Below are 67,525 nucleotides of genomic sequence, written 5' to 3' on the forward strand. Positions count from 1 at the left end.
ATTTAATTCTAGCAATCTTACACTGAGAATACCTTGCAAAATGCTCTCGAATTGGGTGAATCTTGGTTGTAGAAAAACTAGTTGGATGCTTGAAAGAATTTGATGGCAGGTTGCATCACTCCATGGCCTATAGTGATAAGAAAGCCTTTGGCACTCTACAAACTTAACATCAATTGAACATCATGTGTCACTTCTTTCTTGGATTCCTCAAACTTGATTTCAACATTCAAATGCACCATCAAATGGTCTTTACCAAGACTACCTAGCATATTTTTTCTTATGTGGTGCTACATAGCGACACACAAATGGTTTGGCCAACTTAGCAACAGGTTGGCCACTCGCTGGGGCATTGGAAGGTTTACTTGCCTTTACAAAAGATGATTTTTTTTATGAACTATTTGGTCCTTTATTTATATACTTAAATTTTAATTATAGAGTTAAAGTTAACTAAGTATAATCAATGAATAGACTATAGTAAATTCATTCATGAATGGCCGCTAGATGTTAGAAGATCAACAACAGAAGCTCTATTTCAGACAGATGTTGTGAAGCATAAAAAATGTTCAGAATGTTTCTAGAAATCCATGACATGTGTCGGTGTTACCAGTAGTGCTCGTTAAAATTAATAAAAATTTGCGACTACATCGACTATTGTACCCATTGTAACATTTTTTCTTTAAGGGTTGTGGTTAAGTGAAGTTTTCTTTGGACTAACTAGCTAGTAGCTAACCAAGAAGATTTCAAATTTAGAAATGAGATTGAGGGATGCAACAAAGTCTGCTAGTGTCAGTCCATGACCTGTGTATTCACCAGTGAAAATTCGAGATTCAAATTCCAGGTAAAATACCAGACACATATACTCTCTTTGTAAAACCTAGGGTTTCAGATTTACATTTTTGAGCTTGTGTAGTTGTAGAACCATCTCTTAACCATTACCAGTGATGGACAAAATGAAAAGAACAACAATAGGAAATATATACTATACCGAAGTAACCGAACTAGTTAAAACCTCAGGTTTCACTAATGAATATTGTTAACATTATTTCAACGAAAAATCCGTAGGTGACATTTTTGATCAGGTGGTACCCCTTTCTTTTTGACTTTCTAGCTATGCTTAACGCATGAAACGTGCAGGCTAGATGTCATCTTGGCATTGTTACTGATGGCTCATGTTTTCTATTTGAAGTTAGGGGGAACACGGATTTTCCAAGTGGCTTGGATTTTGATGACTGAGCATTCCTTTGGCCCCACCCTACATTGTGCGAAGATAGGGACACATGATGCCTTCACGTTGCCCATTCTATTTTTGTTTCTACGATCTTTTGTGGATGTCCTCAGAGCTACCACATGTTTTCCATGGTGACCTATCTCTTAGGTTGCAGTTCGTATCAAAATTTTATGTTCAGGCAGGTATGGAGATCATCGCGATAAGGTGGAAGTAACAACCTCTGAGGTGGTTTTACTGGGTGTATTCCTACAGGATGCCATGATAGTGTTTTTTGGTCAAAAGTGGTTACGGGAGGATGGCTGATGCTTTGAACTATTAGTTGAGCCGAGGGATCTATTTATGCTTTGTTTTTTCCCATTTTAGGGGTTCAAAACTTTTATAAAAAAGAGACAATTAAGTATTCTAGATAGGAATTAAGCCTTTTAACTGTTATTTTTTCTAAGGAAAGGATAATCAAATTGTGCCTGTGGCCTCTATGATGCCTATCTTTCAGCATGTTGTGATAGTTTTCTATGCATTCTTGTAAATCTGATAACCTTGGAGATATATGCCTAATTCTCCATCAATTAAACTATGTTTTGCACTTGTTATCTGGTGGATGAATGATATATGTTTCTCTATGTTAAAAGGAATCTTGGTTGTATCTTGATTGTAGTTTTGTTCAGATATATAGATCGTTGAATGGGCTTTAAGACCAAATGTTTCTAGGTTTTATATGTTGTTTATGCTTTTCCAAAATGTTCTGGTGCATCACCTAAATAGTTTAGATAATTTTTCTTTTAGTTTCTTCTTTCGCTTTTCCCCCAATCACAAGGAAGAGTCAACTTCTTAAATTTGGAGGTCATTCAGTGAGTTTTGCGCAATAGGTCTCCCATCAGTGAATTTCGTATAAGGCTGTTTGGTTTCAAAGTAAAATTTAGAGTCAACAATTATTTTTCTAGCATGCCTAGTGGGACCATAATTTTGAAAAATCCTGAGCTAGTTTATGAGTCACAGGCCCATTACTAGGAGACAAACAACCCTAAATCCCAATTTACTCCTACCATCCCTGGTAAATGTCCATTCGGCTATAGCCTCTTCTTCCTAGAGCTTACCTATATTCCTTATAGTTGCCCTTACAATAATGGCACACGTTCCTCTTGGAAATTTTGTAACATGGAATAACATAATCCCTCTCATTCCCCCCACTCCACCTGTAGTATGGGGGCCTATTCCCTCTGCCACGCTAAAAGTCATCCCTAAATTTGCTGGAGAATGTTATAAGACCCTCGAGGAACATCTATAAGATATAGCCAATGTCTGCACCATCCACGGTATCATCGAGAAATATGTAGCCTTGAGATTTCTCATAGCCTCTTTCAAAGGAAGAGCTCTAGATTGGTACAGATCCCTAGGTCTGAATACTATAGCAAACTGGGATCAACTGGGTGAGCACTTCTTTAAGAGATTCTCTGACAAGGCTGATAGATCATCGTTGCTACACCAGTTGATTACGATAAAGAGGGCCCCTCAAGAAGCACTAACAGAATTCAACTTAAGATTCTAGAGGACCTAGGAAATAATACCTTTTCCTATAGATATGGCATTCTTATTTTATCTAAAAGCCTTCAATTCTGACATATCAATAATGATCCAATCTCTAGGAGGCATTACCCTCTCACAAGCATTCAAAATAGTGGTCCAAGTAGAAAATAACCTGGTCGATGCAAGGAAGCTCGCGCCACGCCCCCTAATGTAAGTCTTTCCTAAGCTATCTAACCAAGCCTCTAAAGAGGCCACGCCCAACACATATTCTCCTCAATCCATGTATATGTACCCTGGCCCCCAATAAGAATATGCCCCTCTACAATTGTCTTTGGCCGTAGAAGTTAGCGACATGAAGAATTTGTTGAGAACTTTCTCCAACAAGATTGTCAATCTTAAAAGGGCCCAAATCTCACCTGCTAGACCCCTTTTTCAACGAAATTTCCAAGGGAATAGACCCACATACCAGAAAAACCAATATGTAAACAATCATGCTGATAAATCCACCTAGCCAAACGGTCAAATAGTCTTGGACCCCAATCCTTTGCAGACCATTTATCCCAACACTGGTATGGAGTTGATAGTGGGGAAAAATAATCTAGCAGATGATACTAACTCTTCATGTTTTCCAAGCAATAATGCTCACACTCCCAAAAATTGTCCGAGGGGTAATTTGTAGCAAAAAATTGTAGAGCAATGGAGCCTAGGCATGATACTAGATGAGTCAGTTTATGCGTCTCCTAGCATGGATAATGCATCTCTCATTGACCAACTGCAGGGTATGTCGATGCAACAAGAAGCAGAGATAGATCTAGACCATGCACTATTCTCTTTGATGGAAGATGAAGATGTCATACTCACCAATGATGCAACTACCTTAAAGGAAGGGGCCCCCCTCATGAAATCAGATTACAACCTCAGCTCTAAAAGATGCTTCACTGGGGAGAATACAAACTCACTAGGGAGAATGTCCACAGATAAAGCTCCTGAATAACCCACGGTTGCTCCCACATACCCAAGGAAGGAGTTTATCACCTATAAACCAAGAGAGCCAAAAGTGTCGGCGCTGACAATATTAGACGTGGTGGAACAACTAAAGAAAACCTTAGCCAACATCTCCTTGTGGGATCTCCTTAGTATCCTAGAGCAAAAGAATCAGCTGAAAGAGGCCATGTCCGACACTAGGAAAAATGCAAGCAAAAATGCCACAAAAACTCCACAGATCAGTGAAGAAAGGTTTCAGCCCTCTACATATAGCTCATACTCTCCAACCATGTTAACTAATGAAGTCACACCTCCTAAATCTCAAATGAAAGGTAAGAACAAATGAAATCCTTTCTACCTAACCCTCATAGTCAAGGATAAACTCTGTCATAGTTCTATGATAGATTCTGGTGCTAGCACTTTTGTCATGCCTAAGCAAATCGTTGAGGTTTTGAATATCAAATACGAGTCTTTAAATAGAGGTGTTATGGAGTTAGATGGAAATAAAGTATAGATTGTAGGTCTTATCAAGAACCTTCTGCTGACATTTTTCACATGTCCTAGTGTCACTGTGTCCCAAGAAGTGGTAGTCATCAAAATCCCACCTATTTTTGGGCTCTGCCTTTCCCGAGATTTTACTACCAAAATAGGAGGTTACTTGTCCTTAGAGTTGTCTGACCTTATCCCCCGCACTCAGTGTGGTACCAAACTCAAAATCCTTTTAGAGCCCCTTCACGCTGAACGCATAGCAGATCAAGCCATGCTTAATTTTGAACCCACTCATACTTCCATCTCAAATGAAGAAAGGAAAACCGTAGAGCTCCTGGAGGATGAAGAAGTGACTGGGGATATTCCACCCAAGAAGGAGATTTTCCTAAATGAATTCATAAAATCTAATCCATACTCGAACTACCATGGCACTAGTCTAGGTACCTACTGCATTTTTGATGAAAACTAGGTCATCGCAAAACTTACCAAGGAACCATTTTCTAAAGAAGAGTTGTCCTCTACGCTTTGGACCCTGCACTTTGATGGTGCAAGATGCAAAGTAGGTTTAGGAGCTGAGATTTTCCTCAATTCACCTCCAGGTGAATGGATCCTGAAGGCCTTTTGTCTACAATTTGCATGCTCAAACAATGAAGAAGAGTATGAAGAACTGATCCAAGGTTTGATCTTGGTAGAGAGGTTGGGTATTACGCAATTGAATGTTTTGGGTGATTCTGAGGTGGTGGCACACCAAGTTTGAGTACTCTCCAATGCCAAACATGTCCGTATGAGCTCCTACCATCATAGAACATGGGATCTAATTGAAATCTTCGATTCTTTCAATATCCAAAGAGTCCCTTGAAAAACAAATGCTGCTACTGATTAGATGGCTACAATTGGATCGCAATTTGACCCTACTATAGACCTGCTCACCAACTCCCAAATGGTTTGTGTGGTTGTATGCCTAGCTATTCCTAACAATGGCACCCACTAGCAAGTCTTTGAAAGTGATGAGAAGATTGCACTATTCATTCAAAACTCAGGGGAGTTTGCAGATCAACTACAACCTAAGGTGAAAGAGGCTTATGGGGACCAAATCATCTAGCTAAGATCCAACAAGCTTCCTAATGGGTTGATCACCATGGAAAATTTGTTCGACCATGATGATGCAAAAAATGATATGCAAAAGATTACAGCCGATAAAGGAGACTATACCGAAATGTTGGTAGGAGATAGGAGAGTACTCAAAGTAGGAAAAGAGGTTCCTCTAGAATACCGAGAGAGATTAGCCTGATATTGTGATGAATATGTGGGTGTATTGGTATGGTCCTATGAAGATTTGAAAGGTTATAATCCCAGCGTCATTCAGCATACCATCGAACTCACCAATGGAGCCAAGACGGTCTGACAAAAGCAAAGACCGGTCAATCCAAAAATTGATTCCCTGATTGCCCAAGAGTTAAGGAACTTGATAGAATAAAGAATCATCTAACTCATCAAGAACAGTACATGGGTGTCCAATCTAGTGCCCATGAGGAAAAAGAATGGAGACATCCAGCTTTGCATAGACTTCAGAGACTTAAACCAAGCATCTCTACAAGATCACTACCCTTTGCCACCCATGGAATGATTACTAAGCACGGTGGCGGGATCAAAAATGTTCTCAATGTTAGATGGTTTCTTGAGTTATAATCAAGCCTTGGTGAAGCCAGAGGATCAACACAAGAAGACCTTCACAACCAAATGGGGAACATTCGCCTATCAAAAAATGCCTTTTGGGTTGTCGAATGCCAGTGCGAATTTTCAAAGAGATATGGACTTAGCCTTCAAGGACCTCATCAACAAAATTATCCTTATATATTTGGATGACTTAACAGTGTTTTGAAAGCATAGAGAAGATCATTTTGATCATCTCGAGCTGGTGTTCCAAAAGTGTCTAAAATTTGGGATCTCTTTAAACCCCAAAAAATGTATCTTTGGAGTCCCTCAAGGAAAATTACTAGGACATATAGTTTTAAAGGAAGGAGTCTCCATCGACCTTGATCAAGTTAAAGCAATAAAAGAGCTTCCCCTTCCTATCAATAAAAAGGGGGTTCAGTGCTTCCTAGGAAAGGTTAATGTTGTTAGCCACTTTATTTCTAATTATGTAAGAATTATAAGGCCTGTCACCCTGATGCTCAAGAAGGAAATGCATTTCAAATGGACTCTTGAAGCCAAAGAAGCTTTCGAGAAAATAAAAGATGCTATCTATTCAACCCCCGTGTTATCCAACCCAGATATGTGTAAAGACTTCAAAATGTATGTTTCCTCTAGTCACTATAGCATTGTTGTGGTTCTGACCCAAAAAGATGCAGAAAAGGGGAGTAAGCACCCTATAGCCTTCCATTAAAAAACTCAAAAGGAATATGAAGCTAAGTATAACTTCATTGAAAAGCATGCTTTGGCCATAGTCAAGGGCCTGAAAAAATTTAGGCAATTCATCATTTTCAATAAGACTGTCATGTATGTTTCTCATCCTATGGTTAGAGAATACATCATGGAAGGTGACATCACTGACAAAAGGGTGATCTGGATCACTAAAATCTTGGAGTATGACATTAATGTTAGGCCCACCAAAATAATCCGTGGCAAAGGTTTGTACAAATATATGACCCAAGAGCTCGATCCCCGAGAGACCAAGATAGCCACAAAAGAAGTCATGATGGTTACCTCCAAACCATCAGAGACATGCTGGATGGAGACCCGGAAACTTTTCATGAAGACAGGAAGCTTTCCCAAAGGCCTCCCCCATGAAAAGAAGAGATTCTATAGACTTCAAAATAACGGTTTCCACTTGGTGGATGGCATACTTTTCAAAAGAAATTTTGATGGGATCCTACTCCGCTACATGGACCAATGCCAGGCTGACAAGATCTTACATGAATTTCACTATGACTCGTCAGGAGGTCACTTTTCGGTGCAAAAAACCATCATTAAGATCACTCGTGCCAGATATTTTTGGCCCTCCATGTTCAAAGATGTGCACACCTTGGTGAGGGAGCGCAAAGAATGCCAGTATTACACTGGCAGGTGTAAGAAAGGTGGCAATGCCACTCAAACCCATAATGGTGGAGGAACCCTTTGCTCAATGGGGACTCGACTTCATAGGGATGATCAATCCCCCAAGCTTGATCAGACATAAGTGGATCTTAACCGCTATCGACTAGTTCACCAGATGGTTTGAAGCTGTTCCCCTAAAGAATTAATCAGAGACCAAGGTGCTGACATTCCTAGAGGACCCAGGGTGCCAATATGGTCCACCAAAGACCATAATATTAGATAACATGTGTGCATTCGTAGTTTCACGAATCATCCAATTTGCCCTCACCAAAGGTATTTACCTAAAAACCTCCTTGAACTACTATCCGCAAGGAAATGGGCTCGCGAACTCCACTAATAGGAATCTCATTAGACTCATTAAAAGGATAGGCTCAGAGTACAAGAGGGAGTGGCACCAGCACTTGAAGAGCGCATTATGGGCTGACTGGATAAGGACTCCCCATATAAGTTGGTCTATGGTAAGGATGCACTATTTCCCATTTCCTTGGAAATCCCATCCTTGCAGTTACTTAAGTCTACCAAAGTAGTAGAGAATGGTCCCATGGACGTAAGGTTGGCAGAGATTATGGAATTAGAAGAGGTGAGGGAAGAAACATTTGCATCTTTCTAGGATTGTAAGCAAATCAGCAAGAGGTGGTTCGATAGCAAAAAGAGTTTTGACCCAAGATTCAAACGAGGCGACCTTGTGTTGAAATACAATGAAAGAGTGGCCATACCTAATCAACATGCTAAGTTCAATGGGTTATGGGAGGGACCTTTCTGCATCATAGATTGCAAGGGTTTCTACTTGTTTGACCTTGAAGATATGCAAGGGGCCTCTCTCTGGATCTCGGTCAATGGGTTCCACCTTAAACCTTTTCATTAGCAATTTTTCCTAAATGTATATAATGTAAATAATGCTTTTGTGTGCCTTATTTATTTAATTATTCCCAGTCATAATCTCATGTAGGAAAAATGAAATCACAAGATATGTCATGATTAAGAAAAAAAGAAAATTATTATATTATGGGTATTTTTTACAATTCATTAACAGGCCTCCGGCCTAATTTTTATAAAAAGAAGCAAGATGAAGCCCTTGAAGATAGGCCACCATTTTCTCAAGGATCCTCTCCATCTTCATCATCCTCCATCTAAAAATCAGGGTCTCCACTATCATCTAAAGTATCCTCTCCTTCTGACCACTCATGGTCAGAAACACCACCAGGCACCCCAGCTATGGAAATAACAACTAGATTTGGTTGAATGTGCAGCGTCAAGACCTATGGAAAAATGTAATCCCTGAAATCGATGTACCATTTGGTACCATACGGAATAGGAACTATCAAATGTAATCGGAGGAGGAACTCTGCAACAAGATCTGCTTGAAAATAATGGGATGGCAATGTCATCGTCCTCAGACCTCCAATAAATGGGTGCCAAGTCACCTCCTTGCCAGAAGTAATGAAGTGCATCAGATTTGATGCTATAGGAAGGCCTCTCAAAGGGACATAATATGCCACCACATCTTCCAACCCCCCCAGATAATCCTGGGAGAAAAGTGCCTTGGTGAGCTTCGAGGTCAATAGCCCAGCCATTCTGGAATCTAGCAACGAAGCCACAAAACACGAACAAATGTCCGTGTTTACATGGTATTGGTCCACGTTATCTATAAAATCCTCGCCAAGCACCCATTTGATAGCAGCAATAATTAGAGGATTCATCTGCCTTGTCATCATTTGTAGCCTCCGGTCAAAAATATTTTCAAGGAAAGTGACCTGAGCCTTACTGTTGACGATTTTAGCAGGAGTATCCCTTTCCTGAAAGAAGCTTCATCCTTAAAAGTTGATACTATGTAAAAGAATGTTTGAAAAGATATATTTATATTGAATTCTTGGCTCAAGGTGACAAGTGGTAAAGACGCCAGTACTCCCAAACCCCAATGCTCTTATCATTTCTCATCAATTTGCACAAGTAGGTGAGGTATAATTCAGAGTTGGAAAATGTCATGCTCAGTTCCTCGAAGAAAGAGTTGATGCAAATAGACACCACGTGTATGTGTAAGTACATTATGTTTTAAACCATAATTCCTGTAGGACTCTCTTAACTTATGCGAACCCTATTGGCTATTGATTTTCTTGGTTAAGGAGGAGATCCATCCGGATGAGATTTTCATCTCAAGCGGATTTGATTAATGGTGGGCTAAATAAGTTTTCTCTTGGAAATCATAGATGGCAGCGCTCGTCCTTTTTAGGGTTAATTGCAACTACAAAATGAGTTGGTATACGTGCAAATAGACGCTCACCTTTAAGCACCCCATTTGCAAAAATCTAGGCACGTAGTGCATTAAAGGATTGAGGACGCCTGATATTCATCTTATTGCTCTTTTTGTAACCTAAGTGCACAGATTCTTTTGAAAGGTTGATAGAGAAAATCTCTCTTATAGAAAATGGAAGAATAAGCTACTTCCTCAAGTGTTGCTTAGAGAGGACTGTGGGTAGATGTTTTTGGGGAGCTCTCTTACTATTCCCATGCTATTTCTCCCATGTCAAAGTACCTGAGAACCAAGGTCAGGCCCAAGATGGTTACCTGCAACACGTTCACCATAATAGATTCTTTTGAAAATGTTGCCAATCCCGAGCTCCGCAAGTAGCCCAAAAAACTTAGGGAGGTTGCATGCAGTAGAATGCTTCATCACAGAGCAGAGCCGCAATCCATGGTGGCTCATTTCTGGAATAGTGGCGCACCCCAATTTGTGGTCCCTATGGTTCCTTATTGTCTAGAGTTCATGGATGTGAGCACCGACGGGTTCAACCCCATTTCCTGCTCAATCAACAACTTGTTCTTAAGAGTATTGATCTCCCCGGAAGCCATAAGGGCTATAACATGTTGTCCCATCTTTGAAGGGACAGAGGTATTCTTTGAGACTTCTATGGAAGAAGTTTGGAACACTAGAAGGGATGCCCTATCTTTTTTCTAGAGTGCTCTCAATCGGAGTCTGTCTTCCAGGCTCCCAAGACTCCCTTTGTCCTACAGTGACCTGAAGCATGATGAACTCAAAGATATCTCATCCACCCTTGCATGGCTATGTGGTCATGAAAATGACTGGGAAATCATGACCGCTATGATGGGTTTCCTTTTCAAATGTCATAAGTAGAGGGAGTCTCTCCATCTCAACTTCTTTGTCTTCATAACCAGAACAATGATAAAGTATCTATCAGAGTTTCAGCAGTTGCAGCATTTCAAATTCACCTCGGTCCTTGTCCATCTATTCTTGCACCAAAATGAGGTCTTCTTCAGCCAACACATGCAATTGGTTATCTGCAATGAGTCAGGGAACAAGATGTCAGTGTCAGCTTGGACACCCATTTTATTTGCTTCTTATGATGCATATCAATTTTCTGATGGTTTCTTAACTCTTGTCCTTAGGAACTTTAGTTCAATCCCTAATGAACCACTTGCCTGCTTCTCTCAGGTTCAAATGAATTGGATGTATAATGAACGCCCCCCCTGTGACTAGTTCATAGGTAGCAATTTCTCTTTTGTCTGAGTGCATGGTTTCTATGAGGAACCATTCCAACTACCTAACTATGTTACTGAGAGAACCCTTGCTCTTTAAATTGCATGATAGTTAGTAAGAATCCAAAGGGCCACCGGGGTGGGAAAGCATGACACCTACATCAATAAAGACCATAAGGCAATTGGCCCCATTACTCTAGTCCGAAGAAACATTATGAAGGAAGTCCTGACATCCAAGCTAGTGCAACTTGGCATAGTGGTGATTGATGATTCTTGGAGTTATGACCCAGATGAGTGTCTTAGTAGAAGAAAGAATGCAGCAAAGCACGAACCACGAGGCTCATGGGAGGGACACAAATCCACAGGTTGATGACCCAAATCTTTATGTGGGTATCAATGATTTCCCCATACTAAGGCGACCCTAGTGGTTGAGCTTCTACCCAGTTATGCAAAAGTATAACCCCGCAAATCCCATTCCCCAGGCAATGCTAGAAGCCATGACATTAGATTCTTGGCCCAGAAAGAAAAGGGAGGACTTTTGGATTTATCGGTAGGAGGTAAGTCAGCCTAGGGCAAACATTGGGAATTATCCTTTGGATAAGCGTTTGGAGCTAGAATGATGTTAATACAACAAATATGATGAAGAGACAGGCAATAGCTCACCACATGGGTACTCATCTCCCAAGGTGGCCCCATAGTAGGGCATTGAGGTTATAAGTATTGAAGACGAAGATAACGAGCCTCATATTTTCCTCCCTCTCGTCAGTTCCACTCATAGGCCCCGTTCCCAAGCTAGTAAGAGACAAGCTGACAAGTAGGCGCATGACTCCCCTCCTCATAAAAAGCAGTATCTAAGGTCTGCAAAGAAGAGTTCATCTTCTCAAGCCCTAGGGGTTCCCTCAGATCCTTAGTGGCTGGTGACTTCCATGTTTCAGGTATGTCCTTCTTTGCCTTTTTCTTCTACTCAAGCTAATTCTTCCGCTGCCCATCTCATTGCAATTTAGACCTAGATTCCCACCACCCTTACATTAGCACCTGTCGGGACACCGGTTGACCCTCAAGAAGCATTTCTATGGGTTTCCAGTCCATTCTCAACCCCCATTTTTATCCCCGCGGTATTTTCCTCTTAGATGCCTGAAACAACTACTGTCTCACGTAGGCTTGGTTTTGGAGAGTCCACTCCGCCCCCAATTGTTGGGGTAGCGTTTGTTGATATGTTCCCCTCAGGATCCTCTCTCTTTGTCCCATTGTTTTGTCCAACCACACTTTCACACCCTATTCAGACCGCTTTTGGTGGTCCTGTTTCCTAATTCCCCTTTGCGATTCCCCCTGGCACAGCATTTGAAGGCCAAGCTATTGCCAACCCAAATGATTACTAGCAGCTAGTTGCTTATTCCAAGACCACCCGTATTGGCAAGACTAGAAAACAAAAAGAGAAGGATGGTACCAAGCTAGCTTCTCCGCACCTACAGACACATTTCAACAAGTAAAAGGATAGTCTTTTCTTTGGAACCATGTTTCCAAAGGTTGACAAACTGGAAGCCCAAATGTGACCCAATGATTACACTCTACATGCTATCAGTGTCAGCCTCCTAAATACTACGGAGTTGGAAAAGGGCAAAATGATGGAGGAAACTTCAAAGGCCGTGTCTTTGGACTTCATTAAAAAGAGTCATTGCCTGAAGAAGATGCAAGCAAAGAATGTGAACATTTGAGAATCTTTGGCCCAATAGAGAAAAGAAGACAAACCTCGAAGAGAAGACAAACCTCGAAGTGCCAAGATCAATCGCTTGCAAGGTTTGCTGACACAGGATAATTTGGAGAAAGGAAAGTTGTAGTTTGCCCTTTATAATGTGAGTTTCAGTTGAAAGGCAAAGAGGCAACAAGAAATGTAGCCTTATAGGATTTTCTGAAGAAAGACCATGAGATCCAGTGCTAAACGTAGCTTCTAGAGATGCCACTGAAATACAAGCACAACTACATGAAGAGATCCATCTAAAAGAAGAGTACGCTTGACAACTAAGTGATGCGCAAGTCTTGATTTCAAGGGAGAAAGAGAGATTTGAAACAAAGTTCCATGGAAAAGAGAATGGCCTAGAGAAAGACAAGAGGAAATTTCTAGACATAGAGGTTTTATTGTAGCAGGAATGAGATCTCATGTCTCAACTCCAACAGACTGTGCAGGATGGGACTGTCAAGATCCTTGCTTTGGAGAGCCAAGTGTTCATCAAGAAAGACAAGTGTGGGGAGCTGCAACATGAAGTAACAACAAAGAGTGAGGAAGTCTCATGGCTGCTAAGTATTCCTCCACCCATATAGGTTTCTCAAGATTTTTCTCTGATCCTAGTAGAATTGTATGTTTCCCATTGGGAAATAATTAAGAAGAACAACCCCTTGTTGCAATGCATGCTGAGGTTCATCAGGGAAGTGCAATACCTCTGCAGTAAGGTGAGAGCCCTCATTAATAGGTCTTTGGTTGTCATTGGTCCCAAGATCCCCATTGCTTGGGACTTGATCCAGATGCTCTATGTGGCTCAATATGAAGAGTTAAGAGAGAAGGGAATAGCTGACCATCGACAATTGATAAAGAAGACCAATGTATTCATCAACCACCATGGAGTGATTATGCACATATCAGCGATGCTTGAGCCATTGCAGATCTCTGTTCCAAACATTAAGAAACGCATAGAGAGGTTTGTTTCATTAGGCCTACCTTCTCCATTCCTCGCAGATGGTTTTGTACTGGGGGTTGAGGAAGTATTAAATCAGGTCAAGCATTTGTAGTAGGACAAGACCTTCCTACAATGCTTGAACAATCCTATCTCAGCGGAAGAGGTAGAGCATCTCCTGCATCCCCTAGCCTAGCTCTATGTGCTCTTGAAACTAGTTCATGATGAACCAATAGGCTTGTCATTTGATGAGATAATCTATTTGGATCAACATTATTAGAACCTAGAAGCACAAGTATTTCCCTCCAAGGAAGAATGGTTCCCATCACAATAAGTCTTTGATCTACTCCGCCCTATCTTGACATGAATTCTGGTCTCCGAACTAGCAATATTGGGTTCGAGCATTCTGCAAGCAGAATGCCCCATTTTAGTCACCAAGAAATTTTAGCATGAAAGGAAAAGTTCGTAGGTGGCATTTTTTATCAGGTAGCACCCCTTTCTTTTTGACTTTCCAGCTATCATTAACACATGAAATGTGTAGGCCAAATGTCATCTTGGCATTGTTCATGATGGCCCTCTTTTTCTAGTTTGAAGTTAGGGGGAACGCGGATTTGACAAGTGGCTTGGGTTTTGATGACCGAGCATTCCTTTAGACCCCACCCTACATCATGCAAAGATAGGGACACATGTCTCATTTGCGCTGCCCATTCTATTTCTGTTTCTGCACTCTTTTGTGGATGTCCTCGGAGTCATTGTGTGTTTTCTATTGTGACCTCTCTCTCAAGCTGTGGTTCATGTCAAAAATATTTGTTCAAGCAGGAATGGAGATCATCACGATAAGGTGGAAGTAACAACCTCAAAGGTGGTTTTGCTGGGTGCATTCCTGGAGGATGCCACAATAGTTTTTGTTGGCATTTTGATGATGTTCTAATTGTCATTGATGGACACAAACTTGCTTTGTGTAAACTTTCTTGATGTATGAGTTATGCTCAACAGGTATTTGTTCCAACTGGTATTATGTATTATAGTCTTTTGACTATTGGCGTTTTGCAAAAGATGTTTACCAGTCACAATCTGACTAAAGACCTCAAGTGATATAAAGACCTCAAGTGGTTTGAGAATGTCAAGCGGTACGAAGGAACAAAGCGGTAGTTAACATTTTTCCAGTCTTCATTTTTGACAACCGGTAATCGGTAAATTCTATGAATCGGTATTAATCTATGATGAGTTACCAACTGGTATTTCCTTTGATAAGTTATCATCCACTGACACTTTGGCGGTGATTTTGTGTCATGTTACCAAATGTGTCTAGATGCACTTAACCTAAGAACTTTTAATTCAATCCTATTGGACCAACATGAAATCAGACTCCTTTGTAAGGACATCATGTATAGGGTTTTAGATGATGATAAGAATTTGTATGTGCGATCATAGAAGAGAAGATTAGGTCTGTGTGAAGAGTAGGAGTGTGGAGATATTGAAGACTGAAGTAATGCTGAAATGCATTAACAATGAGGTATCAAGGATCTAACCAAGCATACTGTGCTCATATCTAGATCACTCACTTGTTGATTACTCACATCTTTGACAAGTCTGAAACCCTTAATCGGGTAGGCCTAGCAAAGCCTCTATAAATCCTCTAAAAAGGTGGTTCACAACTATGAATCTGAAATCCTCTCACAAGGTAGTCTTTAACAAGACTTATCTCCTAACAAAGATCTAGATTCCTAACAACATCTGTTCTGGTGAAGAACAGTGTATAACCTTAACCGATCTGGTTTCTATTCTGTAGATAGTTACTTTTGAGTTTTTGATCACCGTGGTTTTCCCCATTTGGGTTTCCACATCAAAACATCTTGCGTTATGGTGATTGTGCTTCTATGGGTGAATGCTTTAATTTCTATTTGGTTTGCATTTATCCTAACTGGTTTATTAGTGAATCTGTTGTACCAGTTATCTACTAAACTATTTAGAAATTTGAGTACAGTGTTTTTTGGTATACTAATTCACCCCCCCTCTTAGTATTCATCAATTGGTATCAGAGCCAACCTTTATATAAGTAGCCACTTTGAAGGAGATATGAGGGAATACACTGTGAGGGAAGTTACTCATTGTCTCACTCAGACTGAGAGAGCCTATGATGAGCTAAAAGTCAAGTATAAAGCCTCTCTCACAAAAAGAAGAGAGCATGTTGAGAAACTAATGGGGCTTACTGAAAATAGTTCTTCTGATGAAGCAGACATGGATGCCCTAGTTGAAGAAGTTGAAAAACTGAATGAATCTAATGCCAACCTGAGAAGGGAACTGAAAGGACTGACTATCAGAATATGTCAAGAGCTTGAGAACTGAAGGAAAGCTGAAGATCTGGTAAAAGACAAAGATCATGAGATCTCCAAGCTAAAGCAAGAAATCAGTGCCCTTACCGCTCATCTCCAAGAAAGTAAAGTGGAAGAAGAAGAAATGCAAGGTGAACTAAACATGGCTATTTTTGAGAAAGCAACCTTGAAGGAATCCAATGCTTCTATTTCCAAAAAACTTATTGAGAAAAAGGAGATACTTGCCAAATTCAATCAAAGTACTGCTAAGCTAGAGCAAAAGCTTGAATCAGCAAAATAGGTAAAGAATACCACTGGACTTGGTTTCTCCGGTTATGAGGAAGGTGAGACCTCTGGAACAAAAGATGTAGCATCAAAGAAGCAACCAACATCAAAGGATAAAGGTAAGCAAAATTTTAAACCTGTTTTCTTTAATTGTCTCAAGGAAGGACATACTTCTAATGTGTGTAGAAATAAGGCCTACAATAATTTTCCTTATTTTCTAAACAATAAGCCTAGATCCAATAGATTCAATGGAAACTGCTATGCATGCAACAAGTTTTGGCATAGGGAATTTGAATGTGGTTTTGTTTTGTACAACACTAGGAGGTACCCTCCAAGGACTCAAGGAGTTATCCTGGAACCCACTGTCAACCGGAATCCAAACCAATATAATTCCTATGACCATCAGTTAGGTGGTGGTGGCTATAAAGTGACAACTAGTTGGAGAGCAACCTGTTTGATCTGTCATGGTAGTGGTCACATTGCTACAACATGCAGAAGGAAGAATGGTGATTGTGCTCCTATTGATGAATGCTTTATTTTCTATTTGGTTTGCATTTATCTTAACCGATTTATTAGTGAATCTGTTGTACCGGTTATCTGCTCAACTATTTAGAAATTTGAGTACAGTGTTTTTTGGTATACTAATTCACCCCCCTCCCCCCCCCTCTTAGTATTCATCAATTGGTATCAGAGCCAACCTTTATATAAGTCTAACCACTTGGAAGGAGATATGGGGGAACACACTGTGAGGGAACTTACTCATTGTCTCACTCAGACTGAGAGAGCCTATCATGAGCTAAAAGTCAAGTATAAAGCCTCTCTCACAAAAAGAAGAGAGCATGCTGAGAAAATAATGGAGCTTATTGAAAGTAGTTCTTTTGATGAAGCGGACATGGATGCCCTAGTTGAAGAAGTTGAAAAATTGAATGAATCTAATGCCAACTTGAGAAGGGAACTAGAAGGACTCACTATCAGAATATGTCAAGAGCTTGAGAACCGAAGGAAAGCTGAAGATCTGGTAAAAGAGAAAGATCATGAGATCTCCAAGATGAAGCAAGAAATTAGTGCCCTTACCGCTCATCTCCAAGAAAGTAAAGTGGAAAAAGAAGAAATGCAAGGTGAACTAAACATGGCTATTTCTGAGAAAGCAACCTTGAAGGAATCCAATGCTTCTATTTCCAAAGAACTTACTGAGACAAAGGAGATACTTGCCAAATTCAATCAGAGTACTGTTAAGATAGAGCAAAACTTTGAATCAACAAAACAAGTAAAGAATACCACTGGACTTGGTTTCTACGGTTATGAGGAAGGTGAGACCTCTGGAACAAAAGATGTAGCATGAAAGAAGCAACCAACATCAGAGAATAAAGGTAAGAAAAATTTTAAACCTGTTTTCTTTAATTGTCTCAAGCAAGGACATACTGCTAATGTGTGTAGAAATAAGGCCTACAATAATTTTCCTTGTTTTCTAAACAATAAGCCTAGATCCAATAGATTCAATAGAAACTTCTATGCATGCAACAAGTTTGGGCATAGGGAATTTAAATGTGGGTCTGTTTTGCACAAGACTGGGAGGTACCCTCCAAGGACTCAAGGAGTTATCCCAGAACCCACTATGAGCCAGAATCCAAATCAGTATAATACCTATGACCATCAGTCAGGTGGTGGTGGCTATCAAGCAACAAGTGGTTGGAGAGCAACCTGTTTGATCTGTCATGGTAGCGGTCAAACTGCTACAACATGCAAAAGGAAGAATGGTAGTATGAACAATGGATGATGGAGAACACCTAGAATGGTATGCTATCATTGCAACAAACCGGGCCACACTACCAGAACCTCCATAATGAGAAATAACCTATCGGATAATATACCGATCACTCCAGAAGGGAAGATTGATGTTGAAACCATTCAAGAAGGAATGAGTAAAACATGGAAAAAGAAACCTAAAGAAGTGTCACAAGATGAACCTATTTCTACACCTAGTGTGGAAGTCTCTGAATCGGCAAACTGAGCTTCAAAAAAGCTTAGGGGGAGCATATCGGTGAAATATTTGAACCCCCAGTTTATATCGGTAAAGACCTTAACTGGTATACATTACCTGTCAATCGACAGAAGATTTTGAAGTGGTAAAAGGCAAAATTAGGGTTTGTACTCTAGCGGTGGAGCATTTATTATGGTAGGTGAAAGATCGTTTAAAAATGATTTTTGACGCCATTTTCAATTATCTATTTTCGAGTGAAGAATTTTCAAGTGCAGAGTGATAAAGAGAAATTCGTCAAGCGATTCAAAGTGAATTCAAAATCTTCCAAAAGAATCCAAAGATCCTTTTCAATCAATCAGGTGAAGAACACCAAAGTGATAATCCAACAACCGAAGTGGTGTGTTGTGAGTGATATTGCGAAACCCTAAATTTCAAAGTGTGAAGGTATTTATCAAAAAAATTGTCTAGCATTTGATCATGCCTTCTGCATCGCACTCTAGTCCTAGTGCACCTATAGACTTAGCGAATTTTATTCAAAAGAAGATGAAATACAATGCCCTATCTCAGATACTTGCTGGAGTCATAGTTAAGGAAGATATTTCAGCTTATATTGATTGCATTTTTGGAAGACCTAGGATCCCTAGTGATCCATTCCCAGCTAGGTCTATTCTATGGGAATGATAAGAAAATTAAACTGGAATATAGCATCCTAGAGAGGAAGAAACTACACAATGTAGTTTATTTTCTTGGAGAGTTCACGGAAGATCACGTCCGCATTATCTTAAGCAGAGTACACGGTGATAAAATGTACCTCAAGCGGACGCATGATATCAAACCAGAAGCAATTCATGTCGTCATTGGTTTCTGTAACATTGGTGAGGTGCTAGCTTTAAGGAAGGTCATCAAGACTGAAATGACTAAGCCCACCATTTCTCAAAGCGACCAACAGGGAATGATTTTCAATCCCATCAAATATGACTTGGTTAAGTATGCTTGCATAGTGATCGGCTACCCGGTGTTTAATGCCAGCAGAATAAACTTTGTCCCTGCTGTTGCAGTGAATATCGCATACAAAAGGATTCAAGAAGATGCCTCATTTGAATTGTGTACCTGTTTGCAGAAGCAACTGCTATTGAACCTAAAGTCCATTAAATAGGATAATTCTTTAAGGTTCAGGTTTGGACAACTTTTGGTCAGTCTATTTTTCTACTTTCAAGGCTATTTTCCTAGAGTAGGTGATATTCAATGGTCCACTGACCAACCAGTTACTAAGAAAATTAGGGAAAGTCTCCAAGTGGTGAGAGCTAGATATCATGAGGTTTTGAATAAATATTTTGATGAATTCAAGCAGCAAATGACCCAAAGGATGAGGATTTCTAGAGATATTGTAAAGAAATATGAAGATGATAGCTACTTTATTATAAAGGTAGATGAATTCATAATGGAAGTGGTAGAGCCTAGAAAGGAAGTAGTAGAACCTATGGGGTATGAAGTGATGTACGACATGTTGGATAGGTATGCCTCTACCTTGATTGCCTCACCTTTATATACAAAGAAAAAGTGAACCGACACCTACTTGGAAAGGGTAACACTGGTTGAAGATCCTACAGTAAAAAAGGGAAAGGCAGTGCCATCGGTATCGGCACCAGTTACCTCAGCCAGCCCAAAAGTGACCAAGCGGTCACCTGTGAAGAAGACATCGGAAGTTGCACCCACTAAAGTATTTGAGAAGAAGCGGAAGATCAAAAACAACTCACCAATGTCAAAGGATACCGTACCGGAAGTGCAGCCTAAGAAAACCAGGCAATCAAGCAAGAAGGCTAAATCTATCAGTAATGCACTTGCATCATCAACACTAGTAAATATAGACATCTCTTCTTATAAGCCTCTGACACATTGTCAAAGGACTTTAAACAATATTAAGAGAAAGGTGCTTGATGACTTAAAATAATATTTTGATGATTTTTCTGATAATGAGAAGGAAGAAGTAGAGAAGGAAATGATAAAATATCTATGTGTTAATGACCAGTTGCCATCTGAAATTAGATCGGTGACACCTGATTCCTTATACAATTCTTTGGACAACAAATGGCGTATTGCCATTGAGAAAGAACGAGAAATAAGGGAGAAAGTCTTTGCTTAGTACTTTCCCGATGCCTCCAATTCTGAATTGTTTGAGATAATGGAGAAGAATAAAGGACTCTTCTTCATGAGAAGAAGAAGACTCAAGTTGCTAGAAGGCAAAACCTCTGAAGTGGAGAAGGACACTCATCTACATGCCAAAACTATTGTCCAGTTACATGAAGTGGCTGAGGCCAACAAGAAGGCCGAACAAGAACCTGAACTATCCTCAGCCAAACCGAATGAGGTATTTGATGGTGAAGGAGAAAGAGTTATAGAATAGGTGGACACTATTGATGTTGATGCATTGGATGTTGAAGATATCACTCCAGATGTAGAGAAGGAAAAGGCTGTTAAGGAGAAAGGAGAGAAAGAGGAAGAGAAAAAAGAAAGAGGAAGAGAAAAAAGAAAGAGGAAGAGAAAAGGAAAGAGGAAGAGAAAAAGAAAGAGGAAGAGAAAAGGAAAGAGGAAGAGAAAAAGAAAGAGGAGGAGAAAAAGAAAGCAGAAGATAAGAGGAAACAAGAAGAAGAGAAGAGAAAAGAATAGGAGAAGAGAAAAGAACAGGAGAAGAGGAAAGAAGAGGAGAAGAGGAAAGAAGAGGAGAAAAAGGAGGAAGAAGATAAGAAGAAGGAAGAACTAAAGAAAAAACAAGGAGAGGAACACAAGAAGAAAGAAGAAGAAAAAGAAAAGCAGCAGAGGAGAAGGAAGCAGAACAAGCCAAACAAGTGGAGACTCCCAAGGCAATCGACAGTCAAGCCAAACTGGTTGACATCGCTAGTCCTATTGATCTCCAATTTGTAGATGAATTTGAGCTCCTTCAAAGCATAAAGCTTGCATAGAAATGATTGGAAGCATTGAGGAGGAAAAAGGAACAAGATGTTATTCAAACTGTGGTTGATACTCTTACCAGTTTGATTCCTGGTACTAACCTTCCCAGTACCGATTCCTCTCTCTCAAAGTTGAAACTTTAATGTACTATTGTAGAGGACCAGGTCCAATGCCTGGAAGAAGTTGCTAAAGCAAATGCAAAGAAGAAGCATGAAAAGGAACTCAACACTGCCTTAGTTAAGAAACTGAATGAGCTCCTATCTCAACTTCAGAAACAACAGAAGGACATAAGTATTGCTATGGATGAGGGCAAACTCCTGCTTAGAAAAATCAGCCAACCCCATCTATTTTGTGATGATGCGCTCACACAAAAAGATAAACTCCAATCAGATTTGCAGGCATACATAAGCAACTTCAAGATGCCATATGATTCCTTCACTACATATGGGCAAACAATTCATCGTTATCAGCTTCAGTCTGCTAGGATAGAAGTGGATATCAACAATCGGTCAAGAGATTTGTAGGAGCTTCAACAGGTCTTATTACCCAGACTGCAAATTCTTAAGAAGTGCTTTCTCAATCTGGAAGCCCTAATGGTAACTCAAGAGATGAGTACTATTGATACCATGGAAGAACATGTATCTCAGATGCAAACGAAAAGTGAGGTTGCTACCTCATTACTTGAGTCATGGTCATTAGCCATGAAGACTTTTTTGCAGGATTTTAAATCTGTTTTTGACAAGTTTCATTCCTTATTGTCATAAACATTTACTCAATTTTAATGATAATGAGAAATAGGGGTTATTTTGCAGTACTTTGTCATTGTTGGCAAAGGGGGAGTAGTATTTAAAATTTTGGTGAATGTTACCATTTCATGTTACCTCTTTAAGGGAGTAGTATACATTGTAATTTCTGCAAAAGGGATAGGGTATATGCTTAGGGAGAGTAATTTTATATATGGCATATTTTTGTTGTAAAAACACTTAGATGTCAAAATTTTCCTAAGTGTTGCCATCAATGCCAAAGGGGGAGATTGTTGGCATTTTGATGATGTTGTGATTGACATTGATAGACACACACTTTCTTTGTGTACACTTTCTTGATGTATGAGTTATGCTCAATAGGTATTTGTTCAAAAGCGGTAGTTAACATGTTTTCATTCTTCATTTTTTACAACCAGTAATCGGTAAATTGTATGAACCGGTATTACTCTGTAATGAGTTAGCAACTAGTATTTCTGTGATGAGTTATCATCCACTGATACTTTGGCGGTGATTTTTTGTCGTGTTACCAAATGTGTCTAGATGCACTGAACCTAGGAACTTTTAATTCAATCCTATTGGACCGACATGAAATCAGACTCCTTTGTAAGGACATCATGTCTAGGGTTTTAGATGATGATGAGGTTTTGTATGTGTGATCATAGAAGAGAAGATTAGGTCTATGTGAAGAGTAGGAGTGTGGAGATATTGAAGACTGAAGTAATGCTGAAATGCATTAACAATGAGGTATCAAGGATCTAACCAAGCATACTGTGCTAGTATCTAGATCACTCACTTGTTGATTACTCACATCTTCGACAAGTCTAAAATCCTTAACCGGGTAGGCCTAGCAAAGCCTTTGTAAATCCTCTAACAAGGTGGTTCACAACTATGAATCTGAAATCCTCTCATAAGGTAGTCTTTAACATGACTTATCTCCTAATAGAGATCGAGATTCCTAACAGGACCTGTTCTAGTAAAGAACATTGTATGACCTTAATCGGTCTAGTTTCTATTCTGCAGATAGTTGCTTGTGAGTTTCTGCTCATCGTTGTTTTTCCCATTTGGGTTTCCACGTCAAAAAATCTTGTGTTATGGTGATTGTGCTCCTATGGGTGAATGCTTTATTTTCTATTTGGTTTGCATTTATCTTAACCGATTTATTAGTGACTCTATTGTACCGGTTATCTGCTAAACTATTTAGAAATTTGAGTACAGTGTATTTTGGTATACTAAATCACCATCCCCTCTTAGCATTCATTAGTTTTTTGGTCAGAAGCGGTTGCAAGAGGATGGATGATGTTTTGAACTATTAGCTAAGCTGAGGGCTCTATTTATGCTTTGGTTTTTCCTATTTTAGGGGTTCACAACTTTTATAAAAAAGAGACAATTAAGTATTCTAGATAGGAATTAAGCCTTTTAACTGTTATTGTTTTCTGAGGAAAGGATAATCAAATTATATTTGCGGCCTCTGTGATGCTTGTCTTTTAGTATGTTGTGATAGTTGTCTATGCATTCTTGTAATTCTAATAACTATGGAGACATATATGCCTAATACTACACTGATTAAACTATGTTTTGCACTTGTTATCTAGTGGATGCATGATATATGTTTCTTTATGTTAAAAGTAATCTTGGTTGTATCTTGATTGTAGTTCTGTTCAGATATATAGGTTGTTGAATGGGCTTTAAGACTAGATGTTTCTAGGTTTTATATGTTGTTTATGCTTTTCCAAAATGTTCTGGCGCATCACCTAAATAGTTTAGATCATTTTTCTTTAAGTTTCTTCTTCCCCTTTCCCCCCAATCACAAGGAAGAGCCAACATCTTAAATCTGGAGGTCATTCAATGAGTTTTGCGTGATAGGTCTGTCGTCACTGAATTTCCCATAAGGTTGTTCGCTTTCAAGGTAAAATTTAGAGTCAACAAATACCATGATATTTTTTATCCTTTGCTCCATGGTAAGAGGCAAATAACATAAATTAGATTTGCATTACATAATAAGTGGGAAACTGGAACTAAAAAGTCAACAAATAGCACTAGAGGGTCAAATTGAAAAGTTTATAACCATGAAATAGGAGCGAAAACAAATAAAATTATATTGTGGGATGTTGGATTTGAACACATGATGTTACCTCAAGTTTTCCCTTTCTCAAAAATTTTCATGTTGTGGACCAAAACTATGATGAAAGTAGAAGAGAAATTGTTAATAAGAATACCCAGAAGGAAATTTTATTCATCACTAAGAAAGAATTTAACAGTTTGTTGGACATAGGGCTTGGAGCAGAAAACTCAAACATCCACATTGACCTAGAAAAGAATGCAGAGGAATATGAACCCATCAGTGAAGACGAGAAAGATAGATTTGTTAGAGGTATAACAGTTGAAGGTGTCAAATTGGATCACAACCATAGGCCTCCTTATAATGTTGATACTTTTGTGCCATGGGTTAAGGATACTATTTCCTTGCTAACATTTTGTCTCAAATTGGAAAGTGATAGGATAGTGTGTGCAAGCCTTCTTCAAATGATATTTAATATCCATTGAATTCCTCAACTAGTTAGACATAATTTTGTTGAACACGTTGTTCAATCCATGCATAATCAATTTTTAATGATTAAAGGAGGTATCTATAAGACACTTATGTTCACAACCTACTTGTATCATCTTCTTCTAGAAACATTTCATGGAATGTTCAAGCCTAACAAGCTTAAGATTCAGGTGTACAAGAAAGACAACGATAGAACAGTGGCTCCAATATATGAATGGACACCTAATATAAGGATGCATGATAAAAGAGGGAACTACACCCATTTTGTAGACTTCTTTTTGGCACCAATGAATTATGAAATTAAAGACACTCCAAAGCCTAGATTGCCTGTGTCTTGTAGAGATTGCATTCAACTCAGATCTAAAATACAATTGGCAGACTCGTTCCTCATGAAAGAATATATAGTGTTAAGCACGCCTACAACCCCACAAACTTAGAATACATGTGAAAAAGAGGTTTTTTGCATTCAAATATGTATGGTAGATGAAGACTGTAGATGAACTCTTCTATGGCCAGCGAAAGAGGACCATATTTCCTTCATTACCTTTCTCATGTGGAGGGTTCACATTTGAGAGAAAAGAATTTAATGTGGCACACATTTTTTTGGAGATTTTTAATTTTGATGGTGATAGTTATTGGTAGTATGACCCATGTGGGGTCATTCAGAAAAGGTTTCAAAAGAATCTGAACTCTACAAGCAAATTTCAACATGAAAGTAAACCAGTGCTAGAATTGTTGAAAAATAGGGACTCTTGGGATGCGATCAAAAAAGTGTTGGAGGAAACTGTCGCTGACAAAAATATTTCCATAGAAGAATTGTCATCACAAATTATGGCACAGGGAACAATAGAGCAGGGCAAACAAAATGTAAATGAAAATAGGAGGTCTAGTAATTTCTACTAAAAAGATGCTCATCCATCTACAAAGCTATCCCACAAAACATAAAGACAGATTGTGAGGACAAAAGGTGGAATAGAACCAAAATTATTGATTTTTGGACTATGAGGAAGAATATCGGTGAACCAAAGACTAGTGCGGATCTTGATGAAATCCCAGAGGAATTTAAATTTAGCCAACTATGGAATAATGAGAATCCCAATGAAGCATATGACAAAAGTGATAAGGATAAAGATGAGGATGAGGCTAATGAGAATACCAATACCATAGAAACTCAAACAACTGCTACATACTCTGGGGCTGCAAAATTGAGTGAGTCCATGAAAGATAAATATATCAAAAGGGAAACCCTAATAGAAAAAATGGGTTATGAAGGTAGTGGTCTGGGTCCTTGAGGAGAAGGTATCTGGATGCCACTATGGACAGAACTTGTTCCAAGAAAATATGGTAAGACACCAATCATTGGAGGTGAATTATCACAAGAAGGTATTACTCATAACCCAACTTCTTATTTTGTTAAATTATCTTCAAATCTAGTTTATGCAGAAACTCATATTCAATCACCACCACTAGTAGAACAAGGTAATCCTATTGGTTGTGAATCAAGTTCTAGTGCAAGTACAACTAGTGGGGAATCTGGGGATATTACCCACACTCACATTCATTCACAACCAGAATATTGAATTGGATATGATGTTGAATCAAGTGCCACTATCATTGGTGTGGATGATACAAACACTCAGATATATTCACAACCAAAACATGCTATTAGTATTGAATCAAGTACCACTACCACCGATGAGGACAGAATGGGTACTAGTACTAGGTATCATGAACAAGAGAAACAACAAGAAATCTCTAAAAAGAGGCTAGCTGTACAAGATATTATACACTTATAGAATCCCATGGGCAATGATCAAGCCAGCGTGAAGAAGTGAAAGGTTATGAAAAAAATGGTGAGTACAACACGATCTCTATCCATTACCACTCCACATATATTATTTGAAGCTTCAGAACAAACCCCTCAAAAGAGTCCAAAAACTCCACTTGCAAGTGATAGTGAGACATGATTAGGAATGGGTGTTGTTAATCCTCAAAATGCATTAGTTACAAACACAGGCATAGGTGGAGGTGCGTACATCATTGCAAATGATATTTCACCTTTGAAACATTCAATTGTGTCAGCAACCACAAGTTTTCATTACAATAATTACTTTGATGAATTTGTACAAAAATCAAATATGAATAAAGAAAAAAAATAAAAATTGAAGAGGGATGCGAGTACTGCTACTTCTAAGGAATGACCTGCATTGAATAGGTTAATTCCCACATATTACCCAAACAACAAAATGATGGAGTAAATGGTTGTTATGGCCCTAGATAATAATCAAAATCTACCATAGAGTTAGATAGATCCCTCTCAATTTCACGTTGGCACCTTCCATATGGATTTTTCCAAAGTAAAAAATGTGGACAAAATTAATGTGTCAAAAAAGACCAATGAAGTGGTTTACACAACACTGGTAAAGATGGAGAGAGAGAAGTAAGTTGGAGAAATGAATAGAAAAGTTACAGTCAAACCTGGAAAATGAGAAAGGAAAGTGGAAATCAACAGATAACAAGTGGATTGAATTATAGAAAAGGATTAAAAATTCTAACTCTGCATCAACAGTTACAGAGTACGAACAGATGGAGGCACAATTGAATGAACTAAACAAAAAATTGGCTGAAAGTAATAAAGAATTAGATAATGAAAAAGCCACTCCAACCAAATTATACAATAGTGTGGAGACTGTTGCTGCCACAAACAAAATTTTATAGGAGCAATTGGATCATCAGAGGGCAAAGGAAAAATAGTGGGAAGAAAAAGCAGAGGAAGAAAGAAAATCAAGTGAAATAATGGGACAAGAGTTGCGGAAGGCTAAAAGTGTGATCAAAACTTTGGAGAACAGAATCAAGTAAAAATCTAAAAAGACAGTGAGGTATGTAAAAGAAAAAAATTGGAGGGAAAATAATGCAGAGGAATGACCAGTTGTGTTAGTGGTTTCAATTGAATGAAAGCGTGAGAGGACACTATGTAAAGGTCAAGGAATACATTGGTCAAAACAGAGAGGTTTGTTCAAGAGAGGAAATTGCAAAGCAAATTTTGCAAACAATCTACAAATCTAGTGACAACTATTTGGCAACGAAGGGAATTCACAGCCGCATTGATGCCTCAATAAAGGTATCATCTATCATTCAAAAATGTGAAAAACTATGGGAATTAGAGGAATGTTAGGGTATGGCTGAAAAAAGGTGATGAATTTGGATGAAAAGGAACAAAAATTGATAGAGCTTGGTTTGGCAAAGAGTATTTATGCAAACAATCAATACATTGGAAATTTTTCTTTCAAAAAGAAGTTGGAGGAGAAAATGAACATTGATGTACAACAGTTTCCTAAGGACAGTAGTGAGGCATTTTTTTTGGGTTACATCAAACCATTGATAACCTTGAATGCAATATTGAATGAAACATTGGTGTCAAATTCAGATTCCTCTTCCAAATATGAAATATTGACAAATTGGCAGGTTGCTTACCATACGTTACAACAAATTAGACTTCCATCAGATGCAGAGTGGAGCACCACACAAAAACTTACACAATGATTTCATAATGTGTATTCTCAACACAGGCCATCCCAAAGATGTAAATTATGCCACAGTGCCATGTAATCTTTTTTCTATGAAAGAGATAATATAAATTACAATTTCTTTTGTCTTCTATGACTATGTAACTTTTTAAAATCTGATCTTCATTTTAATTTTTAAAGGATTCTGAGAAATTTTATTTTTGTGGGGTTTTGTGTAATTGGATTTTATTTTACTTTCCCATATGCAATGACAACTTGTAAAATAAATGACATATTCACTTTCAGATTCAAGTAATGAGAAGTAGAACAAATAAAATTTATCCCATCATGGATACTGGAATGAATAAATGTATGCATGTATACATATATATGTAACATGTAGTTGTCAAAAGAAAAGTGCATCTCCAATTGGAAATGGATCTTTTGCTTTGTAAGTTTGTTTGAAAAGCTCTCTACCTTAGTACCTAGCAGGCCCATCGCACGAGAAATTGTTTGACTTGCATCATATGATCATTCTTATATTGATCATGCACTATCACCACAATCTTGCAAAACTTGAGCATCTAATACTCAAAGGATTAAAGTTTTTCCAACATATAATTCAGCACTCCCATGTTTATAATGCCAAAATTATCATATCCTCTTGTTGCTTATCTAACATTAAGGAAAAAATAAAACCTCCAGATTGAAAATATCTTCAACTCCCCTTCTACTATCAAAACAAGAGGAACCTGTATTGGTCGGTCATCATAAAACCTCGCCAACTAAATAAACTTGTGCCTAAAAAATATATGATTTTGTGGAGTACTGCACAACTCATCAAATTTTTCAGTAATTTTCAAAATGGAATTGCCAGTAATATCATCCAAATTTGCATGTTCCAGCAACAATTGTAAATATTTGATTTCATTAGAATGGTTTTTTAAGTACCATCTCAATCTAACTATTTCCCTGACATGAAACTTATTCATTGTATTATGAAATTCTTTATAAGTCACCCAAACGAGTTCAACAATGTCATAGATGTGGGTTATCCCATGTTCACGCAAATTTATAGTCATCACAAATGAATCATCTCTGACTAATAGTGTGGAAACAAAAGGGTGGAGTGACAAGGTATTATTCTCTTCTGCCAAATCATTCTCTCTTCTCCTAATCATTGTTTGAACTTTTCTAAGCCACTTTGCTCCTTTTGAGCTCATCTTCCAACCTTGCTAGTTCAGCCTTGAGCACCTTTATCTTGTGTGACAAGGTACTTTTATGTTCAATCAAATCACTGACTCTCTTCTCTTCATTATCATTTGAACTTTTCTGAGCCACTTTACTCCTTTTGAGCTCATCTTCCAATCTTGCTACTTCATCCTTGAGCACCTTTATCTGCTGTGACAAGGAATTATTCTCTTCAACCAAATAACTGACTCTCTTCTCTTCATCATCGTTTGAACTTTTTTGAGCTAGTTTGCTCCTTTTGAGCTCATATTCCAACCTTACTACTTCATCCTTGAGTGCCTTTATCTCCTATGAAAAGGTGTTATTCTTTTCAACCAAATCACTTACTCTCTTCTCTTCATCATCTTTTGAACTTTTCTCAGCCACTTTGCTCATTTTGAGCTCATCTTCCAACCTTGCTACTTCAGCCTTGAGTGCCTTTATCTCCTAAAGTGAACTTGAAGCAGTAGAAGAAGTTGAAGCAGGATGTCGAGAAGGTAGGAGTGACGCCACCTTATTATACTCCTGCAACAATTTTTCATTTTGAAGTTTTAACTTACTCAAATCTTCTATAAGCTTGTTAACATTTGCCTCAGAAGTCAATGTCTATTTTGTTAAGAGTGTTGCAGACCTGTCAGGAGGTCTCATTTTCATAACAATCAAGTTATCGGTAAGATCTCCTACTGCCTTCTTAATATGGGCTTTCTGAATCTAGTCATCATTAAATATTGACCACACTGTCAATTCCTCATATTGAGGGCTATAATATGACCCAAAATACAACTCATGAGCTTTCTCTTCAGTTGGTAAAGCTACCAACTCTGAAGATTCCTTTCTTATGGTGTCTAATACAATTGCAGATGGGAGGTCCCATCCTTCAAGTAACAAACATCCATTATTCCTTGCAAAATATATTGCCTCCTTAGGGGTCATCTTCGATATGAAATAATTAACTTCTTTTAAAACTTCATCTATAAATCTATCAATATCACTATCTATTTGATTCATTGATGCCAACCTTTCTCTGAGCATATTGGAAAATTGCTCCCTTTTATTTTTTTGGACAAAGTCCCTTAACTCTCAAGAACAAACTTATCATCAGACATAAATTTAGAGCATCCCAATGGTCTAACATCATCTCCTGCCTTTACTCTTTCAAAATTTATGACACTTTGTTCCTTCAATGTAGTGTATACCACTTTGTGTGTCTGGTCAATCTTTTTTCATTTTTTCTTCTACCATGCATATTCTCCATTGAACTTTGACATCAGAAGAAGAATTTCTAATATAATCCTCAAAATGATCATGCTCGTGAAAAAAGGCTGACAATCTAAACCCAACCCTGGTCTGATCAATAAAGTGTTCTAGATCAAAATTTCTAAATTTTGCAAAATTCATCTTGTATGGCAGTAACTTGTAATATAACGGGTGAATCCTCCTTTTACCAAGATCTCAAAATCATAGGAAAATATGGTTTTTGGGAGGAAGGATCCCTTCTTTACCTTTGGGTTTCGTAAATGAGCCTTGTTAGACTCATTCAACTGCCAAATTATTTCTAAGAAAGCAATTCTATCTGGTACATATCTACACTAAACATGAGGTTTAACTAGTGCACCCTAAAGTCTGATGATTGTGTACATGGGGTAGAAAAAATAGTCTCCCCAGTTATGGAAGATTCTTAGCTTGGGCTCTAGCTCAAGAGGCCTCAAAAATCTCCTCACCATGTCTGATAATCTTCAATTGATTGGGTACCCCAAATTTTGTAGCACAACTCTAACAAATAGTTCCTCAAACATGACATAATTGGAGTTGTCACAGTGCATGTCCCATAAATAAATTCATTCTTGTTCAACTCTTGGCCCCAAGGGCAAGGAGAAACCTTGCTTCCACCATAGAAAAGAATGTGGCACAATAGAGAATACCACCTAAATTGAACAACACGGCTACCCTTTTGGATATCCAAAAGGGCTTTGTGAATAGCATTGGAAATGAACGAGGCAAAGTCAAAGAAGGTGTTGCTATAAGTGTACTAGATTTCGGTGGCTAGCATCATAAGATGCACATGCATCTTGGAGTTTACATCAATTCCAAACACTTGGCAAAGTGCAAAGAAAGTGTATATAAAATAATCCTCAAAAATTTTATAATCAAAGGGCTCAACATCTATCTTCCAAAATACAATAAGATTCTCGTCCCCCTTCTTCCTTCTATGAAATGGAAGCCATTTAACCTTGAATCTACCTTTGTCCCTGTCGTATTCCATTCCTAGAGATAGAAAATCAATGGGAACCTGCCCCTGGGCATTAGAGTTTAACATAAATGTTTCAGAAATAGATTCCTTGTCAAACTTGGCCAACAAAATGCCCTTCTCTATCGAGACAGATTGGCTGTCTGGATTATAGATTTTTGCCACAACTCTAATTAGGTCTACATTGATAAAAATATTTGGGACAACAAGCCTTACCAAATCCAATCTCCATGCATTATTCATTAGAATTGGGGATCTACTCATGTTGTACAAAAATACGAACAAATTCATTACACTAATCAGCATGTAAGGATCCCCACATGATGTTGCCCTATCCACAACTATATCAGATATAATATCCGTAACCTGGGCATGCCGTCCCCTTTTCAAAGAACCAAGCAATTGAGCAATAATATCTTCATACAAGGCCCTCTTAGCATTAGCTGAACCTCTTCTTGAATTTCTACTCATCTTATTCAGGCTTATGGTATTTAAGAAATATAAAAAACAACACTTCCAAAACGAAATTGATTATTCAAAATCTATGATCTCGCAAAATCACAATCTGAGTACTACTTTTCAAAAACTAAGCCTAAAATACTGAGAAAACCCTTTTGTAGATACTAAAAATTAAGCCAAACTATAGAACACCAACTTACTTGTACTTGACACCGCACTCAGCAGTGTTGAAGTTCAAACCCTTGCAGTTTTGTTAGATGCTAAATTGCTAATGCTTTTAGTTGTAATGTTGGACTGTCTAAATTACACAAATTCATCAACTATGACTCTTGATAAATATTGAATTATCTAAAATTGAATGCAATTATCAAGTGACCAGGCATGTTCGAGGGGAACCAATGGAAACTGCCCATGAAATAGCAGCATAAAATTGACCCTACCCTGTAGTTTTGAACCTGAATCGTTGATCTTAATCGGTCAAGAAGATCATTGGTAGTAGTAAATAAAATTTTTTGCATCTATTTCTAATAAAAGGGGACACTTGGCATAATTTCACATAATCTCATATCGGTGGTAGGACCCATCATTTAAAGGAATAATAATTTATTTGTTAATTGATTATAAGAAGGTCCCACAAAGGTCTGTGGCAAGCCGTGGCTTCGTCACACTATGGTGGTAGGCCCATCTTCAACAAAATGCGACAGAACTAACCACTCATATAGTACCAAACCCACGTGGCTCTATTTCGCGTCATCGCATATTGTTAGTAGGACTAGGACCCACCACTTGAAGACTTAAAAAATTAATAGTTTAAAGGTAAATCACAACTTAAAAAATATTTAAATGATTATAAAATTTATTTGATAATTGTTTATAAGATGGTCCCACGAAAGTCAAGCAAATTTGATAAACAGAAATAGGAAATCTAATAAATCCAAATTGAAGACAATGTTTACAAAGTTTATGCAATGAAACATGAAACATGGTAAAGGTACTCAACATTGAAGAAAATTAATATATAATTTCTAAATGAAAAATTAAAAAGTGCACGTGGATTTACACTGGTATAAAGAAATCAATTTGGATTTTGCAATACCATTCATGATTCATGAATTACGCTAAATAGTATAAATACCTAGTAATAGTCTGGGTCTCGACAGTCTCCTACAAAATGCTAAATCTCACTGACTGATAGTTGACTTGTCACGACTCACCCAAATCCAATTGCCAGCTCATCTCATCCAACTGCACTTCACTTTTTCTTTCATTCTCCCCTTCATTTTTCTCGCTTTCTTTATTCTTAGCATGACTACTAGAACTTGATGAGCTCTACATTTTAAAACTGTCATTGCTCGACAAGATGTTGCCTAACCCTCTCCTTTTAGTTGGGGATGTCCACTATGTGAGTGCCCTCTCATAAGGAAATTTTTTGACATTATACCGACTGGTATAAATCCTCAAACAAACTTCCAGGTTCTTGTCGAGTTTGTTTCTTGTCTTGGATTTTAAGAATCCCAATGCACTGAAAACTCTCTCATCCTCAACAAAACCAAAAATCATCGTTTGACACAAGTCAGCCAGTTTGAAATATTATGAGATTTTATCACACAATGTTAAGCTCTGACTTGTTTTTCCCCAAAGCCGTGTTATTGATCCTGGTAGGTACAAACTATCCAAATCCTTAACCTATTCATGCATTGTTGCTGCAAAATGGGCAGATTGATCTATAAGCTTAGTTCTACTTATAGCTCCTTCTACTTCCTTTCTATCAACTTTTAAATTGGCACTCTTACCAAAATAATTCACCAATTCCAGTAGCCTCTTATGAAAATCTTGTGGATCAAGTGCTCTCCACAAAATTTGGATAGACGATAGACATGGCTTCTAATAGTTCCTCCTGAGGGAATCGCTTTAAAATCTATGTTGAAACCTCTTTTGCAATCTTCTATAAATTGGTTTTCACAGAACTCACAATGCAGTAGAAATCGTCCACTGTAATAGGTCCATCTCTCATTCTAGTAGACCGCGTGCTAGAACACATGCCATAGTAGGCATTGGCATATGCTTTCCAGGAAAAAGGACACATAACTCACCATGATCATTAAACCATAAATAATTATCAGCACGACCCAAATCTATAATCTAATTCCATCTACTAAATGCTTCATCACTGAATGGATAACTATTTAGATATTGATTATCAATGCCCATGACAGTCATTCTACGTAGTGTAGCATATTCCTGAACATACATAGTTCTTTGTTGGGCTTGTTTAATAAGCGAGTTCATTTGGTTCAATAGGGGGAGAATATCAGCCAAGGTTAACAACGTCTTTACATCAGTTAACCTATGCAGAAGCATAGCACATTGAGCATCTTTCCTTTATTCGTGCATTAGACCAAACAAGGATCTATATTATGAGAAAACGCATTCCGCAGGTCCACAAATGGAGATCCATCTAGTCTCAACATCCTTAAGTATCTTGTTACCATTGGTTATTCTTTTAGCAAATTTTTGAAATTCTAAAAAATGTTTGGGACTATGATAGAAGTATGCGTAGGGCTTGTGAATTAGCTCATCAACTCTGGCTATCTCTTCATGATCGTGCATAATTTTACATGCTAAATTAAGTTTGTGTACCATGAAGTGAATGGGAACCATATATGATGCAATACTCATTTGTAACTTTGTGCATAGACCATTCCAATGACGTTGCATCACTGCAACTCCATCTACTCCTACACACACCAGCTTTTTGGCAATTGTAAAGTCATCCGTACCGGCGATTTTCATTTAAATATTTCTTAGCCAATTCATACATACTTTGCATGTTGGTTTTCTCCATCTTAACAACATAGAGTAGATGAGGATGTTGGACATGGTTCTGGACAATATACACATGCATACACATCTAACAAGTATTGTCCACCATTGTAACTTCATCTAATGATAATGTAATATAGTTTTACTCCTTTACTTTTTCCTGTAGATTAGTTATTTCACCTTCAGCAAGACAACTCACCAAATACCATCCACTGTTTACTGACCAATGAGTTGGACGATATCTTGGAACACTGAGAAATCTTAATAATCCAACAATATCAGAGTAGTCTATCATATGACAACCTCTGCTCAAAAGATTAAAAAGAGTAGCCAATTGAACAGTTTTGGACATATATGTTTCATCCATAACCTTTTCAAATTGAGCTTCAAGTGAACCCATGCATTTTTGTTTCTCCTTCTGTTTTTCTTTACTCGCATTAAATTCCTTTGCATACCTGAAATGCTTACATTCTTCCTTATTTTTCCATCTAACCATTAATACATCCTTTCCATCTACGGTTTGTTTCTCATAAACTTTGCCAATGTGCTTTTCTATTCTATCAAATTTCAGCTATAGTTTTTTGTCCTTACCATGTTTCCAAGTATAGATTCTACACAAGCATTCTACTAGAGGTTTTCCTTTCTCTAGATTGGGAACTGGCTCAATGAATGTGTACTTTGAACTCCAATTTATTTGAAATGTCTTTGTCGCATCCAAATCTTGCCCAATTTTTGTTGTTGATTTTCTTCCCCTTTTTCGTGCATTGACATGAGCAACATTACCGGTATTGGTAGTAGTAGCATTACAACCATTGTTAGTAGCAGCATCACTGACATTATCAGCAACATCATCACTATTTACACTAGTATCTGTGACATTATCAACAACATCATTGGCACTGCCAGCAGCAGCGGCATTGTCAGCAATAGCATCACTGACGTTGTCAACCAAGATGATAGTTTTAGTCTGGCTACTCTAGGTACCCATTGGAATATTCACTGCAATAGAGCCAAAGGCATTAGGTGCAAGTACTGATGTTATATCTCTACTTGATTGAGTGCCAAAGTATGACCTTATATTATTTTTCCTGCGTTTGGATGTCATCCCTCCATTACATTTAGGAGTCCTACCGCTCGAGATCTCTTACTAACAAAAACTAGAAGAAGGAATCTAATTCCTACAGTCTATGAAATATTATAATATATAAAATGAGGGAAAAATAAAATAGATAAACTTTGTAGCTTGTTGTAACAATGCATGCTATATAAATAATAACAGATTAAAATGGAAAAAATAAAGTCATGCAACAAGGAATTTGATTCCTACAGGCTATGAAATACTATAATAGATAAAAAGGGAAAATTAAAATAGATAAACTTTCTAGCTTGTTGTAACAATGCATGCTATGTAAAGAATAACAAATTAAAATGAAAAAAACTAAGCCATAATAGCTAAGATGGAAGAGAATTCTGAAATCAAAATGATAGACAGAGAGACACTAACAACTCAAAATGGAAAACACTAACATCAATCTTATATCCTTTTTCACTTATCATTAGTTTCACAATGACAGGGTTCGTCAGCGACTTAGCATCTAAAGAATTCCTTAGCAACTTGTGTCCATAGAAGAGCATGTGGATTTTGGAAGTGCAAATTGTTGTAACAATGAATTGTATGTAAAGAGCAACAGATTGAAATGGAAAAAAGTAAGCCATAACAGCTAAGCTACAAGAAAATTCTGAAATTAAAATGACAAACACAGAGACATTAACAACTCAAAATGGAAAATACTAACATCAATCTTATATCCTTTATCACTTACCGTTAGTTTCACAGTGACAGGGTTCGTTAGCGACTCAGCATCTAAATAATTCCTTAGCAACTTGTGTCCAGAGAAGAGCATGTGGATTATGGAATTGTAGACCGATCTAAACAAGGTGTAAAATGTAAAATGTCACCTTCTCATGTATTTATATGAAATAAATTTTGGCGAATTGTGTGCCATTCTACAATTGGGATATATAAATTTGGTGAAAATGAGATGGATTAAGGCAGTGCAATTTTAAATTTGAAGGCAAATCATGGAGCTAACATTAACGTTCAATACTAGTGGGGGCGATTTGGGGCTGGCCTCAAGAATAAAATAATTAATTTTATTGGCAATATGGCCCCTCGAAATTAAAAAAATCCTGTGTCAGTATTGGTGAATGCATGGGTGTCCATTGGTGGTTTCTTGGATTCGTCCAAAAACTTCGGGGTTAAATTAAATATTAAAGCCGTGTATGATCTGGTGGTAAATAAACTATGTTTCAAAAATAATGACCAGCCACAAGGTGGTGAAAAAAAGAGCATGGGACTGATTTTGCATGAACACGAGGTGATCTGACCACTCGTAAAATGGTTTTATTTGCCAATTTCCCGACACGATCGACCTACACAATTCACTGATTGGCGAATATTCGCCACTAAAAAAATTGCTAATGCCTGACATAGAATAATGTAATAAAATAATAAATAAACACATTAATATTAGTTTATTATATGTTAGTTGTTAGTTATTAATTAGTTGTTGGTTAGTTCTAGGTTCTATGGCTACATATAAAGCCATTGAATGTAATATTGGATGTTGAAGATGTATGACTGAATTTGTGGTGTTGGAGCCTAATGCTCTTTCTTTGTTTCTCCATTTTTAATAAACAAAGCATAGAAACCCTCCTCACCCAATCAAGGGAAGTGAAAAAAAGTGAAAGTAAATTTTTAGTCATATGATGACAATTTCCTCATAACCCAAAAGAAAAATCTATACAAACAACCATTCTGAATGCACATGCAAGAGAATAGGCAACATATTATCAAAATGTAACACAAGATATACCCTGGAAAAACTCTCAAGAGGGAAAAATACAACCTGCAAAAGCATCCATGACTTGTATATTATTCAACAATAAACATTATAATGCATCTTCAAAGCCTTCTTGAACACCTTTGAAACATCAATCCTCTCCAATGCATCCTCCATGTGTCCAAGAAAGAATCCACACATCCCATGTCATTCTTCACATATACACTCCTTAAAAGAAGACATAAAACCCAAACTAGCCAACCTTAGACAACTACCCTTGTATTTTCTTTTATAGAAACAAGCTCACACAAAACCACGAATTAGCAGTATTTAAAACCATGTACGTAATACAATCAGATTGCAAAACCATTAAATTAAATAATTTTTCCCTTTATTGATATTTCTTCAATATTAAATTAAATGCATTTTTCCAATGTGAAACCCCACGTTAAACATATTTCCCAATTTTACATACAACACATAAAGTGGCCCTAAGAATGTTAATTCCTAGGAATGCATGTATTTCTAGGTCTTCATAGTAGGTGTCCACACATAATATTAAATTAAATATTATAAATATTATGCAAGGTGTCCAACACCTAATTGGCTAATTCCTAACAAAAAGGTCAATTAAGAAACCCTAGAGGCTACACAAAGAGGCAATAGAAATCGTTGTCAACATGAAATGGAACAAATAGAACTACAATAGAACATGAGTATAAATAAATGTGGTATTGGAACACCAATAAATGATACACAAGGGTAAGAAGAGACTATAAAGGAAATACAAGGACTAGGAGATAAATCACAAAAAAGAAGTGGAGATTGCATAAGATACTAGGAAATCAATATGCAGTGAAGAGATAACTGCAATAGGGCAATTTCAATTTCTTCATTGACATCTGCTCAAATTTATCAAACCAAAGAATTTTTTGTACGATTAGATTTAACTAGTGGTCATATTACCACTATTCCTTCTATCTATGTTTGGATCTTAGCTACATGTATGACATATTTATCCTCTCCAAAATTTCAAGAATAGATATCATATACATCATTGTTGAAGAGGAAATCCTCAAATAACATGTGGATATTATAAAATTCACTAAATATTCTATTGTTATAGTACATACTGTAGACACATTTTTTTTCATTAAAATGTCTTCTTGATTAAACTTAATTCTTCCTACATCATTAGGTGGATTCTTTTTATCTGTTATCATATAATAAATTCATTTCTCATTATTTCATTATTCTCCATTATATTATAATATATATATCATATTATTAATTCATTAAAATCCATTAAATAACATATATTCAATTATATCCTATATTATTCCCAAACACTTGAATATCACAAATGCATCCCCTATTTATCTTATTCCATCTGCATGTGGGAGAAACATATGCACTAATCTATTACCCCACATTCGTCCTACAATCTGAATCCACCCTAAGGACATCTATTTAAACACTATCCTCTCTCATCTTTTGGGTATCCGTTATTTGCATCCATAGCTTGCAGCTTCTAGTCTTTAGCATTCAAAATATTTCATTGCATAATCAATCACTTTAACATATTACATTATTAGATTTCATGAATCATTTCATAGGTTTTGCATCATATCTTCAATCATTTTCTTCTTATCTTCATTCTTCACAGCCTCTTGTGCATGTGCTTCTAAGAGCATCTATCATGGAGCACAAGATCTTGATAGATAGGAGGTCAATAGAGTGAGGTTTCCATTCGAAATGCATGTGTTTTTTCATTGATATTATGTTTGCATGTGTGTTTTTGTGAAAGGATTCCATTGTTTGATGTTGGAAAAAGTTTAAAATCCATGATTTAGACATCCATTTCCTTCATCAACACACAGAATTATTATAACACAACAAGGATACACCAATATAATTGTATCAACAATTTCAATGGATAATAGGTGGGGTACTATTGCAAATTTAGAACTAGCATGTACACTAAGATGCAATTAGACATGAATTACTAGTAGAAATGGAAGAAAAAACCTTGAAGATATAAGAGTTTATGTTCTATTAAATGAATCAAGCTAGAAGTTGAACTCAAGAACATCTAGACAACTGCTACAAACATCAATACAATTTCTAATTTTGTCTAGAGTAGGGCCAAAATTTACCAAAGTACTTGAGACTCAAATCATACACATTAGAAACTAACTCATATAGACATATACTTTATGATGCAATGAAAGACTTAAATGAGATTTAATTCATGTACAAATATAAACTCTACATAATCAAATCAATAAGAATCAAATTTGGAAGTCAATTTGGAGCAGAATTTCAGCTCTCAAAGCCACGACTTGCCGTTGAATCAAACTATGTATAGAGCGATCTGCATACTTTTTTGTCAACTTTGCATCAGTTGTTGATCCAAATGGCCTCCAACCTCCCACTTCTGCATCCTCATTATTTGTTGTGATTAATTCCATCTGCCAGGTGTTCAGAAGCGACCACAATTAAGGCATTTGATGAGTTTGGAAAGCTGTGTATGAAAAATGTTGGTCGAAAGAATATAGGAGACGTGAGGTTTAGATCCTCCTTGCAGAGGGTTTGCCTTTTTTTATTATTATTATGTAGGAATTATCTTAGCAGAGGTAGTGTTTACACGTGTAATTGTTTCTTCTCTGTGTTGCATGTTGAATATTATTACTCCATGTTCTCTATATGTTACGTATATAAATATATCTTTGCATGCCTGGAATGCTCTTATCGGCACCATATTATCTGCTCTTCCAAAGAGCCCCAAAACCCAATCTCTCCTCTCCTACCAACAATGAAAAATAGAAACTCAATTTCTCATATTCTAAGCTTTATGATCAAATGAAGGTGGGAAAGGCTCAAAAGTATCTATGGGTCAGATGGGAGGAAACTTTAATCAATTTAAGCATGATTCTATGCAATGATTTTGAAATGGGAGTGGAGTTTTGATGTCAAAATTTTTAAGAAAAGTGAGTTACAATGGGGTTGCGGCTGTCATTTGAGTATCAATATGATTGGAATAATTGTTGGTATTGATCATGATGGTTTTTTTTTTGTCTTTTTTTAAATTGTGGAAGTTTTGATGAGCATATCATTGTTATTAACTAGAATCAATTATGAAGAAGGTTGATACTGACTCACTTGAAACTGATAATTATGAAGTGTGGAGCACAATTGTGTGAAAGATGCACAATTAGAAAACAAAAGCTTATATCTAGCATTTGTCTTTTGCAAATTATTAATCAAATATTTTTGAACATCACCATCAGGTGTGTGAAATGCAATTTGTGAAAGTAAATATATCTACCAATGAGAACAACCACTTTTTCTTTAACGCCCTGTTTGCAATGCATTAAATCAGTCAATATAATTTATGGGACTATATGATTTTGAAAATGTTGAATAAATGCATCAAACAATTTTTGAAAAGAATCAATTGAATAAGGAGGCAAGGATTAAAACAATTGCAAATATTTCTTTCTTAAGGTATGAGTGAATTGTTTTGCACTGAGTTTGTAGTCATTCTTGAAATCACTACACAAAGTTGCAAATATTTCATATGAATTTTGGGTAACCTTGTCCATTGCATTTCTCCAAATGGGGAACCTTAATTTGTTGTGGAGGAGGAGTATGAAGGATGTCAATAGAAAGTGGGCTAATGGTATATTATGTATTTAGATATTATTATCTATTCAACTTATCAAGAACCAAGGAAAACAAGAATAGTTAAAGCTAGGAGAACATTTTATCAATAAATCTAGAAAGAAAACTGAACTGATTCATTAATCAACTTTGTGATATTTGTTTATCCAATATGTTTATATTTATATAGGAGAAAGGGGTATGATAACTTCATTGATTTTATTTCATTAGTCTTATTCCTAGAAAATGTTAAGTGAAGACTAAATTCCATATGCCACATTGAATGTTTGTTTACAATACATAATTACAACTACTTCTATACGAAGAACTTTAAGAGATGGATTCTTATTTATAATCTATAAGATCTTATCCCACTTTTGGGATCTATTTTTTCTCACTTCAATGCAATTCAACTATAAATATTATTAGTTTCCTTGGCAACATTTTATCTCTTATTTCATGTCAATTGAGGAGTATTCCTTTTGCAATTTTTTTAGTATTTCACTTTCCACTTTATCAGGTTCTTTCTGCTCCCAATATCCTACTCCTTTTCCTCAATCTTAGAGCCTAGTAACTTATCTACAAATTTCTCATATCCTTATTCTATGATCTTCTCTAATATTTTTTCTCATGGTTGTCAAAGTTAAACTTATGTAACCATGATGACAAACGAGTATTTCCTATTAATACACTACCAAAGATTGTCTCTTGAACTTTAACTTTCTTACTACTTGCCTCAGTAGAGTGACTACATGATCGATCTTTAATCAATCTCAAAATAAAGATAAAATTTTATCTTTAATGACCTATATGGCCCTTAGTTTTTAACCATGCTTCTTAAGATTTTTCCCACATTGTATAAAGTAATGTAGCCTTATAGCATTAATAAATATCGATGACAAGTCATCCAAAAATTCCCTTGGATTGAAATTCTTATCTTTTTGGGTTTGATAACAATATTAACCAAGTATGCATTCTGTAGACACCTAAATTTGGCAAATTAATTTAATCAAATTTAAATCCTATTCTTTCAATTAATTAATTTTCTATCCCTTTCTTCCTATTAATTAATCTCCCAAATCCCTTTCTTCCAATTAATTATTCCTAATTAATTAATTATCCTATCATCTTAATTAATTAATCTAAAATTAATTAATCTAATTAATTAATTATCCTTGCTCTTCCATCCCATTTGATTAATTGCCTTCAATCAATTAAATATCCCTTTTTCCAAAATACCCATAGATTAATTAATTAAATTATTTAATTAGACTCAAATCCTATTTGAGCACATGGCTCCTAACTTTTCTCCCTAAGCTATTTCCAACCCTATCATCTAGCCCACTTCCCTAGCCTAGTCAACCCTCCTAACCAACCTTATCCTATCCCTTCTCACCTCCCACACATGTGTGCACATTCTAGCCAATTTTCCCCATTTTGAGGAAAATATTCTATTTTGGGTGGCCTTGCCCAAAATAGACATGTGTCTCAAAGGACACAGGTCTCTCCCTCCATTTTTGGGTGGCTTTGCCCAAAATGGGCATGTGTCCTCTTGGACACATGTCATCTCTCTCTGTCCTAGTTGAGACACTTGTCCCATTTTGGAGGACAAGTGTCTCCTATTCACCCCCCCTTCCCTTCTTCATATCTCCTATTTAATCCCCCTAATTTTAGACCAAACCATCCACCTTTTCATATCCATATCGCCACTCTGCCAAAATTATCTCTCACCATATCCATTATCATTTTCATCAAATCTATTTATCATTACCTCTCATGGAGCAATATCGAACATCCGAAGACGTCATCGACCCTACATAAAAATTGAGGAACTATCAAATTTGAGTGGGATTTTCGTTTGCATTTGCTATTTCATTTGAATTCTGTTTTTTTTTTATCATTCTAATCTTGACGTGTATGATGTCTTGTGTTTGCTTGGTTATTTAGCTTTTCCTTTTAACCCTCAGTTTATCAGGCACATTTTTCATCGCACACATTAATATATAGGTCTAAAATATTTCATATTTTCTCTTAGCATATGCCAACATCTATGAGATGGGTCTTAAAATGAGATTTAGTTTTGGTTGAACCATTAAATTTCAATAAAATCGGTATGGGAACACATAGCCAAATCCAATTGATACATTATCACATTCATGAAATCTCAAACATATTTGTCATACTTTAATTATGCTCATGGATATGCAATAATTTTATACAACCTAGTTTAATGAGGTGTCTACACCTAAACATTTAATGAGCTTAAATTTATGGGTTTAGCGGATATAGGAATTCCCTAGAACATTACATAGTTTTGAGTCAATTCTATAATACTAAGACTATATTTCTAGAATATTCCCATGATGACACCTAGTTTCTTAAGGTTAAGATTAATGCAAACACATGGAATGCACCCAATTATTGGGTTTCTTGACTTTCAACAACTTAGACACAAACATATTATCAATTCTCAATTATTTGGGTGCTTGGTTTGGAATTTAAAGGAATTGTCTTTAAAGTTCCACTTGATTAAATTATGCACTCAAATTTGAACTTAATAACAATTATCTTTCAGCAAATCTATTTATGAATCCATGTATACAAATATTCACTCTAAAAGATCAATGGACATAAATTCAATTAGGGCATCAATCTAGTTAGGAAAAGCACTAGTACTCCAACAAATGTGGGAACTTTATAAATTTTTGGCATGCTTAAGGTCTTAGTTTCAAAAGTATTAAGGGATATAAATAATGGCATACCATAGACATAAAAATCTTTGAAAATTTTAACTTATTAGAGCTCTCAATTTCAACTTTGACATGTGGTTATATTTAGAATTTCTTATAAATGTTCACATTTATTAATTCGATTCAACTTAAGATCTCAAGTTTGGATTTGACACTACTAAAAATCCTAGTGGATGTGAGGCTCCTTATAATTTTAACTTAAACATAAGTTTAATTCTAGTCTTTTATAGGGACAACATCAATTGCACATACATTTAAGATGTGATGATACTATTAGAAATTTATATGGAAATTAAAATAACATTTAATCATTAAAGCTAAAACAATTATTATGAAAATAATATTAATAGCTAATAATGTTGATTAAAAATTAATTTTAAATATGTTTTATCTCTAAATGAAATTAAACATACTGACAAAAAAACAAAAAAAAACCATGAATTATCAATATAAGATCAAAACAAGAATTATCAATATGAGATAAAACTATTATAAAGTTTTATAAACAATATATAATTCATGATACAATCATTGTCACGAGACTGAAATTAAAGAAAACCTAAATTATTATTTGGAAATGGAGAAGCCTACAAATTAAACTGCTTGACCCTCATTTATTATCATTTATTTGTCTGCGTTCTCCCGGTAGGGATAAGTATTGCATTGGTGAGGAAAGGAGATTTATATATATATTCATTTATTCATTCTTGCAGCTACGAAAGCAAAAACACTGAAATCCAGAGCACTCTCCAAAGTCTTGCTATTCTACATTTTTTCATACAGAGAGAGTCATACTTAGCACTCGTCCATGACATGCATTCGCCATGAAATCCACCGCTCAGGTTGCTACTGTACTCTTATGATAATAAAAAGATATATATTTGTTTAATTTTCTTTATGAACTGTTAAAATTTCAAGAAAATATTGATAATTTTTTTTAAAACATACAATATCAGTTAACAAGGATCATTTATACAAAGAGGATTACGTATTGTATCAAAAATACAAATGAATGTAGAAATTACAACAGCATATGACAAATTCAAATAACACAACCATCCCTTATTCATATGAATGTACATCTATTTTAAAAACAGTAAATAATCTTGACATGGAATACTAAGTAGTCTTTGAATAAACTGCTTTTATAATTGCTGGAAATGGTTGTTTCATCTACTATTCTTTCATAAAAATAAATAAATTAAGAAAATAGAAAGTGTTATCCAAATTCTGCTAACCTGTCACTAATATTCCACGTATTTTTCACAAAACTGGCAAGCTTCTTTTGAATTGATTGACCATCTTCTTGTGGCAGTGGACAATCTTGATTTTGAGAACTTCATTTCCAAATCTTGCAATTGAATTCGCATGATTCTAGGACAGCGTTCAGGCAGAAAAACCCTTGTTACAGTTAATGGACTATGTCTGAGAAGAAAACCCAGAAATGTCACTGCCTTTTCACCCTTGTCTAGTCCAATGTGGGCACGCACCATCTTCAAATTTGACAATGTCAACTCTGCTACTGAAATCTCATATGATATCATTTCCTGCATCAAGCACAATGTAGGTTCATTCCTATATTCAAGAATTTGAAAGAAATGATGTTGTTCCACAAATATAAAAGGACAAGAATATACCAGTATCATTCTCTACCAGTCACTAATTAACTTCAATGTACAAAATACTAACCTGGAAACATTGGCCATGGATTATCAGCTCTTCAAGCCCAGGAAAACTGTTAAGAACAGCAATACTAGGAATTCCTGGATTAATGGCATTGCCTGTATTATAATTGAGAAGAGTAATACGTTTGATAGATTCTGATCTTGATTCTGCTCTTGAAATTCCTTGTAGTAATTTAAGCACCGGGTATGGCCCGCAATCCGTGAGGCTAATTTCAATCAATCGAGGACAAACCATCTGCAATGATAAATGAGGGCTTAGAGCTCCTAGATTTAGGGACATGAGATTGGAAGAACGTATATTCAAGTTTCTCAACCCCATACAAGCGCGAATGCCCAAATTTCGGAGATGTGGGCAGACGGCCATGAATTGCTCAAACATGACATCATCCAAATTCAAAATACCCACACAATAAACTGTTTCCAGGAATTGGAAAACCCCAAAATTATTGGGTATCATGGGAAGATTGATGGATTTCAGTACTAGGGCAGTGAGGTTTTCACACCTTAAAAAAGAGTCTCCAAGCTCCACTATGGTAGAAGCGTCAATCCTAGTGTTTGGATCTCTATAAGAGATGTATAGCTCCATGCGCTCCACCTTTTTTTCAGCTGCAAGTCGAATCCAATTGTTGATATCGGCAGCCTTGGGGTCATCTAAGGCGACTCGTAGATTCAAATAGAGAAGACGAGCATCGAGGTGGAGAAAGGCTTTATTAATTATGGCTTGTATCCTCATGTCATCTTTTTGTTTCCTAAAATCCTCAAGACAAAACTTGAGGATGGGTGTTTTCCTCCACAAGAATCGCCATCTCTGAGAGAGGATGGAGGAGCGTACAACATCTCTGTAAGAAATCTTTGTGAAAATATGATCTAAAAGAACATCATCTGATAATGCAGACAGCCTGTCTGGTGTAGATGCTCTAGCCATTAACCTTGTGATTGCCATCGCTACTATCTGATTTGCTCTATCTTGTGTCTACCGGTGCCACTAATCTTGGAAAAGTACTGAATGTGGAGTAAGAAAACATAGATAGATATATAATAATAATATCAAGATCCAATTCATGTTCGTTCAATGCCGTTTGGGCTTGTCCAACAAGATATGTAATGCGGAATATGGCATAAATAATAATTAAGCCGAACGGTTATCTTATAAAGATGAGGTGAGTTGAAGAATCAACGCTTCACTTTGATGGATAAGCGTGTAAGAAGATTTCACCACCTACAGCCATCCCATCCTTTCCGTCCGCCATTTGTTTTTGTTACTGCCGCCGGTATTTTTTTTGGGTTAGCCTTGCCGGTTTTTATTGTCGGTTTTTTCTTTCTCTTTTTCTTTTTTCTCATATGTGCACTCTTTATTCATTACTTTTGCATTTATCATTCTAGAATGAAACAACTATCTAATTCTTAAGATCTTTATGCTGGTTCTAATGGTCTTTTGTTAAGAATGTTTTTATGTTAAGGGCTGCCTGTCCATTCAGTTGTAAATTGTTATGCATATTTGTTCTTATGTAATTTACGACCGGTTCATTTATTTTATTTTTTATTTGGCAGCCTATTTGCTGCTTTTATTTTTCTAATATTTTTTTAGCTTTGTTTCAATATTCTTAAGATCTTAAGATGCTTTGTACATTACAGATACAATGCATCCGATGTTTGGTGCATTTATTTAATTTGTTTTATTATTTATAGAACAATGTTTTATTTATATACACAATTATTTTATTTTGCTTGTTTGTTTTATTGATAAATAGGAAGTATTTTCCTCAGCAAGTCAAATTATGATATTGCTATCAAGATTCATTCGAGTCAAACCCATTGACCCATTATTCATGAATAGTTGTTCACAAGAACCCATCTTCGTGAGAATGAATGGTCCACTTAGCACTCATTACTTAACTATGGAGTTTCCTCCAAGATTAAGCCTACTTATTATTTAATTTGATAATTATTTTATTTAAACATCATTGATTGGTTTTTTAATTTTAGTTTTGTTGAATATATGTCACTTAAAAACTAAATTACTTTATTTACTTAATATTTATCATATTTTATTGATAAAATATTTTACTTAAAGTCATGTTGAACTTAACTTGCTTATTTCATTTTTAAATTTAAATTTAAATCTTACTTTGCAAAAAACAAATTATATTCAATTGTTCTATTTTTATGCTAAATAATATATTAAATATAACTTCTAAAAACTGATAGACTACCATAATAACTTAAGAATTATTGTATTTTACTTTAATTTAATTTTTATTTAAGAATTATTTTGAATATTTTTTGTTTGCTCAATAATTATTTTATGTTGGTTTATTTATGGAAGAGCCAAAATAATGAGTCGTATATACATTACAAAAGAACCTTCTCATATTACAAATTTCAATGGAAATTTTCTATCATATCCTTATAAATTTAAGATTTAATATCACATATAAATGGCAATAACAATTTTTAACTGTTAATGGAGAAGACAATGCTTTGTGCGAATCGCCTCTTGTTCGCAGATCTGAAAATGAGGGAGCCCTAAATTTCAATAGACCCGTATAAGGTTGTTGGCACTTGCACATCCTTGGATTGAGCTTCAGGTTTCCATGACATTTTTCATCCCCACATCATGCCATATTTGTTTCATAGCTTTCCTCTGGCACAGCGGTTTGACATTCTCTAGAGCTTGAAAGACTAGTTCCAAGGTTATAAGTTGGGTTTCCTGCAATCCTGAAGAGGTTCACGCCCTTTAGCAGCTAGCGACTCAGAGGAATATGCAACGAAACTTGATTGTGTTGTAGGAAAGATTCATCAGCAATACAGATTCTAGCACACCCTTCAATAAATAAAAAAGTAGATTATCTATAACAATGGTAGCAGGATAACCAACTCCATGCCCAGGCAAGAACATAATTGTTGTTGTTTGTAGACCACCAACCAAAACAGAGATAAGACTGCAATTTCTTGCTCGGTATGGGCGAAACTAGGGTTATTGGTGAGTGGGCTGATGTGGGCTAGGATGATCCACCGCATGTTGCACAGCTGGTCTTCACGAAGGGCAAATGGGTAGATATGGCAGTGCAGAATTGGTTGAGGATAGACTTAAGAAATTTCAGACTGGTCTCCAAGTATTTTCGAGGATTTTTTAGAGGTCCAAGCAGTGGAAATTGGCGGAGTATGGACAGATCTGGTGAAGGGCATCAACGATTTTTGGATCGTAGGCATTTTGGTCAAGGTCCACAGAAAAAGTTTATCCCAAATCATTTAAAGGGGCTTCCGAGTAAATAATCTATAGAGTTGGGAGGAAAACCATCCTATGCAAAAGTTGTGAAGTTTTCATTTGTAAATGAGGCAGCTAGGGTTTCTCGACTGAACGCTGGTGAAAAGATGATGGACAAACAGTCTAACAGTAACCCACTTGAGTTATCTTTGTCACATCAAAGGGGGCATAAGGTAAGGGAATTTTCGACATCAGGAAAAGATGATAAGGTAAGTGAAAATTAAACCGACTTTGATTTAGGATGTGGGTCTTCATAGGTATGGGCTCCTGTTCCATGCATTGAGTTACTTGATTCTGTTGTGGATTTGAAAGCTCCTTGTTTGCATACACATGCTATTTCTAGGGAAATATGGGGGGATGAAACTAGTTTATCTAAATTTCATCAAAAATTGCAGAAAAAGTGGTCTGATATGCGTTATTTTCAATTACTCTCTGCAAATGCATTTATTATTGTTTTCAACTCTTCTCCTATTAGGGATGAATTTTTAAAATCTTCACATTACTAGTTTGGTAAAAATATAGTGTTTGTTTTGGCTTGGAAACCATTTTATGTCCCTGTTTGGTCAAGCTTTAAATTAGTTCCTTTCTAGTTTGGCTTGCCCAAATTACTGTTTGAATTTATGGACCCAGAGGTTTTGGAACAAATTGGTAATACTTGTGGTTCTTTCTTATCATCAAGATTTGATTTTGTGGAGGGGGAGGTTTTGGTAAAAATCTGGGTCCTGACTAACCCTAATAATGTTTACCCTTGGACCTGTATCATTAAATCTCATGAGGGTATCTGGAAACAACTAATTAATAAGTTAGAGAAAGACTTTGGCAAAACTTCCTTGCAATTGGATTCTCCTTTTCTTATGGATTTTTTGAAATCCTCTATTCTGGATAAACTATTAGTTAATGGTTCCACTGGGAAACATCCCGCTACTTTTGAGGTTAACCAAGCTATGAGGAATGTTGGGAAGCGAGAGGTTTATGTTGTGTCTCATGATCCAAAGTCTGTAGGGTTATTTACAAGTAAGGATAAGACAGGAGCTCACCAGAATATTGTGGTTTTCGGGGACAACAATATGGATGATCTGCTTCCAAATCTCACTACCTCAAAATCCTTGGATAAGTCACTAAATGATGGTGGTGGGAATCCTGTCTGTCCTATGAAGTCAAAAGAATACTTAGAAAGTTGTTAGGGGATTGGTCAGATTTTTGCAAAGAATGATGGGGTTGTTTCAGAGTCTAATGCTGGAGTTTCTTCTCTAGGGTTTTCTGATGATGCTATGCTTTCTCAACAAGTCAAAGAATTGGTGTCTAATTCTTCACAGAATGTTGATGTGGATGTGGATAATAATGATGCCTTAGGAAATAATATTCAGTTGGGGGACATTCCTGTTATTGTGCCAGATGAAAATCTGGTTCACCAAGTAAATGGTCTTTTTAAAGATCATGAGCATCAGATGGATGAGGACATTATAAATAGGGTTATTTGTTCCATTGAGAATGAATTGTGGGGAATTAAATCGACCCTTCCTATTTCTGTATCTGCTAACCCTTTTGAGGTTTTGGCCTCATCAGAAGTGGGCATCATAGGTAATTTAGTCTTGACTTCTCCTAAGTCAAGTAAGAGTTTACCAATTGTTCAAACTACTCTAATTAGGGCTTCATATGTGGTTTCTCCTAGTAGGGGTAGGCCTCCAAAGATTCAAAAGACTCAATTGGAAATTGATGCTGGGATTTAGCAGACTTTGTCTCTTTCTCCTGGTGTTGGGAAAGGGAAGCATTCAGTTTCTCTTAGTGATGCTATGAAAAGAAGTGGTACTCCTAAGGGTAAGGGGAGTAAGAGGTTTATTATCAGTCCTCCTGTGACTAGGTTGGGGGCTATGAAGCGTAATCTTCAAAGTAGTTTTGGAGAAGGGAAGTCTTCCCTGTCTAAAGGAAAGAGGGGAGCCTCGGTCTCCCCTCGAGAGAAATGAGAATTATATCTTGGAATGTTAGGGGCTTAAATACCACTAACAAGAGGCGCTTAATTAAGTCCCAGATGGACTTAGTTAAGTGTGATATTTTCATGTTACAAGAGACAAATTGTCAAAGGAGTTTGCTGATTTGGTTTTTTCTTCTTGGAGAAAGTGGGAATTCCTCTCCTCTCCAGCTTGTGGTGCATCAGGGGGTTTGGCATTGCTTTGGAATAACTATAACAATGAGGTTGAGCTAGTTGCTTCTACTGTAAACTGGATGTTGGCCTTAGTTAAAAGCAAGCTTTCGAAGGTTAAGTTTTGGCTTTTTAATATTTATGCTCCTTCTGGTATTCAAAGGAAATCTAAATTATGGGGAGATCTTAAGAGAATTTCCTCCCCTTTAAGGCATGGTCCCTTTATAATATTTGGGGGGGATTTTAATGCTATCATTGACTTGGGAGAAAAGAAAGGAGGTATTCTTCCTAATAAAAAAATTATGGAAGACTTTGGGATGTTCATTAAGGACACGGGTGTTTTTGATTGTCAGTTTCAGAATGGGATTTTCACATGGACAAATATGCGAAGAGATTTTTCTCAGATTGCGGAAAGGTTAGACCAGCTTTTGTTATTAGATGTTTGGATTGATTCAGAGTTCAAATTTTTTTCCTCTATTATTCCAGTTTCGAGTTTAGATCATTTTCTAATTTCCCTATCAATTCTAGAAGATAAAGCTCCTTTTAAGTCACACTTTAAATTTGAACCTATGTGCTTTAGAGATTCTTCCTTTTTGCCTTTGCTCAAAAAATGGTGGAGCTCTGCTCCTTATTGCACTGGATCCCAAATGTTTCAGATTGTTAAGAAGTTGATATTGTTGAAATTTAATATTAGAGAATGGAATATCAAGCATTTTAAGAACATCTTTCAGGAAAAAGAGAGGATTCAAGATATGATTGAATGTCTTAATTCACATGTGATTCAACATGGTATGGTGCCTCTTGTTTTTGATGAACTAAAATTGCTAAAAGTAGAGCTTGAATAAGTTTTGTCCAGAGAAGAAATCTATTGGAGACAGAAATTGGTGGAGATCTAGCTTTCAGATGGTGATAGAAATACAAATTTTTTTCATTCTTCAACAAAAATGAAGAGAAGTAAAAATAGGATATCTTGTATTGAGTGTCCAAATGGAAAACTTTTAATAGAACAGGAGGATATTGCTTTAGAGGCAGTTAGGTTTTTTAAGTCACTATTGTCTTCAGAGCATGGAGATCTTCATACTAACATTTCTTCTAATATTCCTTCTTTGTTATCTTTGGAAGCTAATAAAATGTTGACGTCTCCTTTTTCTTTGGATGAAGTTAAGAATGTTGTTTTTGCAATGAACCCTGATAAGGCTCTAGGACTGGATGGCTTTACTCCTTAATTTTTTCAAAAATTCTGGGATTTTGTGGGAAATGATGTTTTATTGGCCCTTGAGGAAGCAAGAAGGAATAGGTTTGTTTTGAAAGAGCTTAATAATACAATGATTGCAATTATTCCTAAAAAAGAGGTTACCAGGACATTTGCTGATTTTCGCTCTATTGCTTTATGTAATACTTTGTACAAGATTTTTACCAAGGCTATTTCTTTAAGGATGGCTAAAATTTTACCTAAGATCATTTCTTTAGAACAAGAGGGTTTTGTTCTAGGAAGGGAGACAACAGAGGGAGCTATAGTGGCACATGAGGTTTTGCATTCTATTTCTACTCAGAGAATCCTAGCCATGATCCTAGAATTAGATAAGATGAAAGCATATGATAGAGTAGAATGGGGGGCATTGTGTGTTGTTCTACTTAAATTGGGCTTTTCCAAGGCATGGGTCAAATGGATTTGTGCTTGTATTTCTTCTGCAAGGTTCTCAGTTCTAATTAATGGCTCCCCTTGTGGTTTTTTCTCCTCTTATAGGGGTTTGAGGCAGGGGGATCCCCTGTCTCCTTTCTTGTTCATTCTTCTAGCTGAAACGTTCAGTTGGGCTATAAGAGTCGCTAAGCTACAAGGGCTTTGGAAGGGAATTAGGATTCAGAATGTTCCACAAAGCATTTCGCATTGCTTGTTTGTAGATGATACCTTGTTATTTAGTCAGACCTCTTTGGGTGAGGCAAGAGTGATAAAGGGGATAATACAGAATTATGCATCCTTTTCTGGTCGGAGAATCAATGTTGATAAGTCAAAGATTTTTTTCCTTCATGCTTCACAATTGGTTCAGGATAGATTGAAGATTTTTTGGGGATTTGCATCTGGAAATCTTCCTTGTTCTTATCTTGGTATACCTTTCTTCATTAAGCAGGATAGAGTTGAGTTTTGGGGTAAGATCATTTCAGTTATCTCTAGAAGGATACTATGCTGGAATCATAGATGGTTATCTTTGGCTGGTAAGATTGTTCTTATTAAGTCTGTCCTAAATGCTATTCCTATTTATCTCATGTTTGTTTTGTAGTCTCCGAAAGCGGCTCTTGTTAGTTTGCAAGATACTCTTAGGTCCTTCCTTTGGAGTAATAATAAAGATGGTAAGAAAAAACTCCCTCTGGTAGCATGTGATAAAGTTTGTTTGCCTAAAAACATTGAGGGCACAGGCATTAGGAGTCTAGAAAGTAAGAATTTAGCCTTAGGTGCTAAGTTGGTTTGGAAATTGTATGAGAGACCATTCTCCTTTTGGGCACAAATTATGTTTGCTAAATATTTAAATAACAGACCAAGAGAATATGTTTTCCAAGTTTCTAATTTATTGTCTCGTTCAGCTATTTGGAATTTTCTATGTAAATGTAGATCAGTGATTTTGCCTCATCTCTTATGGATTGTTCATAATGGCAGAAAGGTCAAGTTTTGGGAGGAAGTTTGGAATGGACATCCCCCTTTGGTGAACTCGAGGGATTGGTCTCCTTTAATTTCCACTCTTTCTTCCCTTTGGGGTGTCTTTGTGGCTGATTATTTTGAAATTGAGTATAGCGGGAATCTTAAGGTGGCAAAATGGAAATCAATTGAGTTTTTAGATATTGATCAAAATTTAAAATTGGAATATGAAAAGATGTTGGTGGAGAGAGTACTAATTCTTTCTGATGCTGATGATGAGCTTATCTGGACAAGGAATATCTCTGGTAAGTACACAGTTAAGGATGGCTATAATTCTCTCTTGGTTGCTAAAGATTTATCTACTTGGCCATACAAGCTGTTTTGGCATATGGCTTGCCTCTCAAAGGCTGGTGCTTTTGCTTGGTTAGTGGTGTAGGACAGGGTCCTTACTAGAATGAGGTTGGATAGGCTGGCTATTACTGCAGTATTTTCTTGTGTATTTTGTAATAAAAATTTAAAATCCTCTACACACTTGTTTCTTCATTGTGATTTTGCCTATGCTTGTTGGCAGTGGTTGTTTGAAAAGCTTAATCTTTCCTTTGTTATTGGTAAGGATCTCCCTTCCCACTTTAGAGCTTGGCCTCTCTTGTTTGCCTCATCTTTCTATGCATGTCTTTGGATTATTTCTCCATCTATTGAGATTTGGAATATTTGGTTAGAGCGTAATAATAGGATAATTAAACAAACAAGTTCTTCCTTGGCTGAGGTTTTATTAAGGATTGAATCTTCCATCTCTGAAGTTGCTTTGTCTTTTATCTATAAGAATTTGGAAACCCTTACCTCTTTTTCTCATTGAGATGGTAGGGTAACTCGAGTTTGGAGAATGTTATCAGTCTTACCTTCTCATGGATCTATTTTAAATAAGACTAATGCTATAAGTAAAAGAAATTTTGCTTGCTAGAAACCTCCTCTGCAAGGGCACTTTAAATTGAATTTTGTTGGTGCTTCTCGTTGGAACCCTGGCCTGGTAGGGGTAGGTATGGTAATTTATGATCATAAGGTAAGATTTATTCAGGCTCGTTGTCATGCGATTTGTTTCAAGTCTAGCAATTGTGCAGAATTATTTGCTTTGTCCTTTGGTTTGGATATGCTATATCTTTGGGAATTAAGGACTTGATAATTGAGAGTGATTCTATGGTTATTATTCAAAGTGTTATGAAAAAGAAGTCGAATTGTTGGCAATTACAATATATACTTGATCATATTTTGCAAAAATTAGACTTTTTTGATTCCTTCTTGATTTCTCACTGTTATAGGGAAGTGAATAAGATTGCAGATTTCTTGGCTAATTTAGCCATTGACAGTGATGCTAATATGCGGGAGGTAAGTGTGGTTGAGATCCCTTCCTCAGTTTTGGAATTTTTTAAGTAAAGAAGGGCATAGTTGTTGTCTTCATCAACCTCCTTATTTGGTGTGGCTTTTCTTTGGTGTGGGTTCTGCTATGCTTGATCACAATGTTTATTTTGACAGGGTGTCTGATTATGGTTTCATTTTTGCTATGTGGTATCATTCTAACTAGTGATTGGAGAATTGTGTTTCATAGATAGGGGTGGTTGAGACTGGTGTTTTCTGGCAGCATTGGATATGCATCCTTCAGTGATCATACTTTAATCTTCCTTCTATATATTTCTATTGGCGGCTTCCTTTATATCTAATGCGGCTTATGAAATTGGGATGGGTTTTTTGATGTACTATGCCAATGGCCATTTGGTATTGGGTAGAATAGGCTTGTGTTACTTAAGCAATACTAAAAGGTTTTCTTACTGGTTCTTTCCCTTCAGTGCTTTTTGAACCAGACACTGTAAAAAAACTTTTAAAATTTAATATAGTTCAGTGGTTCTATCCACCAACATTTTTTTACTATTTTTTATAATTAATAATTAGACCAAGGAAAAAGGACAAATAAATCAGAACAAATAAAATAATAAAATATTAAATTGAAATTTGAAAGCAAAATTGAAAATGGGAAGAATAGTATGATTTTTTGTTTGCTTTTTCCCTAAAACTTATGTATAAAAGTATTTAGTATATATTTTATTGATTTACAAAATCTATTTATAAGAAAATGTTATTTTATCATTTGAAAATTCAAATTATTAATTACTTCTGAACATCATAATTTGTTTGAAAATTTAAAACAATGTCTATTTAACTAGTTCAAAATTTTAATATTAAAATATTTTTTAAAATGTAATAGAATTTTGAAATAGATATCAGTTATTTTTTAATAATAATCTTTTTGCATACAGAGTTGCACTCATTACTCCTCCATGCCATGCTTTCGCCATGAAATCCTATTCTCTGCAGATCTGTTCTATTCTGTGAGACAAAGATTACTAAATACTGTCCTTTGTGTGTTCCTCCCGATTTTGTTTATTTATGGTTACATTCAACCGATTTAAAGATTCTTTTGGAGTACTTAAATTTACGGCGATACCACATAATCTGAAATTATTTTAAGTGTTAATATCTAAATGCGATAAGAGATCATAAGGATATGCCTAGTAAATCTCCTGCTTATGGGGCATTAGTTACTTAGTTGACAAGATGCCTTAAAATAACGTGGCATTGCTTATATATTAAATTAAAAATTTATGTATTATTATTATAATTATATTTAAAGTGTCTAAATTAACTATAACCCATTATTATCTTATTATTGTTCTAGCATAACCTTAGACAACTATTCAGTAGGAATCTATTAATATTATGGAAGTTGTGCATCAAGAATGAACATTTGATCTCATGGTTGATAAAGAATGATATCTTTAGATATCTTTTGTGTAAAATTATAGACGTAGCTATTGATAATTAACTTTTAAGAATTTTACTGAAATAAGTAATGTATTCTTGTTTCTAATGAATCTATATTCTATGAATATTAATATGGTCATTAGTAGTGTTTTAGGAGATGTGACTAACTATTAGAGTCTCACAAATCTTTATTGTAAGGATTAGAAGGTCTAAGCAGCGAATACGAGCATCCAGGTGAGACAGAGCATTGCTAATTATTACGTTTTACAGAATCTTGGCAATAAAAATTGAGAAAGGGTATTTTCCTACATAAGAATTGCCATCACAGGGAAAAGCGTACGACATCTTTGCGATTCTAGGGAGTAACAAAACACATCTTTGGAATAAAGCTTAAATCCATTCCCGTTTAATGCTGTTTATTTACCGTTGGGTGTGTGCAAGAACATTTGCAATGGGGAATAAACTATTTAGGTACATGAGACTGGAAAAATGTATATTAAAGTTTTTTAATCCCAAACAACCCTAAGTCCCCAAATTTCGAAGATGTGGGAACAGGTCCATGAATCTTTCAAACATGGCATCATCCACTTTCGAAATATCAGAGATTGGAAAACCCCAAAATTGGTGGGTATCTTGGGGAGATTGATGAATTTCAATTATAGGTTAATGAGCTTTTCACACTTAAAAACAGAGCCCCAAGCTCCACCATGGAAGAATCGTTATGCCTGATTAATTATGTCATCTTTCTGTTTCTCAAAATCTTGGCAACAAAAACTGAGGTCAGGTTTTTTCTTCCACAGGAATCGCCATCTTTGAGAGAGAAGGGAATAGCATACAACATCTCTATAAGAAATCTTTGTCAAAATACGAGCTAAAAGAATATCATGTGATAATGCAGACATCCTGTCTGTTGCGGATGTTATTGCCATTAACGTTGTTACTGCTATCTTATTTTCTCCAGGAGCACCCATCACGCGGAATGTGGAGTAACAAAACACAGATTTATAATATCAAGATTCACTCCATGTATAGTATCAAGTTTAGTGTTGTTTGTACGTTTGGTGTTGTTTGTTTACCGTTTGATGTGTACAAGATTCATATATTGGTGACAACTTAATAGGCAAGAACCATAATCTAATATGCTTCAATTATCAAACAATTTGTTTACTTTAGTTAATTCTTATGTCATTTTCTTGAATTTATTTTTCTTTACTTTGTGACTCACTAGAAAAAGACATTAGACAAAGACATTTTCTGTGGAAATTCTCATATAGTTAAATATATGACTTTTGAAGTTTTGTTTTACAAATCAGTAAGCACTTGAGAATATGAATTCAAAGTGATATATTTCACTGTAAGCTTAAAAAAGAGATCAAAGTAAAACAAAGAAAAACAATTCTTAAGGATACATTACCATAATTGAAATAAATAGTTTTTTTCTAGTTATTTAATTAATTGACAAGATCGTTCAATGCTATGTATCTTCCAACGAGGAGACACCAAGATTTGATAAGAACTCAAAACATATTAAAAAGGAAATTACAAGATTTATTTTAAAAAATCAAATTATTATTTGGAAATGGAGAAGCCTGCAAATCTAATTGCTAGAAGACAACATGGTATTATTATTTATTTGTCTGCGTTCTGCCGGTAGAGAAGAAGAACGTAAACTGAGTGGAATATGTATTGCGTTCTCGCACTCTCCAAAGTCTTCTTGATCTCACTCACCACTCCTCCATGCCATACGTTCGCCATGAAATCCATTGCTCAGTTTGCTACAGTACTCTTGTGATTATATAACCAATATATATTTGTTAAATTTTCTTTATGAACTGTTCAAAATTCAAGAAAACATTGATATAATTTTTTTTTTAAATACAATATAAGTTTGCTGGAAAGAGAGGCAGCGGACAAAAACAAACAAATAATAATAGAGATTAACCCAAACAAGAGCAGAAACTAATATTTGTATTCATATATGTATATATGTTTCAGAATCATTCAAAAACTCATACAGTTTGATTTTTATAACAAGGCTGCAACATTTGAATTCAAAAAGAGACAATAAGCTTCCCCTGTTTCTTGCTTAGTTTTCTGGGTGCTGCTACAGCTCCATATATTTTTCCCTATTTTTCATACTCCTCCCAATAACTGCCATACTCAGTCTATTAAGAGTTACCAAAAGACTTCTAGACTCTTCCATACATAAGCATCCAGGAAACAAGAAAAAAAAACTCCTAAATTATTCAATGCATTTACTTCTATGTGGTACATCTAGTGCAGAGATATCATAGATAGATTACAATCACATTTTTTTAATTCAAAATCTGTTCTGTTTTGAGTAAGGAAGAAGGCATAGGCACAGTAAGATGGAGTAGATGGGATGGACAGCAGTCTACGGATGAGTAGGTGGGCAGTTGGAGTTTAATTTCAACACTCCCCTTTAATCGCAACTACCATCTATAATACCCAAGTTGTTTCGTTGATGCAAAAAACTTTCTTTTCCCAGTGGTTTGGTGAAGATATCAGCAAATTGGTCTTCTGACTTGCAATGTTCCAAAATTATTTCTCCATTGTTGATCAGCTCCCTGATGAAGTGATACCTTGTGTCTATATGCTTGCTCCTTTTATGAAATACTAGATTTTTTTGATAATGCTATAGTTGAGTTGTTGTCACAATATATCTTTGTTGCACTTTCTTGTTCATACCTCAATTCTTTTAGCATTCTTGTCACCCAAACAACTTGACACATTGCCCCTGTAGCTCCTACATACTCTGCTTCAGCTAACGAAAGAGTTACAATTGGTTGTTTCTTTGAAGCCCATGATACTACGCCTAATCCAAAATGAAAAGCATAACCAGAAGTGCTCTTCCTATCATCTATGCTGCTAGCACAATCACTATCCGTGTATCCTATCAGCTTGAAATCATTTGACCTTGAGTAAAATATTTCATAATTGTTTGTTTCACTAACATATTTCAAAATTCTTTTTCCAGCATTCCAATGTGTAACTTTTGGACACTCCATGAACCTTGAAATGAGACTAACTCCAAACATTATATCTGGCCTTGTGGTTGTTAGATACATGAGACTACCAACAAGTTTCTTATACAAAGTTTGATTTACCTTAGCTCTTTTGTCATCTTTATTGAACTTCAAATCTGTCACTATTGGTGTTGGTGCTGATTTGCAATTCATCATATTAAACCTTTTCAAAATATCATTTGCATACTAAGATTGTGAAATGAAAATACCTTTATCATTTTGACTTACTTCAATGCCAATAAAATATCTCATTAAACCCAAATCAGTCATCTCAAATTATTTCTTTGTAGCTGATTTGAACATGCCAATTGAAAGATCACCAGTGAATATCAAGTCATCAACATATAAACAAACAATTATGATCTCATCTTTCTCATTCATCTTGGTATACAATGTAGGCTCACTGTAGCACCTATTGAATCCATTTTGTAAAAGATAACTATCAATTTTTCTATACCATGCTCTTGGGGCTTGTTTGAGTCCATAAAGTGCCTTCTTGAGCTTGTAAACCTTGTTTTCATGACCCAAAATCTCATATCCAGCTGGCTGCTCCACATAGACTTCTTCTTCTAAAATACCATTTAAGAAAGTTGATTTCACATCCATTTGATGTACTACCCACTTGTTTTGAGCGGCTATGGCTAGTATTGTTGTCACGGTGTCTAAGCGGGCAACTAGTGCAAATGTCTCATTGTAGTCTACCCCAAGTTGTTGTGAATAACCTTTTGCCACCAACTTTGCCTTGTGTTTTTGCACATCTCCATTTGAATTCAATTTTGTTTTGTAAATCCACGTCACTCCTATCACCTCTTTTCCTTGTGGAAGACTAACTAACTCTCATGTTTCATTCTTTTCAATTGCTTCAATTTCTTCATCCATTGCTTGCACCCATTTTTGTTCCTTAATAGCTTCTTCAAAATGAATTGGATCATCTACATGCGAGTATAAAGAGAAAAGAGAAGTCTGACCTGCATTATTTTCACCTTCATTTTGTTCATAAATCTCCCTCAAACTTCTAATTTTTTGTCTCCTCAAGCTTGCTAATGTAGGATTAGACATATCACTTGAATTTGTTGAATGTAGGCTTGATGGTCCAGCACCAAGACTGCCAATTGAAGATGGTGTTAATTGCACATTTGATGGAGTATTTGCTTGAGTGTGTGGGGTTGTCCTTACACTTGATGGTGTCATTTGTTGTCCACTTTGTTGACCTTGAACAACTATAGGAGGAGTCACATTTGAAGGAGTACTTGCTCATATAAAATCTTCATTTTCTTCTTGTGCTATATTGGCTATAATACTGATTGTTTTGTCCAAAGTTCTATCCCATGATTCATCTTGTATGAACTGCACATCTCTGCCGATTATAACCTTTTTGTTGATTGGATTGTATAACTTGTATGCCTTTGAGTCATCCCTATATCCCACACATATACATTTTCCCCCTTTGTTGTCCAACTTTCTTCTCAACTCATCTGACACGTGTGCATATGCCACACATCCAAATACTCTCATATGAGAAACATTATGTTTTCTTGCTCCATGCTTCTTCCGAAATCATATCGATAACACTTTTAGTAGGAGATCTATTAATTATATATGCTGCACATGCTACTGCTCCAGCCTAATACTCATTTGACAAATGTTTTGCCTTCAAAATGCTTCTAGCCATTTCCATTATTGTTCTATTTTCCTTTCAGTAACACCATTTTGTTGTGGGGTATATCTTGCAATAAATTGTTTGTGGATTCCATGGTCTTTGCAAAATCTTATGAAGTCATTTGAGATATATTCACCTCCTCTATCTGTTCTCAATGCTTTGATGTAGTACCCACTCTGTTTCTCAACAAGAACCTTGAATTGACGGAAATGATGAAACACCGCATGCTTATGTTTTAGAATGTAGACCCATATTTTTCTTCTGAAGTCATCAATGAATGTCAAGAAGTAGTAGCTCCCACCAATGGAAGGTGTTTACATTGGTCCACACAAATCTGAATGAATAATCTCTAATGGTTTGTTTGCACAAATTGACTTTCTGGCTGGAAATGATTATCTATGTTGTTTACCCAAAATACATCCTTCACATATTCTATCCAGTTTTTCTATTAGTGGCAACCCCATCACCATTTTCTTCTTATGCAATAAGTTCAAGTTTCCAAAGTTTAGATGCCCAAATCTTAGGTATAACCAATTTTCATCTCTAATTTCAGCTTGATAAACTATTTGGGGGACTGCTACAACTTTTCCTTCATGCACTCGTGGATTCATTGTGTTATGTTCTTGACAAAACTCTACTTTCAAATCTGGTTTTATCTTTAGGGAAAACATTCTATTGCTTGTCATTTTGACTTTTTCTATGAGCTGATTGCTTGGAAATTTGTCTAAAATTGTGCATTCTTTGTTCTTGAAATAGACTCTATACCCTTTTTGAATGAGCTGCCCTATACTCATTAAGTTTTGTTTTAGTCCACTAACAAAATAGACATCTGAAATATACTTTTTCTCCCCCATTTTGGTTAGAATGTTGACACTACCTTTACCCATAACTGAAACTTTGTTGTCATTCCCCAATGTTACATCTGATTTTACACTCTCATCCAAACTAGAAAACATTTCCAAATTTTCAGTCATATGATTGCTACAACCCGAGTCTAAAACCAATATATCTTTCTCACTTTCTTGTGCAACATTACAAGCTATGAACATGCTGTCCTGAGTTTGATTTTCCTTGGTAAAATTTGCACTTTGTTGTTTAGAATCATATTGCTTCTTTCTACATTCATTTATGTAATGCCCAAATTTCTTGCAATAATGACATTGGACTGAGGATTTGTCATACCTTTGGCTTTGGGGCTGATTTTGAGTTGATATTTGATAGTTGCCTCTTCCACTTGAGCTTGATGGGCTGCTACCTCTTCCATTTGAGTTTGATGGGCTGCCTCTTCCACCTCTATATGAATTTCTTCCTCTACCTCTGAAATTTGTTCTTCCCTTGCCTCTACCATGGTTGATTGAAACTTGTGTCTTGAATGCATGCTCCAAATTTGAATTTGTTGACCTGCTTAGTTTATGCTCATGAGAAATGAGTGAAGCATGAAGCTCATCCACTGAAAATTGTGAGAGATTCTTTGTCTCTTCTATGGCCACCACAATAGATTCAAATCTTGTAGGCAAACTTCTCAAAACCTTTTCAACAACTCTTCTTTCTTCAAGGTTTTCACCATGAGATCTGATTTGGTTTACCAATCCAATGATTTGAGTGAAAAATGAGTCTATTGTATCTGATTCTTTCATGTAGATGGTCTTAAAATCCCTTCTTAACATTTGCAACTTAGCTATTTTTACCTTTTTCATTCCTTGATAGGCTGTTTGAAGAAAGTCCCATGCTTGCTTGGACTTTGTTGCTACTTGAATCCTTGGAAAAATGCTTTCATTCACTCCTTGAAAGATGAGGAAGAGGGCTTTTGAGTCTTTCTTTTTATTTTCCTTCAATAAGTCTTTCTCTACTTGAGTTAATGTATTATATGTTGTTGCATCTATTGGTTCTTGGTAGCCATTTTCAACAAACTCCCATAAATCTTGTGCACAAAATAATGCCTTCATTGTGATTGCCCAATAATCATAACTTTTCCCATTAAACTATGGGATATGTGGATTTGTCAAACTTGTGCTTGGAGCTGCCATTATAGACTGTGAAAAACCCTTCTATCTCTTTGAAAAAATTCCTGTCACTTCACCCAATAACCTTTAACCTTCAGCTCTGATACCACTGCTGGAAAGACAGGCAGAGGACAAAAACAAACAAATAATAACAGAGATTAACCCAAACAAGAGCAAAAACTAATATTTGTATTCATATATGTATATATATTTCAGAATCATTCAAAAACTCGTACAGTCTGATTTTTATAACAAGGCTGCAACATTTGAATTCAAAAAGAGACAATAAGCTTCCCCTGTTTCTTGCTTAGTTTTCTGGGTGCTGCTACAGGTCCATATATTTTTCCCTATTTTTCATACTCCTCCCAATAACTGCCATACTCAGTCTATTAAGAGTTACCAAAAGACTTCTAGATTCTTCCATACACAAGCATCGGGGAAACAAGATAAAAAATCTCCTAAATTATTCAATGCATTTACTTGTATGTGGTACATCTAGTACAGAGATATCATAGATAGATTACAATCACATTTTTTTAATTCAAAACCTGTCCAGTTTTGAGTAAGGAAGAAGGCACAGGCACAATAAGATTGAGTAGATGGGATGGACAGTAGTCTACCGAGGAGTAGGTGGGCAGTTGGAGATTAATTTCAACAAAGTTAACAAGGATCATTTATACAAAATCTTTGAAAAAGGATTGAATATTGTATCCAAAGTACAAATGAGTGTGGAAATTACACTAGCATATGGCAAATCAAAATAACCATCCCTTTTTCCATATGAATGGGCATCTGTTTTAGAAACAGTTAATAATCTTGACATGGAATACTAAATAGTCTTTGAACAGACTGCAGAAAATGGTTGTTTCATCTATTATACTTATCATAAAAGAAAATAAAAACTGTTATCCAAATTCTTCTAACTTGTTACTAATATTCAACGCGTTTTCCACAAAATTTGCAAGCTTTATTTGGATTCATTGACCATCTTCTTGTGGCAGTGGACAATCTTGATTTTGAGAACTCATTTTCCAAATCTTTCAATTTAATTCGCATGTTCCTAGGGCAACGTTTAGGCAGAAAGACCCTTGTTACAGTTAATGGACTATTTATGGGGAGAAAACCCAGAAACGTCACTGCTTTTCCATCATTGTCTCGTCCAATGTCCAATGTCCAATGTGGGCATGCACCATCTTCAAATTTGGTAGTGTCAACCCTGCTATTGGAACTGGAATCTCATCAGATATCATCTCCTGCATCAAGCATGATGTGGGTTCATTCCTATATTCAAGAATTTGAAAGAAATGATGTTGTTCCACAAATATAAGAGGACAAGAAGATATATACTAGTATCATTCACTTCAATGTAAAAAATACTAACCTGGAAACATTGGCCATGGATTGTCAACTCTTCAAGCCAAGGAAAACTGTTAAGAACAATAATACTAGGAATTTCTGGATTCACAGCATGCTATGTATTATAATACGTTTAATGGATTCTGATCTTGAAATTCCTTGTAGTAATTTAAGCCCCGAGCATGGCCCCCAATCGATGAGGCTAATTTCTGTCAAACGGGGACAAGCTATCTGCAATGATAAACCAGGGCTTAGAACTGTTAGTTGTAGGTACATGAGATTGGAAGAACGTATAATCAAGTTTCTCAACCCCCTACAACCGCCAATCCCCAAATTTCGGAGATGTGGGCAGACGGCCATGAATTGCTCAAACATGGCATCATCCAAATTCAAATTACCCCAGCAATAAAGTTTTTTGAGGGATCGGAAAACCCCAAAATTATTGGGTATCATGGGAAGATTGATGGATTTCAGTACTAGGGCAGTGAGGTTTTCACACCTAAAAACAGTCTCTCCAAGCTCCACTATGGTAGAAGCGTTAAGAGTCCTATTTGGATCTCTATAAGAGATGTGTAGCTCCATGCGTTCAACCTTTTTTTCAGCTGCAAGTCGAATCCAAGTGTTGATATCGGCAGCCTTGGGATCATCCAGGGCGATTCGAAGATTGAAATAGAGAAGACGAGCATCGAGATGGAGCAGGGCATTGTTAATTATGGCGAGTATCCTGTCATCTTTTTGTTTCTCAAAATCCTGGCGACAAAACTTGAGGATGGGTGTTTTCCTCCACAAGAATCGCCATCTCTGAGAGAGGATGGAGGAGCGTATAACATCTGTGTAAGAAATCTTTGTGAAAATATGATCTAAAAGAACATCATCTGATAATGCAGACAACCTGTCTGTTGCGGATGCTCTAGCCATTAACCTTGTCATTCCCATTGCTGCTATCTGATTTTCTCTTATCTTTTGTCTGCCAGGGCCATTAATCTTGGAAAACTACTGAATGTGGAGTAAGCAAACATAGATATATAATAACAATATCAAGATTCAATCCATGTTCGTTCAATGCCGTTTGGGCTTGTCCAAGAAGATTTGTAATGTGGAATATGATATATAAAATAATAATAATTAAGCCCAACGGTTATATTAAAAAGATGAGGTGAGTCGAAGAATCCACGCTTCACTTTGAGGGATAGGCGTGTAAGAAGATTGCACCACCTACAGCCTTCCCATCCTTTCCGTCAGGTTTTTTTTGTTACCGTCGTCAGTCGGTTATTTCTTATTATTTATATATTATTGATAAAGCCATTTTTTCTTTACATATACAAATTCTATTTTGTTTCAAAATTACTTTAAAGTTTGTTTCTTATTTATATTTTATTTTAATTAATTTGATAATTATTTAATGTCTTAAAAAATTTAAATGGAATCGTTTTCGTTTGCTGTGGTTGCTATTGGTTTTGCGAACCTGAGGCGATTGAGTGCGAGTCTGTAGTGGAGATGTCATTTTCGAGGATATGGGGTGTTTGTCTAGGGTGAGAGACCTTTTCGAAAGGTAGTGTCCCAGGCAATGACAAGCAATGTGGAGACAGGGGTTTTTATGTTGGTTTACCATCCTATGGTGGCAAAGGAATACATCACCTAGGGGAGTAAACACATAGGGAGGATGCAGGTAGGAAGCTGGATAAGGGCATGCAATAGGGATTTTTATGTGCCAAGGTGGAGAGCTTTGGGAACCACATGATAGATAGCACAGATCTAGGGCAAAAGGAGGTTGGGAGGAGGCATGGTTTTTTGAGGGAGGAACGATGTTGAGCCCGAGGAAGAAGGTGTTAATATGCAAAATTAGATTGGTAATTCTCAAGAGTTGAAAAACAGGTTTTCCCATTGATGAAAATTAGCACACTATTTTGTAGAAGCCAATGTAAGAAGAGGAAGAGGAGAAGGGTTGGATTGCCATGCATGGGAAGAAGGGTAAAAGATTAGAAAGATGGCTCTTGCAACATGCTTCTTCGATCTCATATTAAAGTTGCAGAAAAAATAAAGTTGTAATGTCTTGACCTATTAATGGGTCCTAGTTTGTAGGTCATATGTGCTTTGGAGAGGTGGCTCCCTAATCTGTTGCACCAATTGATTTGGGTCAAGTTCAAAATGTCCATTATTAATATAATGCTAAATCAATTATTAATAAAAAAAGAACAAGCTTGATAATCATTTTATTTAAACATTATTAATTAGTTTTGTTGAATATATCTAACTAGAAAAATAGATTACTTTATTTACTTAATAATTATTGCATTTTATTGATAAAATATTTTACTTAAAGTATTTTTATTTACATATATAAATATTCTATTTTGCTTCAAAATTATTTAACACTTGTTTTACTTGTATTGACTTATAGTCTGTTAACTAATATTCACCCAAGCTCCACTCTGGTAGAATTGTCAATCCTAGTGTTTGGATCACTATAAGAGATGTGTAGCTCCATGCGTTCCAATTGTTTTTCAGCTGCTAGTCGAATCCAAGTGATGATATCGGTAGCCTTGGGGTCATCCAAGGTGATTCAAAGATTCAAATAGAGAAGACTGTTAGACAATTCAAATAACTAGAGACAACTGAGAGGTGGGGGGGGGTGAATCGGTTGTCATAGATTACAAGAACTATTAGAAATTTAAACTTTAATACCAGAACCCAAAACATTAATATTAGAATAGTAGTTAAATCAATTAAGCATAAATAATAATCATAGAATAAAAGACATCCACATGACACCAAGATTTGTACATGGAAAACTTGGTAAAGGGAAAAACCACAGTGGGAAGCCTACCCATAGTCAGATAATACTTCTATAGTAAGTATGTGAATTACAATTTGGGGGTCCGCACTTGCAGGAAAGCCAACAACCTAGAGCGCACTGCTCATCACAAAAGGAGCCTCAATGACTACATAGAAATCCATACTACAATCTAGAGAAGTATTTAACTGCAAAAGATAGCATCACCTATGCTTTAGTACAGTTCCAATTAAGCTCAATATCAGAGGACTAAATCCTCTTACATAAACCCAATTTG

General features: G+C 36.2%; 3 protein-coding genes across 3 annotated transcripts; all 3 read right to left on the bottom strand.

Annotated features, from left to right (window-relative positions):
- Positions 1–44,885: 44,885 nt before the first annotated feature.
- LOC131054532 (putative FBD-associated F-box protein At5g56410) lies at positions 44,886–46,638 on the bottom strand. The gene is made up of 2 exons (XM_057989061.2): positions 45,539–46,638; positions 44,886–45,396 (listed from the first exon to the last, which is right to left on the bottom strand). The coding sequence occupies exons 1-2, from the start codon at positions 46,475–46,477 to the stop codon at positions 45,094–45,096; spliced, it is 1,242 nt and encodes a 413-aa protein (XP_057845044.2). The 5' UTR covers positions 46,478–46,638; the 3' UTR covers positions 44,886–45,093.
- Positions 46,639–61,487: 14,849 nt separating this feature from the next.
- LOC131874377 (uncharacterized) lies at positions 61,488–63,041 on the bottom strand. The gene has a single exon (XM_059217720.1). The coding sequence runs from the start codon at positions 63,039–63,041 to the stop codon at positions 61,488–61,490; it is 1,554 nt and encodes a 517-aa protein (XP_059073703.1).
- A 938-nt stretch (positions 63,042–63,979) lies between these two features.
- Positions 63,980–65,461, bottom strand: LOC131054534 (F-box/FBD/LRR-repeat protein At5g56420-like). The gene is made up of 2 exons (XM_057989063.2): positions 64,480–65,461; positions 63,980–64,351 (listed from the first exon to the last, which is right to left on the bottom strand). Exon 1 carries the CDS (start codon positions 65,388–65,390, stop codon positions 64,560–64,562), a length of 831 nt encoding a protein of 276 aa, XP_057845046.1. The 5' UTR covers positions 65,391–65,461; the 3' UTR covers positions 63,980–64,351; positions 64,480–64,559.
- Between the last annotated feature and the right edge of the window lie 2,064 nt (positions 65,462–67,525).

This window comes from Cryptomeria japonica, chromosome 3 (assembly GCF_030272615.1).
Source record: "Cryptomeria japonica chromosome 3, Sugi_1.0, whole genome shotgun sequence".
In the NCBI taxonomy this organism is placed as follows: domain Eukaryota; kingdom Viridiplantae; phylum Streptophyta; class Pinopsida; order Cupressales; family Cupressaceae; genus Cryptomeria; species Cryptomeria japonica.

Coding starts and splice junctions, on each gene's coding strand:
- LOC131054532 (XM_057989061.2), bottom strand. CDS start 46,477: ATGGCAATCACAAGGTTAATGGCTAGAGCATCTACACCAGACAGGCTG. Junction 45,397..45,538: donor TCCATGGCCAATGTTTCCAG/GTTAGTATTTTG, acceptor TGCTTGATGCAG/GAAATGATATCATATGAGAT.
- LOC131874377 (XM_059217720.1), bottom strand. CDS start 63,041: ATGAAGGCATTATTTTGTGCACAAGATTTATGGGAGTTTGTTGAAAAT.
- LOC131054534 (XM_057989063.2), bottom strand. CDS start 65,390: ATGGGAATGACAAGGTTAATGGCTAGAGCATCCGCAACAGACAGGTTG.